This window comes from Myiozetetes cayanensis, unplaced genomic scaffold (assembly GCF_022539395.1).
Source record: "Myiozetetes cayanensis isolate MyiCay16 unplaced genomic scaffold, myiCay2020 scf16, whole genome shotgun sequence".
Classification (NCBI taxonomy): Eukaryota; Metazoa; Chordata; class Aves; order Passeriformes; family Tyrannidae; genus Myiozetetes; species Myiozetetes cayanensis.
In genome coordinates, this window is record NW_026087270.1 from 15963936 (window position 1) to 16030044 (window position 66109).

The 66109-nt window shown below is 53.1% G+C and overlaps 6 protein-coding genes across 10 annotated transcripts in view; 2 read left to right on the plus strand and 4 right to left on the minus strand.

Annotated features, from left to right (window-relative positions):
- The first annotated feature begins 215 nt into the window (after positions 1-215).
- On the plus strand, positions 216-16252 carry KIFC3 (kinesin family member C3). Of its 2 annotated transcripts, XM_050311307.1 has the most exons (20): positions 217-955; positions 2602-2735; positions 3939-4086; positions 6217-6413; positions 8611-8676; positions 9229-9378; positions 9468-9707; positions 9928-10101; positions 10232-10379; positions 10466-10596; positions 10688-10799; positions 11015-11196; positions 11275-11379; positions 11611-11741; positions 12312-12435; positions 12884-13013; positions 13129-13358; positions 14024-14158; positions 14493-14601; positions 15090-16252. In XM_050311307.1, exons 1-20 carry the CDS (start codon positions 871-873, stop codon positions 15113-15115), a joined length of 2757 nt encoding a protein of 918 aa, XP_050167264.1. In that variant the 5' UTR covers positions 217-870; the 3' UTR covers positions 15116-16252. The 2 variants fall into 2 exon arrangements, with proteins under 2 accessions (XP_050167263.1, XP_050167264.1); XM_050311306.1 differs by lacking the exon at positions 15090-16252 and having other exon boundaries at positions 216-955; positions 14493-15081.
- A 707-nt stretch (positions 16253-16959) lies between these two features.
- KATNB1 (katanin regulatory subunit B1) lies at positions 16960-34433 on the minus strand. 2 transcript variants are annotated; one of them, XM_050311314.1, is made up of 19 exons: positions 34023-34433; positions 30708-30838; positions 29021-29138; positions 27214-27314; positions 26659-26700; positions 25896-25979; positions 24805-24920; positions 24247-24318; positions 23828-23978; positions 23209-23396; positions 22959-23089; positions 22127-22174; positions 21872-21948; positions 21099-21218; positions 20218-20367; positions 19817-19893; positions 19363-19437; positions 18564-18680; positions 16960-17973 (listed from the first exon to the last, which is right to left on the minus strand). In XM_050311314.1, the coding sequence occupies exons 1-19, from the start codon at positions 34060-34062 to the stop codon at positions 17841-17843; spliced, it is 1971 nt and encodes a 656-aa protein (XP_050167271.1). In that variant the 5' UTR covers positions 34063-34433; the 3' UTR covers positions 16960-17840. The 2 variants fall into 2 exon arrangements, with proteins under 2 accessions (XP_050167271.1, XP_050167269.1); XM_050311312.1 differs by having other exon boundaries at positions 22959-23092; positions 34023-34432.
- Positions 34434-35482: 1049 nt separating this feature from the next.
- On the minus strand, positions 35483-49320 carry DRC7 (dynein regulatory complex subunit 7). Of its 3 annotated transcripts, none has more exons than XM_050311308.1 (17): positions 49309-49320; positions 48146-48290; positions 47633-47807; positions 46653-46778; positions 45420-45614; positions 45002-45145; positions 44456-44677; positions 43632-43733; positions 42731-42803; positions 42105-42233; positions 41126-41254; positions 40297-40523; positions 39200-39415; positions 37956-38066; positions 36759-36860; positions 35951-36081; positions 35483-35814 (listed from the first exon to the last, which is right to left on the minus strand). In XM_050311308.1, exons 2-17 carry the CDS (start codon positions 48277-48279, stop codon positions 35733-35735), a joined length of 2298 nt encoding a protein of 765 aa, XP_050167265.1. In that variant the 5' UTR covers positions 48280-48290; positions 49309-49320; the 3' UTR covers positions 35483-35732. The 3 variants fall into 3 exon arrangements, with proteins under 3 accessions (XP_050167265.1, XP_050167266.1, XP_050167267.1); XM_050311309.1 differs by lacking the exon at positions 49309-49320 and adding an exon at positions 48615-48759; XM_050311310.1 differs by lacking the exon at positions 49309-49320 and having other exon boundaries at positions 42731-42800; positions 48146-48567.
- A 1014-nt stretch (positions 49321-50334) lies between these two features.
- On the plus strand, positions 50335-55827 carry LOC126638035 (pancreatic secretory granule membrane major glycoprotein GP2-like). Its single transcript, XM_050311645.1, has 9 exons — positions 50335-50523; positions 51333-51399; positions 51573-51740; positions 52489-52694; positions 53283-53443; positions 53822-54067; positions 54404-54563; positions 54971-55115; positions 55727-55827. Exons 1-9 carry the CDS (start codon positions 50335-50337, stop codon positions 55825-55827), a joined length of 1443 nt encoding a protein of 480 aa, XP_050167602.1.
- Positions 55828-56277: 450 nt separating this feature from the next.
- ADGRG3 (adhesion G protein-coupled receptor G3) lies at positions 56278-61637 on the minus strand. The gene is made up of 12 exons (XM_050311646.1): positions 61581-61637; positions 60857-61128; positions 60666-60771; positions 59970-60110; positions 59759-59881; positions 59636-59675; positions 59462-59562; positions 58895-59007; positions 58475-58758; positions 58101-58194; positions 57375-57661; positions 56278-57134 (listed from the first exon to the last, which is right to left on the minus strand). Exons 1-12 carry the CDS (start codon positions 61635-61637, stop codon positions 57019-57021), a joined length of 1734 nt encoding a protein of 577 aa, XP_050167603.1. The 3' UTR covers positions 56278-57018.
- Positions 61638-62489: 852 nt separating this feature from the next.
- ADGRG1 (adhesion G protein-coupled receptor G1) overlaps positions 62490-66109 on the minus strand; it is an 11446-nt gene continuing 7826 nt past the window's right edge. The window contains exons 8-14 of the mRNA XM_050311311.1: positions 65774-65819; positions 65316-65416; positions 65117-65232; positions 64485-64759; positions 63767-63878; positions 63255-63523; positions 62490-63129 (exon numbers count right to left, since the gene is read on the minus strand). Coding sequence (XP_050167268.1) covers positions 63014-63129; positions 63255-63523; positions 63767-63878; positions 64485-64759; positions 65117-65232; positions 65316-65416; positions 65774-65819 — 1035 coding nt within the window. The 3' untranslated portion in view covers positions 62490-63013. The remainder of the gene's footprint in view (positions 63130-63254; positions 63524-63766; positions 63879-64484; positions 64760-65116; positions 65233-65315; positions 65417-65773; positions 65820-66109) is intronic.

The window sequence follows — 66109 nt, forward strand, 5'->3', positions numbered from 1 at the left end:
GGGGCCGGGGTTGGCACCGTCCATCGCCCCGCCGCCACCGACCCGCACCCGGTGAGTGCCCCGCGGGGACGGCACCGGCGGCGGGAGGGGGGAGCGGGCTGGGCAGGGGCTCCCTTTGTCTGAGGAGCTGGGTGTGCCGGCACGGAGCACCCGCGGCGCGGCGAGAGCGCGGCTCCCCGTTAGCCTGCGGTGGGCGGCGCCGCCGGCACCGGGACCAGCACCGGGACCGGGACCAGCACCGGGTCCAGCACCGGCACCGGGACCAGCATCGGGGAGGCGCGGGGCGGGGCTGCGCCTCCTGCTCCCCGGGACCGCGACCGGGACCGCCCCGCTGCGGCTCCCGCCTTCCCGGAGCCGCCTCCCGGGGCCGCCGGTCGGGAGAAGAAGGGACCCCGCGGAGGGCGGGCAGGCGGTCCCGGGGCTCCGCGCCCCCTTCCCCGCCGAGCCGGCCCCCGGTGCGGGGTGTGCGGCGAGTGCGGAGCGGAGCGGGCGGTGCCGGGCGGTGCGGAGCGGAGCGGAGCGGTGTGTGCGGAGCTGCCCGTAGTCCCGGAGTTCCTAACTCCCTAAGTTAGCCCCGGCCGGAGGTTAGGAGGGGCCTGGAGAGGCTTCGGGAATGAGTAAATTAATTACAGACACTGTTTATGTCACATCCGCCGGGAGCACGGAGGGAGCCCGGGGCTGTCGCCTTTTCGGGAGCGAAATCGGGATTGGTGCAACTTCCTGCGGGTTTCGGGAGTCGGCACCGGTGTTCCTGTCGTGGTCTGCCCTGGCGCGGTCCGCTGGGATTCACGGCTGGACACAGAGCACGGCTGAGATGTCCGTCCTTGCGCTTCTCTGCAGAGGTGCTGCTGTACTCGGGACCCCCGTGCCATGATCACATCCCGCACAGCCTGGGATCTGGGATCCGGGCCCTCCGGCGGAGCCGTCTGGAAGACGAAGGACCTTGTCCCGGACGGTGAGTACGGCGCGGTGGCTTGTCCTTGCCCCTTGGGGCTCAGCCTGCCGAGCTCACGCCCTGCTCACTGGGAAAGGAGAGGCTGGGAACAGGCCAGCCTGCATTTTTCACATTTCTTTCCGGATGAAGCTCAAGATTTGAGAAACGGGGACTGGGAAGCGGGCACAAAGCAGTGGACAGCAGATGAGCAGAGAGGGCTGCCTCCATCTCCCTCCTGGCCCTTCCGAGCGGCAAACTTAGGGAGAATGGTTAAAATTTAACATGTAAGAAAGAAAACGGAGCGATCAGCGTGGCAGGGCAGACATAGGGCCCTTGCCTCACCTGGCTTCATCTCCTTGGAAGGTGTCTTTGTCCCTCCCCAGTGCATGGACCCCGTGGGTGAGTTTAGTCGGGGTTTTCCTCCGCGGTAGCTGAGCTGCTTGGCGGGCGGGCGGGAAGCTGCTTGCCCCAGCCTGCAGCCGCTTGTTGGGAAACAGCCCTGCCCACCTCCCTTCCAGTGGTGCCAAATGGGTTTTGGCAAAGCAGGGGGCTGAACCCCCCCCCATTTGAGCTCTTTTTGCTATTGGCTTCAGCATTATCCATCCTTATGTACTGGCGGCTGCTTCTCCTGACACTGCTTCTTCCCTGGCAGTCAGGCCAGTCCAGCCAAGTGCTGATTGGCATCAAAGCCTCTGAAAACGGGGTTTTCTAGCATTTCCTCTGCCCAGTGGCTGCCTCTGCCCGTGCCGGGATGGGGAACTCATCGCCTTTTATCGGGGCATTCGCCAACGCTTTGGAAACACTCAATTTTCCCGGCGCGTGCGAAATGTTATGGATAATTAGAGGCTGGGAAGAAGTCCAGAGTGATAGCCTAACTTCATCAGGGCACATTTCCCTCCAGACACGGCGTCCACCTCGGGCCAAACTGCCTCTGGATGATTTTAGAGAAAAAACTGCATTACTGAGGTTTGATTTGTGGGTTGCTGATTTTTTTTCCCTGCATGCTGGAGAAGAGATTTGGCTGCCTGTGATGGTGGCAGCATTTGTGGCAGGCAGGTGTGTGTGTGGGGGAGGGCGCAGGGTCCCCAAGCAGTGGGGCATAGCCCTCACCAGCTGCTTTTCCTGTAGCAGAGGAGGACACAGCCGTGGGAGAAGGCTTCTCGAGTTGCTCTTTTCCTTCTGCGTGGCTCAGCAGGGCAGGAACTGCTGCCCTGGCTGCTTTCGAGTTTGGCTGCCTGACAAATAAAGGAAATATTTGGGGGCAGTGGAGGGAGGTGACGCCGTCAGGGTCCGTCCGTCTGGTTTCGGTGATGCAAGCTGGCTTTGGCAGCTTTTCCGAGATAGGATCTCAGGAAGCGGAGCGGCTTGGCAAGGGGCAGAGCTGGGATGTCCCTGGTGGGGGGACGGATCTGGTCCTGCAGGGGCCAGACGGATGCTGCACCCTGAATTCTCGTTACTAGTCACTGGCAACAAGTCTCCGCCCCCCCAAGGGATAATTTTTCTAATTAACATAATTAACATTTTTAATAAAAGTCAGGCACCATCTCTGCCACGCCGGTGCGGTGGCGGCGGCAGGGAGGAGGAGGCGGGTTTGCTGAGCTAGGCCAAAAGCTGTGTCCATCCCGGGCTCTCAGGTTGATCCAGTGATGCTCTTTGCTCCATCTCAGGCTGCGGGCAGGACAGGCTCAGTGCTGGGAGCAGAGCAGGCGCCTCTCCCCGGATCCCTCTGCTTCACCATAAAATCCTCGGTGTGAGCTGGCCAGACGCTGCAAACCCTCGTGGGCTCTGCCGGGCTCTCCAGGTGAGGAGTGTTGAGCCAGCTGTGGCTTGGGTGGGGAGGGCAGTTTTGGGATGGTGGGGAGGATGCCCTGCACTCAGCTGGGCCATCCCTCAGTGGGAGCTGTTCCCTCCCTCACTGCAGCCAGTTTCTGCCTGGACCCCGGCACCAAATGCCTTGAGCAGAGCTGCTGCCTTGAGGAGGGAGGGAAGAGCATCTCCTGGGACTCACAAGGCATCAAAAATGCTGGGGAACAGCCCAGAATAACATTTTCTGGGTCACTAATGGGTCATGATAGCAGGAGAGCTCAAGGCAGAAGTGTGATAAGGAAATGCAGTGCCGTAAGGTGGTGTTTGCCAGTGGGATGGAGGAGGAGGAGGTGGAAGGGTGGCACAGCCAGGGACAGTGTCGGGACACTGCGTACTGGTGTTGCTGCCACTAGTTCATTCTGGGCTTCAGGCAAATCAATTCAAATTCCCCTTCTTTGAAAAGAAGAAAAACACTGTCTTATCTCACACCAGCCTCAATGAATTCCCTCCGGCAAAACCCTCCTGGAGTCTCAGATGCAGAGGCACCGCAGACACGCGGCTTTTCCAGGAGGATGCTGCCACCACCTCCTTCCAAATTATTCTCAAATTACTGGCATGTTTGCCCTTCTGCTGGGGTGAGACATGTTTCCCCAGCAACGCTGATCTGCGGGGTGATGCCACAGGCTCTGAGATAAAAGTTAGAAAAGGCATTTTTGACCAGGGTGAGCTCAGCTGATCATCACCTTTTATCTCAGCTTTCCAAAAGCTTCCTCTGGATTTCTTCTGGGTTTTTTTCGGGGCTGGACTCCATCCCACTGGGCATGGAATTACCTGAGCCACAGTTCACAGCAAGCAACTTCACATTCAACCCTGCCTGCAAGTCAAGGTCATTTTTTAAGGCTGTAGAAAGAAAAATAGTTGATATTCAGTTTAACTGCACGACCAGTCCGAGAGAAGGAGTTGTTTATGGGGAGAGCTAAAAGCAAGATGATAAGTTCATTGTGGCAGCTTCCCAAAACCCAACTCCCTCAGAGGGAGGATTTTCCCAGGCCCCACTGTCCTGTCCTCTGCGCTGCCCTCCCTGCTCATTCCCAGCCAGCCTGTTGGAGTGCTGGCTGCTGGCATCATGTCCAGCACGGCGTGCCCAGTTGCTGCACCTCACCTCTCCTTTCTGGCCTCTTTCTTCTCGTGGACACAGGCCCTGCGGGACACGGCGTGCAAGCGGCGGGAGGAGCCCCGGCACTCGGACCTGACACCAACCACGGAGGAGCCGCTGGCATCTCCCTGCCAGCCAGCAGCTGCCACAGCGGTGCAGGCAGCCTCCACCATGAACCTGGAGAAAGCAGGTGGGGGGACAGCGGGGATGCAGTGGTGGGCGCTGGGGAGGAGGGTTGGGATGGGATGGGACGGGCTGGGCTCTCGGTTCCTGCCGGTGGGTATCAGGGAAACCTCTCCTCCAGGAGTGTGCACATGGATGTGTCTGCCTCATGGAGCGGGGCAGGTCACAGGAGAAATCCAACACCAGCCAGCTGCCAGGTGGTGGCAGGGACCGATGAATTATTGAACTGGATGAGCAGAGCAGATGAGCTCCGGTGAATCCACTGCTGTTTTCCTCCTTCTTAAGGAAAATGTAACATGTGTGGAAATGTGTCAGGTTAGGGAAATCCTGTGGTTTCCTGTCTCTCTCTGTCAGGACTGAAGTGTGCAGGCTTGTCAGGGTGCATCTCAGGAGCTGCTGCTGGCATGGTCCCAGGCTGTGTCCCAGAGCAGCTCCCGGTGTGGGGTGGCTGCTGGGAAGGGGCAGGGAAGCAGGAGAAAGGGAGTCTGTGTGGCAGTGGAAGCAGGGCAGAGCCAAGGAAACAGGCATCTTTCCAAATGGGTTTCAGAACATTTGGGAAAGCAGGAGGGTCAGTGTGCTGTGCCTGCTGCACTCAGACACCTCATCACCACCAGTGCATCTGCCCAGGGGAGATGTAACAACACAGGGCAGCATCTCCTCTCCCATGGATGCTGTCACAGGAAGAAGGTGCTGGAGCATGGAGGAAGGTGTTATCCCTTGTGGGATTTCCCTGCCTGGCAGTTTGACTTGCAGCTGAGTGTTGCAGCTCTGAGCCTGGCTCTGCCTTGGGTCCCAGCCCAGGATTAGTGTGGATGATGTGTGCAGACATGCCGTGTGTCTGCAGGAGCCTCCTGCCTCCTGTGCTTTTGTCTTATCCCTTCACGCTCCCCAAGGGGCAAGAGCTGGCATTCCTGTCAGCTTTGGAAGTTTTGGGGTGGGTTTTGTCTGTGTTGGTTTTAAAGAGAAGACCACAGTCCCCTGCCTGAGGTGGCCTGAGCTTTCAGCATGAAAAGAAAATAAAGCCAGTTTCGACCAGTGCTTTTTTGGGATATCCAGCCCACAGCAGGAAGACAGGACCCAGTGATCTCTTCTGCAGCCACTGCTGGATGAGTCCCATGGCGTGCTGTCAGCATCAAAGCTGTGGTTTGGTGCAGCATTTCATTTTTATGCCTGTTCTGCTGCCTCCTTCACCCCATTTAAAGGTAGAAAGTCTGATTCACAGGCAAAAAAGTCTTTCTTCTTGTATTCAGGACATTTCCCATGAAGCAGGCAGCATCCTCCCGCGGGCAGCACAGCGATTCCCAGCATCAGCTCCTGCCTTTTGAAACCTCAGGTTTCTGGTGGCAGCGGATGAAATGCGTGGCAGGCAGGGAAGGGTGCCGGGTAGCCGGGATCCTGGCCACCAGTTCCCTCGCCACAGTGCTTCATCCCCACGTTGGGAATGAGTCAGGCCAGCTCATTGCTTCTTGGGAACTACCAGGTCATTTGGTAGGCTCTGATGTACGGCCAGGTTGGCTTCTGTCAGCGCTGGTGGCTCTATTAACATGCAGAAAACGATGTTTAAAATAATAGCAGGAAGGTTAGAAAGCCAAACACGGGAGGATTGGGCAATATGGCCATTCAGAGTACCCGTATAATTTTCCTTCAGCTTCCATTATATTTGTGTGTAGTGACGCAGGCTTTAATGACATGACATGATCACACACTGGTTTTCCACCGGCACCTGCTCATTCAGAAGAAAGGATGCCGGGGTGAATCAGCGCCGGGGTGAAGGCGGTTGTTATCAGAGCGAGGCGGCAGCGTCTCGGCATGTGATGGGGCTGGGTCAGTGCGCAGTGGCGGGGGCAGGTGCTCTGTGCTGCGGCCTGGGATGCTCCGCTGGCACTGGCACATCCCTTTGGCTGCCCTGGGGCTCAGCTGGCCGGACACCACCGTTAGCCCAGCCTGCTGTGGTCAGCACCGTGGCGCTCGGGATGTGCCTCCCAACGCATCACCGTTCTCCGTGCAACCTGTGCCAGTCTTGTTTCCTGTGTTCTCATCTCCACCTCAGCCCCTGGGGACTCTCCCCATGGCTGGCACTCTGCTCCCCAGTGAGGCGGCCAAATCCTGACCGGCTCCACCTTTGCTCACACTGCAGGAGGGAGGCTCTGCAGTGGGAAACGCGCCAGCCTGCCAGCAACCCGGCCCTTCCCAGTGATCCAGAAGGTGATGGCCTCCATGGCACATCTGCAGAAGGAGAAGCTGCAGCTGCAGGAGGAGGTGCTGGGGCTGCAGGAGAAGCTCGCTGCCCAGGAGAACGACGAGCTCTCCCTCTCTCTGCAGCTGCAAGGCCAGGTATGGTGGAGACAGGGCGGCACGAAGGGGTCTGTCAGGGCCTCCAGCCTCAGGGCTGTGACTTGGCTGGAGTGCTGTGGTGTGCAGTTAGTGAGGGTTGCACTTGGGAAGAGTGTAGGACCTCCCTCATGGAGCATCTCCTTTGCTGGGACGTGTAGGAATGATGTGGGAGCCGGGTGTTCCTGAGCACTGGTTTTGGCTGTGCCTCTCTTGGGACGCTGGCAGTCCCCTGAGTGACACCACAGTCATGCTGGTGAAGGTGTGTGGCTCCGTGGTCATGACGTGGCCGAGAGGGCTTTGGGCATCGGGATGCAGCCCTGCAGCAGGACAGCTGCCACAGGATCAGCTCGTTAGACCAACCCAGCAGTTTAATTTTAGTGACTTATAAAAGTCAGGAGGTGGAAACTGAATGTGAAGGCACAGAGTTGTTTGAAGAAGGGATAGGTTTTGGCCACCACAACCAGACCTCCTCCAAAACCCATCTCCTGCGCTGATGCAGGAGTATTCTCAGCACAAGGACCTGGGTCGTCCCAGGGAGATGGAAATTCTGGCTGCTCGTAAAGGGATTTGCATGTGGCTGTTGTGGAAGCTGTTGCAGTCAGGTTCTGCTTGTTCCACGGGTGTCAAAAAGGCGGAGGTAATTGTCCTGCATTTGGTTGGCATGCTCTGCATGACACAAGCGCGAGCGCGGCGGGAGCCGGCCCTGCGCCGGCCAGTTCGGCAGCTGACACCGACCAGAGTGAAGTGCTGGCCCAAACCTCCAAAGCTTGGGGATGGCCGGGCCACGGCTTGAGCCAGATCCGGCTGCCAAGGAGTCCCTGTCACCTCCAGAGAGCAGGATGCAGCCAGAGATGCCCGAGCAGGTAGGGGGTGGAGGTGCACCGGCATTTTTGGGCACCACCGGCACAGGGAATGGTGGGCAGGCTCCGGCGTGTGTGCCGGCTGGCTGGGCTGGCGGATTCCCCGGAACAAGTCGTGACTCTGTCTTCTCAGTACCTCCCCTCTCTTAAAAATGCTTACAAAAATACCTTAATAATCTCCCTCGGTGAATATGGAAATGGGGTTTTCCCACTCAAGGGCCAGCTGTGGAGGGAGGGGATCCCGATGCCGTCAGGGAGCAGCCGCATTCCCCCACCCCTAGCTGTGGAATCCCATGCCCAAAAAGCGCGGGGTACACGGAGGTGCTGCCCGTTGTGCTGCCATCTGTGCAAGGGCGCGGCTCAATAACTTACCGGATTAATTATAGCCCCGTGTCAGCACATCTGCATTGGTTATTAATCAGCAGTTCGTAAATTATGGTCCACAGAGGACCGGTTGCTTAGAGAGAAAAGGCTGTTATTGGAATGGGGCAATATCCAGGCGCGCCCCAGTCAGGAGTTCGGCAGCTTTCTGGGGTAGGGAAATTGGGAGCCAGGCTGGGAGCTGGGGGATGGTGGTGAAGCATGCAGGCAGGTCCAGCTTCCTCTAGGGTAAGCTCTGGGGCAGTAGTGATGCTCACCCAGCAGGTTTATGGCGTGGGGACAAGGGACAGAGCAGGTGAGCAAACCCCTTTAATACACAGTCCACGAGACTGCTGGCTTCACCAAGCACTCGCTGCTGCTGTTTGTTCAAATAACTGCAGATTTTGGGAGAGCCTCACTGGTCCCTGCACAAAATAAAATGGAGGATTTCTGGAATCCACCTGGTTTTGCAGGGAGGGCATCCTGGTCCCATGAGATGGGCAGATGCCCACATGGGGGTGGCTGAGGAGCATCCTCCTGTGAGACTCAGACATGTGGCCTTGAAGAGCTCCTGCTCCCTCTTTGTCCCAAGATAACTTTCCTAGAAAGAAAAATAGAGAAGGCAAAACAAAGCTATGTTGTGAGGGCAAGGCACTTCTGGCTCTTCAAACACAGTTATGGATAGGTTTGTTTCCTCCCTTCTCCAAAGATGATACCTTTCTTTTTTTTTTTAATAATGGTTTCTGCTAATGCTCAACATGAACAAATTATACCCATGGTTGAACAAGGTCAAGGCAAGGCTTTCATTAACGCTTGTTTTAATCAGGTCATGTGAATCAGGCGCTCAGAGCCAGGTGGAAAATTAAGGCCTAACAAAATTGTGAGACAGACTGGATATTGGTGGCTGGAGTGGCACCACAGGGTCTCCTCCAAAAACTGCTGAGGTGCTTCCTGGTTAACCTGGTGTGTGTTGGCAGGTTGAAACTCTGAAGGCGAAGGTCCTGGAGCAGGCGCAGGAGATCGGCCGGCTGCACTCGGAGCTGGTGAGCTGCCACTGGGACCGGGCTGAGCCGCCTTTGCCTGGAGAGACACTGGAGCTCTGGGTTCCTGAGGAGGAAGAGGGCATGTGGGGTGGGCAGAGGTGGACTAAACCTCCCCAGGGTCACAGTTTGGACCCTCTGGGCCCAGATACAGTGAGGGACAAAAGTCTGTGGGATTTTCTGTCCAACACAATGTTGCACCAGTGTCCCTGGGATGCAGCAGGCAAAGGTCCCCTGGCACTGTCACCCTGCAGTGGGAAGTGAAAGCCCCTCTGGGGGTTGGAGCTTCCCAGGCTCATTGGATAGGCTGGGGCTCCTCTGAGAGCAGCAGACTGGGTCTCCCGTGATGGAGCAGGCTGGGGGCTCCCTGATGCTGCAGACTGGGGGCTCCCTGGGGTGCAGCAGAATCAGGGCTCCAAAGTGGCAGGAGACTGTGGCTCCCTGAGCATGGCAGGCTGGGGGCTCGCTGGTACAGCAAGAAGAGGCTCCCCGGGGCAGCAGCAGGCTGGGCTCAAGGGGTGCATCAAGATTCTATCTTCTCTTCCATCCTGGCAGGGGGGCACGGATGCAGAGAAGCACCGGGACCTGCTGGCGGCCGAGAACGAGCGCCTGCGGCAGGAGATGAAGGCGTGCGAGGGGGAGCTGCGGGAGCTGCGGCGGCAGCAGCAGCAGCAGGCACCGTGCCGGGACTGCCACCACCTCCAGGTGAGTGGCTGGTGGTGATGATGGCAGTGGTGGCAGAGTGACGGGCACCCGTGGGTGACACGGCCTTGTCCATCATGTTCTGGGGCCAGGAGAACGCTGGGCTGCTGGAGCAACTGTCTCAGCTGCAGCGGGAGGCAGAGGAGACGCGGGCCAAGCTGGTGGAGCTGGAGCTGGAGGTGCAGCAGAAGACGAACCGCTTGGCCGAGGTGGAGCTGCGGCTCAAGGACTCCCTGGCCGAGAGAGCCGAGGAGGAGGAGCGGCTCAGCCGGCGGCTGCGGGACAGCCAGGAGACCATTGCCAGCCTCAAATCCCAGCCCCAGCAGATAAAGGTGAGCACCAAGGGGCTCTCCATCTCTCCTGGCTGGGCTGGGTGCCTCGCAGTGCCCACTGGCTGCCCTGCAAGTGCCACCTATCTCTCTGCCCTGAGCACATCAGCACAGCACAGTGATTTCCTAAATTATCTCCCCCTGGGCAAACAACAGCTCCATTCCAGGCCCCTTGAGTGCTGTTTCCCCAGTACATCCCATCTCTGGGTGCTTCTTCCCCCAGTATATCATCAAGACGGTGGAGGTGGAGTCAGCCAAGGCAAAACAAGCCCTGTGCGAGACCCAGTCCCGAAACCAGTACCTGCAGGAGCAGGTGGCGATGCAGAGGCAGGTGCTGAAGGAGATGGAACAGCAGCTGCAAAGCTCCCAGAAGACGGAGGCTCAGCTCCGAGCTCAGGTCTGAGTGCGACAGGAGTAAATCAGAACTCCCCTCATGTTCCCTGCCTGCCCGGTGCTCACTGGGTGACACAGCGTGGGCAGGGGGTGGGCACCAGGTCAGCGTCACCCCCACTTTGCTCCTCTCCCAGATCGTGATGTACGAGGCCGAGCTGGAGCGAGCCCACGGGCAGATGCTGGAGGAGATGCAGGCGATGGAGGAGGAGAAGAACCGTGCCATCGAAGAGGCGTTTTCCCGCGCCCAGGTGGAGATGAAGGCGGTGCACGAGAACCTGGCAGGTGAGGAGGGTGCAGGGCGCTTGTGGGGTTGCCTGACCGGTGCTGGGGTGCCATCACCTGACCCCCACCCTGCCTCGTGCCTGCAGGTGTGCGGACCAACCTGCTGACGCTGCAGCCGGCCCTGCGCACCCTCACCCACGACTACAACAGCCTGAAGCGTCAGGTCCGCGACTTCCCCCTGCTCCTCCAGGAGACCCTGCGCAGCGCCAGGACCGAGGTGAGCCCCCCTGGAACCGCCACCCCGTCCCCCTCTGTGCAGAGTGGAGGTGCTGGGGGGCTTGCTGAGCCGCTGGTCTCCACCCCTGCAGATCAGCCAGGCCATCGAGGAGGTGCACAGCACCAACCGGGAACTGCTGCGCAAGTACCGGCGGGAGCTGCAGCTCCGCAAGAAGTGTCACAACGAGCTGGTGCGGCTGAAAGGTGTGTGGGGGAGTGGCAGGTCCCATCGTGGGAGAGCATGTCCCTGAGAGGGGGAGGATGGACAGGGGAGCATCCCCATAAGGTGCTCGGGTGGACAGCGGGATGCTTCAGTCGGCAGCGGGCTGCAGCGTTCAGCCTGCCCGCTGTTTGATGGTTACTGAGGGTGGCAGCAGGATGTGCTGGGCCCGACACCATCCCTGCATTCCCCATCCAAGGAAACATCCGTGTTTTCGGGAGAGTCCGCCCCATCACAAAGGAGGATGGTGAGGGCCCGGAGGCGGCCAATGCAGTGACTTTTGACACCGATGATGACGCTGTCCTGCACCTCCTGCACAAGGGGAAGCAGGTGTCCTTCGAGCTGGATAAAGTCTTCCCCCCACAAGCGTCCCAGGAGGAGGTGGGTGCTGCTGTTCACACTGCTGGTGTGAGGCAGGGATGCAGCCACCTTCTCCTGACCCTCCCCTGTCACTCCCAGGTGTTTCAGGAGGTTCAAGCCCTGGTCACCTCCTGCATTGATGGCTACAATGTTTGCATCTTCGCCTATGGGCAGACAGGGGCAGGAAAAACCTACACGATGGAGGTGAGTTTGCCTGGCTTTGCTTTGATCTTCTTCCTCAGCTCCCCACTCCATGGTGCCCCATCTCAGCACCCTCCATTAAGCAGGCTGGTGGCCAGCTCAGACCCGGCGGGCACCAGTGGCGGTGACTGCTGCTCCACAACACCCCCCTGGGCTTTGCTTCTGCTCACAAAAAAATATGGAATAAAATGCAAGAGGGTGTTTTTCCCCCTGTTTCTCGCTCCAATCCATCAGGGAACGGCAGCAAATCCAGGGATCAACCAGCGGGCCCTGCAGCTCCTCTTCTCCGAGGTGCGGGGCAAAGCAGCCGACTGGGACTACGCCATCACCGTCAGCGCCGCTGAGATCTACAACGAGTCACTCAGGTACGGGGAGAGGGGAGAAGTTTTTTGGGTGTCACCCCACGCTGCTCTCCCCCCCACATCCCACCAGCCCTGCCTTGGCCTCACAGCTTGTGCCAGGGCCTTGGGTGATGCGTTTGTCCACACAAGGATTTATTTTTAATTTATTTTGGTGCACACTGCCCTTCCCACGAGCTCCATGACTTACACAGGCTCCCTGCCCTGCCATCACTCCCACTCCCTGGCCCTGATGCAGCTGCTGGGGCATCCCCTTCTCCACCCCTGCCCACGGATGCTAAATTTAGGACTTTGTAACTGAGAGCTGAGAACATGAGAAATATTTTCTTCCCTTGTCCAGCCTCAGGCTGGAGGGGCCAGGGGGATCCTGGGAGCACATCCATTAGAATAATGGGGAACAGAGTTGGGTGAGAGCAGGCACATGAGAGCCAAGAGAGCTGAGGTCTATAAATAGGATGTGCAGCTTTCCCGGGAGGAGACGGCTGCTCTGGCAGTGTTGGCACACAGCCCTGAGCTGTGGAAGGGATGCCAGCACCCCGCTGGGATAGGGATGGTAACGGGTGCCCCTTTTCCCAGGGACTTGCTGGGGAAGGAGCCGCAGGAGAAGCTGGAGATCAAGCTGTGCCCCGATGGCAGCGGGCAGCTCTATGTGCCCGGGCTCACCGAATTCAGGGTGCAGAGCGTGGAGGACATCAACAAGGTGCAGGGAGATGGGGGGTGGCGGGCACAGGAGGGTGGCACCAGGGGTGCAGTGAACGCGGGGAGGGGTCTTTGGCTGTGACCCCTGGATTTGGGAACATTTCTGAAGCCGTAGGGAGCAATGGAGACCAAAATAGGTCCCTGGGTGTGATGTGAAGGTCACTGTCCCATGGGGTGAGCCACAGGGGGTTAAAAATAAAAGCGTGGGGCCCAGGGTTCCTGAGGGATTAGTGGGATGCGGCTGTCACCACAGTGCCCTGCCTGTCACCCCCTGCCTTTGGTGCATCCCCCAGGCTGAGATGTGACAGCGGTCATCACCCTGATGGACCAGGCAGTCCACTGGGGGGCTACTGCTCAGGTTGCATCTCTGGGCGTCCCTGGATCACAGGGGGTTTGTCGTGGGATTGGGCCGAACTGGCCTCACACCCCAACTCCTTGGACTCCCCCAGGTCTTCGAGTTTGGCCACGTCAAACGGGTGACAGAGTGCACCAACCTGAACGAGCACAGCTCTCGCTCCCACGCCCTCCTCATCATCACCGTCCGTGGCCTCGACCGCAGCACAGGGCTCCGCACCACAGGTGGGTGCCACGAGGCAAGCCCCTCCCCAGGGCGCCTGGGGCCGCAGCATCCCATGGATGTGTGCAGTGGCCGGGCGCTGATGCCAGCCTGGGGTGTTTGGCTGTGTGTCCTCAGGGAAGCTGAACCTGGTGGACCTGGCGGGCTCGGAGCGGGTGGGGCGGTCGGGCGCGGAGGGCAGCCGGCTCCGCGAGGCGCAGCACATCAACAAGTCCCTCTCGGCGCTGGGCGACGTCATCTACGCCCTGCGCTCCCGGCAGGGCCACGTGCCCTTCCGCAACTCCAAGCTGACCTACCTGCTGCAGGACTCGCTCAGCGGCGACAGCAAGACCCTCATGATGGTGCAGGTAGGGGGCTGGGCACCCAGGGCCTGCCAGCGTTCCCACGGCCCGTCACTGTGGGGTTTGGGATGAATGTGGTCCCTTCTTGCTGCAGTGCTGGGGCAGGTGGGAGGGTTGCTGGAGGCAGGAGCTGGGCTGGAACCAGGGGACAGGTCTTGCCCATGGGGACATGCGGTCTGCAACTGCAGTGCCAGAGGCAGCTCTGTCCCCATCTCTGCACCCCAGAGGGGAGGGATGGGAATGAACTTGGAGGTCCATGATCCTTCCCTCCCTGACTGCACATGGAGGCCATCCCTGTGGGCACAGTCTCCTTGCATATTGTCATCTCCACATCCCCTCTTTTTCTGGGAGGATTTTAAGCTCTGGCAGCTCCTCCACCCCTGTTTTTGTGACCCCCCAGCCCCGCCTGCCTGTGCCCACAGCGAACCCCCACAGGGGCTGCCCAAGCCCCTGCCACCTGCCACAGCTATTCCCGGCTGTCCCTCCCGCTGTGGCTGTTGGTGACAGGGGATCCAGCTGGCCCAGGCGCGGATGGACAGAGCCATCCCGGGAGGGGCGGGTTAATAATAGCATCTCACCGGCTGCCATCGGCAGGTTTGCCGGGGGGGAGCCTCTGGGGTGCACAGGCAGCTGCCAGGGTGACTTTTCTGCCTGCTCCTCCCTGACTGCAGGTCTCCCCCGCTGAGAAAAACACCAGCGAGACGCTCTGCTCCCTGAAGTTTGCCGAGAGGGTTCGCTCCGTGGAGCTGGGTCCTGTCTCCCGCAAGGCTGAGCTGGCCTCCTGGCCCAGCCAGGAGCACCTGGAGGTAACCAAGGAGCTGCTGGTGCCTTTCCTCACTCCAGGAGTTCCCCTGTTTTGCCCCCACACATTTTCCCTCGGGCTGTTGGATGTTCCCCTGGAGCCACCTCCACTGGGGACCATCACCTAGTGGGATGTGGGTGGTGCCCAAGCAGAGGTGTCCAGCTGATGCTCTACTTTGGCTGTTCCAAGCCATGTTTTGCAGCAGCCCATGGTACCGCCAGAGCACATTTGGACACCGCTACCCAGGCGGGCATGATCTGCCCATGAGCCCATCCCCATTCCTTCCCTTTGAGGACTGGCATGGGCTGACCCTGGGGCTGTGCCCCATCTCCTCCCAGGGTGACTCACCGGGTTCTGCAGCAACACCTGGCCGGGGCCACACATCCCACAGCCCAGGGCAGCTCTCCAGTCGCTCCGCCTCCATCCGCAGGAAGCTCCACACTTCAGGTGGGTGGTGGGGCATCTCGGGAGCCTGTATGGGGTCCCTCCATCCAAGGAGGCTCCCACCACAAGCCCGTGGCAAAGCCTGCGTGGGGGAGTGAGCAGATTCATAATCAGCTCATTAAGTAATTGCTAATTAGCCATGGTTAGCACTTCCCCCAGAGCACCCTCGTGTGAAGCTGCTGCTGGCGGCTCAGGGGGTGTGGGGAGGGCAATGCCACCAGGCTGAACTTCTCTCCCCTTCGATTTCAGCCTGACTTAGGGGCAGCCATGGCTGCCAGGTGAGTGCCTGTGGTGGGTGCTGGTGGAGGGTTCTGCTTCACCTCGCTTCCCAGGCAGGGCAGGGCAGGGCTGCTGGGCTGTGCAGGGATGCTCCTGGGGATGCTTGTGGTACCAGCTCTCGCTACAATGCTACCAGATGGGACTGGGTGGTGTGTCACTGACACTGGTGGCTGTGTCCCCGCCTACTGTGACCCACATGTGTCTCCTCCCAGGGAAGCTGAGGTCAGTCCCACTGTGATGAGTGCCAGCTCCCAGCTTGGGCACCAAACCTGCTCCAGGACCCAGCCCCTCACAGGAACATGGAGATGGCTGCTGGAAGACACGAAGGCTTCGGTGCTGTTCCCTTGGCCACCAGAACCCGTGACCAGAGGGTGATGGCACCTCTCACAATGAGCAGCATGGGACCAGGGTCTCCCAGCAGCCAGACGCCTCTCTCAGGGAGGGGGACAGTGGTGCTGGGCAGGAATCTGCCCCCTCAGATGCTCAGCTGTGTGACAGTTGTTTTTAGCCAGAGCAGGGAGCTCCTGGGTGTTCCCTCCATCTCTCCAGCTTTGTTTTTACGATGAAACTGGGCTGCAGGGGGTTCTTGGAGCTGGAAGGGGTGCTCAGGGCCAAGCCAGCCCCTGGCCATGCCTCTCCTAACCCCACAGGGCCAGCCTGGCTCTGGCTCCCCCCAAGACTGCATCTGGGCAACTGCCTGATGTCTTTCAGAGCAGCATTTCCTCCGCATAAGTCATAAAAAAAATTCCAGCAGCTCCTTTCCCCGTCGGTTTCTCAAGCCCTGTTGTTGCATGAAGGCCCCTGGTGCTGTGCATGAGCCGAGCTGCTGTTCCTCGTGGTGCCAGTGCTGCCAGGCCCTGCCCCAGCACAGGCACGGAGCGGTCACAGACTGCCTCTGTCCCACGGCACCAGGGGGGATTGCGCAGTCTCGAATGAAGCTATTGTAAAGTTATTGTCTTGTCGAGAGAGATCACAGTGTGGTCGAGATGAAAAAGTGTTTGAAATATTTATGCCTGTTTACATGGACTTGGAATGGAAAACTAATGGAAAACAAACAAAAATACCCCAAATCTCCAGCCCAAAAAGCCTGTTGGCTTATGTGTGAGGATGGTGGCTGGCAGGGGCATGGGAGGGGATGGCACTGCCCATGGTCCTGAGCACCCACCTGTGGGTACGTTTCCTCCTGCTGGATGCACTGATGGCTGCTTCCACCACAGCCCTCTCCTCTCACGCTTCCACAGCATATTCTATTTAAAAACAAAAAAGGGAAAAATAAATTTAGCCTTTTGTATGATTAGATGTTTCTATGTATTTTAATAATTAAAAATCCTGTTTTGTAACAAAACTTATTTTAAATAAACTGTTAAAGCCAGTCCTCCTGTGCTGCTGTTCTTGAACACTGCTTGGCATGTGGTTGGGTGCTCCTTCCTTTGCTCCCAGCATCTCCCCTAGGGTGGAAAAGCCCATTGCATTCCTCTGGGCCAGCCTGGCTGTGCAGACCCCCCCTGATTGCAGCCACTGGGTTCCCATGATTAGCAGGAGAGTGAGTGGTTAAACCCTAAGTCAGCCCCAATGCTGCCACATCCTGCTCCACCTCATGCTTCTCCCAGCCGAGATCTGCTGGAAGCTCAGCAGGGAAGATCTGCTTGGGGCCAGGGAGAAAGACGAACCCCAGATGATGATGACGCTGCTCCTTGGGCTGGGAACAACCCAGCAGAGCGAAACCGCCCCCAGGATTTCCACAAGCCACCTGGAGAAGTGCTGGCTCTCCCGTTGCTCACCGCAGCCTCCCAGCAGGAAGGGCGAGAATGGTCAGCATTCCCTTGGGACACACAGGGAACAGAGCCCTGCTTTTCCTGGGTGCTCCCAGTCAGGAGCTGTGCCAAGGTAAACAAGAGATTCAGGCATTTAACACGACTTTAAAAAAAAAAAATTACAAATATTTTAATAAAATTCATTTAAGTTACAGATTCCTGGAGAACAGGCTCCAGCGTATAAAAAGGGAGACAGGCTGGGAAGAGCAGGGGAAGCACCAACAGGAACCTCTTTCCCCAGAGGAAAGAAGAAAGAGGGACAGAAAGGTTCTGACAGACATTTATTGGGGGAAAAAAAACCACAAAAATGAACCTCTAAGAGTGGTCCAGTAGATGTAGAAAGACATTAATCAGTCCATGTCCCTCTGTTTCTCCACCCTCCCAAATCCTCACCCCCAAAGGCAAACACGTACGACAAGTCCTGCTTAAGTCATATATTCTCACGGGTCCAGGCAGACCTCAGATCGCAGCACAGTCTGAAAATATTCATCTCCTGCATCCCTGGGTGCCAGCAGGGATGTTTGAGAAGCCATGAGACAACCTCCTCTTGGTTCAGGTCCTTGAGACTGCACCAGCACGGTGGCACGGTGTCCTTGCCCATGTTGGACGAAGCCAAAGGAGCTGATCCCTCATGGCCGCTGATGTTCCTTCGGTATGGAAAGGGCACTCCACCCCACAGCAGGCGTTTGTGGGGCGGTCTCTGCAGTCCTCAGCACGCTGCACAGCAAGAGCGGGGCCAGCCAGCCCCGGCGCACGGGGCCAAGCGACAAGAACGGACAGCACAGGCGGGAGGGAGGGGCGACAGCAGGCTCGGAGCCGTCCTGCCAGGGAAAGGCCAGCACACAGAGCAGCCCAGAGCTTGATGCTGAGATGAAGAGCTGAAATGAAGCAGCTTCCCTACAGGTCTTTGCGGGGCCCTCAACCCGCCAGGGCCCCTCACACAGCACACGTCTCTCCACTCAGGTCCTCCATCCAGCCCGTAAGGCACCGGGGCTGGGTGAGCGACCAGCCAGCCAGATTCCACTTCCCTACCATTCTGGAGGGGGGCAGGGGGAAAAGATGGACACATGGAGAGACCTGAAATCCAGCCAGACCACGAGCAGAGGGAAGCTTGGCCACCTGTATTTGCACGTGAGGAAGTGGTGGCTGTTACTCCAGGACAGCCATGAGGAGAAGCAGTTCCCGAAAGGCACTTCCATGGCGGCCACTGAGCCCAGACTTGTTCTTGACGACATTGCTGATGTTTTTCAGCTGCTTGTAGCACAGCTTGCATTTGTGGAGCCTGCAAAAACAACAACAGCAGACACAGCATAAATCCTCAGCTGCCCAAGAGATGTGGCTGTTCCTGCAGTGCCAGAAAGGCAATTCAAGCAGGAGAGAAAAGCCCTGCAAATGGCCTGGAAGAGGCTGAAATCTGAGCAGAGCTCTGCAGACAAACACCAGGCATTCAGCCCATGTCCTGATGAGACAGGGGAATGGCATCCACATAAGGGCTCTTTCACTCCCCTTTCCCCTTTGGCAGTACAGACCAGGGAGGAAGGAGGTGCTGATTTCTGAAGGTCAATTCTCAAAACAGACCTATCCTGTGAATGAACTGAAAATCCAGGGCCTGGCTGCCAACTCATGTGAAGCAGAGGGTGAAGCCACAGGGTGGTTTTACTCCCAACACTTTGTTTAGGTGTGACTCAATGTACAGTGACGGAGGGAAAAGCAGTCTCTTGGCCTTTTTCTCAGAGCAGGAGGATTTGGTGTTTGCAGACAAAGGGAAGGCATGCCCAGTCTAGTATCAGAGCCTCCATGGTGAGGAAAAAGCTCACCCAAAAGAAAGGCTGGTTCCAACAGGGAGCAAGCCTCCAACAGGGTGTGCCTCACCTTTCCTCTCTGCTGATGTCCACTCCAACAGAAGGTGGTGCAGCAAGGATGTCTGTGATGAGTGGCAGGAACCTCTGGAGAATGAGTTTCAGGGATGTGCAGCCAGTCTGCACGTAACTGAAAAACAGAGCATTGAGTCCCCTTTGAATTTCTTCCTGTCCTCCCCCTACACAGCCCTCAAACCACCCCCCTTCCACCACCTGTAACCAGGGAAGAAGAGCAGTGGCCAAGTATCAATACATCTTGGTTCCAAGGCTTTGACAAAGCAAGCCTGTTCCAAAGGTCCTGGCACACACCCTGCCAAGTGGGACCTCTTTGCTGAAGGGCAAAGATGTCCTGCCAAGGGACTCTGGCAGGAGCCTCTCTCCCAGAAGAAAGGAAGAGCAGAAACTTCATCTTAAGAAAGAGGCTGAATTTTTTTGCCCCCTAACAACGAGTCTCCAGGGCTGTTGCAGCACTTCATTCCCCTTGTCCCAAGCTGACAGCTTCACTCCCATCACTGAGCAAAGCCCATTTGTTTCACATTGATGTGATCCCTCCTGGCTGCCAGAGCTGTCTCCAATCCAACACACCTACACCAAATCCTACTATCCCATTCTTCCTGCCCATGCATACTTTCCATATCTTTTCCCACACACACCTGGCAACTCCATCGCTATTTTCCAGGCATCACACCAGCATTGTACTCTATCTGTTGTGATTTCTCAGGATTTTCTTTCAGGTACAAAATGCCCAGTGGAGCTCCCTTATCACCATCTACACCCTGTCCCCCAAGCACACCATGTTCTTGGGGCCTCACCTTTCATATTTACTTTGGAGTAGTTTTTCTATCTGCGGCAGGACTATAGTACACAAATCCAGCTTCCAGAGAGACCTGAAAAGAAAAGGACACATCCTGAGGCTGGAGACTGAAGCTTTACAAAGGAGTCAACACAAATAACACTTTATAGCAAAATGCCCAGGCAGCAACACTCAAGTTCACTGAACAAGTTCACTGACTCCCCCTCGTGAGAGAAAGCGGCAGGTTCTGACATATTTCATTGACTCTCAGCAGAATCACTTCATGAAGACCCAAGACTCTGATTTTCCTTGGCCCCAGCAGGTACTGGCACTGCAGGCTTGATGTGACTACGAGCACACGCGTTTCATGCTGCCACAGCCCACTGGACGTGAGGCAGGTCCAAGGCAGTGCTCCCAACTCCCAGCCAGATGGCTCTCAGCTATCCCAGGGGCTGCCCTCACCCAGGACTCACGCTTTTTGGTTGACAATATTCAAGAGGTCCACAACAACAGACAAGTCATTGATCGCCACTGCAGAGTCCAGAGAGTTCTGAGGGAGAAGGAGAAGAAAAAGTCTTCTATTGCAAAGCTCAAGCTGGTTGGGCTAATGCAAATCAGTATCAAGTGCTGCCTTTCCAAAACAAGGTAGAGGAAATGTGAAGTTGGTAGTTGGGAAGGAAACTCTCTCAGTGGAAAAGTTTTCTCCACCTTTCTTTGTGACTATCCAGCCTCAGGTGGGACACAGAGGTGCTCTGTGGTGCACCCCTGGGGACAAGAGTTGTGAGACCCTGTGTATTTTGTGAGGCAGAATCAACCCCAGACAAGCAAACAGAGCTGCTCAGTTGCCCCCCTTAAGGTATGTCCAGATCCTTGCCTTGATGTCGCTGGTGCTCCATACAGCCCGCACGGTGTCCAGGTTCTTGTGGCGGCTGGTGAGCACCACACACATGGTCTCGTGGCCCTTCCTGATCTGGGACATGGCTTCCTCATCCACAAGCTCGGTCTGGCTTTGGTTTTTCACAGCCTGGAAGTACAGACACCAATAACAGAGCAGCGTGGCACAGAAGGGTGGGAGCTTTCTCTGGCCTTTGAAATGGAAATGCCCAATTTGTTCTGACCTCAGTTACTTCTCTTCTGCTGTTTCTACTACATCAATTACAAACACATTTGAAGCTTTAGAAAAACTCTCCAAAAAGATGTGAATTTAAAGTAAGAAAACCCAGCATTTTTGATGAAGAAATTCTTTCACGTAAACCCTATTTTTTAATGTGAAACATTATTCTGGAATCAGCAGATTTTATTACAAAGCATAAATCTTAGACAATTTATTAGACTCTCAATTTGACTCCTGCCCATACCATGCTGGAACCACTACTGCCTTTGCTCACATTTAGAGTTTGGGATCATCAGGATGCTCTGGTCTTTCTCCTTTTTTAGGACAAGGGAATACCCTTCCCAGGAAAGACCAAGAGGCCTCCAGGATGCAAGAGGCAGAGATTCCTGTGAGGTTATTATGTCCATGTAATGGCAGACACCAGCTTTCTAAATGAATCACTGTCTGGTACATGGAGTTGTTCAGTGACTGTCTCACCCCTTCCTTTCTGCTTTGCTAACATGCTGTTTGTGAGCAGGACTCAACACTGCTGTGTTCACCCCACCCTGCTGCCAATCACAATGGGGGCACCTCAGAGAAACCTCCCTTTCTGATGCCACCCAAGACAGACCGGCTGGAAACCATCATCCAGAGACACTTACCGGCAGAAAGTCAGAGGCCTTCAGGCCAATGGGCTCATTCCTGGCTGCAGGAATCACTGACGGCTCTGTTCTGGTCAAAGAAGTTGAGGAGGCTATCGGTGGCCTCTGGACTGGATCGGGCTGCAGGAGAAATTGGGATGAAAGCTCTAGCAGCAACAGTCTGGCCCTACTCTGATGACCTTCATTTCTGACCTGCTTTCCTCTCCCAGCAGGGTCCTAAGGCAGAAGCAGTCTCCTGTCTGCTAGCATAGTTTAAGAGGCAATAAAGAGCCTCTCAGGTACGCACCAAGATGTAATTAAGGTTTGTAAAGAACACATGGTGATGCCCCAAAATAAGTGCCAAGTGCTGTTACTGTTATGAGGATCTGAAATTAGGGCAATGGGCTGTGGCCAGCCTGAAGGCTAAGAGAGAATTCTAAAGAAGCCAGTATAATGGATACTGGCCCATCAGCTGCTCACAATTTTGGCAAAAAACCAGCCTCAGTTCAAGCACTTGCAGAAACCTGGTGCTTGGTTCTCTTCAGAGTGCCCCAGTTTGAGACACAAGGAGAAACATCACTGCAAGAGCAAACAGTGAGCAAAAACAACAGACCCATCCCCTGTCAGAGGCCTGGCCTTGATTCCACTGCTCAGGGATGACACTCGGCAGGACAAAGCCTGGAGCTGCACTTTACTGCCCTTCAGTAACAAATCAGCCTGAGCAGAAATCATAAAGTCTCGAGCACTCTCACATCGTTCACAGAGGGAGCACAAACAGATCACACAGTACTTACAAGCTCTTGCTTTGGCAACGAGGTCTGGACATCCGCAGCTTGGCTGGGCTTCACTGCTTCCTTTGCAGCTACAGGCTCTACCAAGATGAAAAGGAGTGGGAAACAGACACTGAGTGTTCCTCTCAAGGGCTGAGAGCAAAGGTTCTGCATAGCTAGACTACAAGGAGCCATTTCTCACTACAAGCAGACATGCAGCTCTCCCTCTCTCGGGGGCCATTAACCCCATTCCCACCAAGGGGTCATTTCCATACTCACCATCCTCAGGAGGGGCTGGAAAGGGCTCATTTCTAGGAGGAGTTCGGCCTACAGAATAAGATTAAAAAGACAGACAAATGAAGGAGCATCCAAGGCTACAGATCAGTGATTAAGTTAACCTTGGAGCCGAGAGATCTCCAACAACTCCACACATGGGGGTAATCAGTGATACAACAAGCAGAGTTATCTCTTTTGGACCTTGACGATATTGCTGAGTTTAGCCAAAGGCTTTCAGCCTTCATGGATGGAGGGACAAAACTGACAAAGTGGTTCATTGCTGCTGTAGAGGTGTGAAACATGAGACAGGGCGCTGTTACAACAAATGATATTAGAAAAAAATCAGCTCCTGTTAAATTGACTTATGTAAGTAAATAAAAACAATAGCTATGACTTCCTTAGAAAGGGCATTGCACAATGTCTCCTAAACATCAATGTCTGCTTTAACAAAATCTTCTGCCTTTCCTTCTTTAATGAAGGCTGCTGATCTTATACATAATGAAATTTCAAGCTAACAAAATTCCTGTAACACTCTAATCAGGACAGGAAGGCAACACGTTTACAAGGGAGCTCTGGATTCTGAGCCAGGCTTTAACCAGACATCACTGCACCCTAGTAAAGGTACCACCTTCCAGTCATTCACCAACATGATCTGTGGTTCAGTGTGCAAAGAGAACATTAAAGAATATTAAAGAATAATAAAGTTTTCTAAATTCTCCAGTCACAGGTGAAGTCTCTGTTATAGTGAGCCAAAGTTCAGATCTACTGAACCAGTTTAGTGTCTTCACCTCAAATCCAAACACAACTCAAAAGCACAATAACCCTTGGTACTAACAGATTGCATTCTTGGGCTGGAAGATCTCTTTGTAATCCTCCTGGTTCTTGATCTCAGCCTTGGATTCCTTCTCATCCCTGTCATCTTCACTGCTTGGACTGTGCCTCTCACTCTCCGAGTTGTGCTTTACTCTGCTGCGGAAAAAGAGGTGATGTCAGGGGAAGCCATACTGTCAGAGAGACAGAGAGCACTGAGTTCCTGAAACATTTCCTTAGAACCTCCCAGTTCAACAAGCCAGCAGCCCCCTCACCTCTGTGGCTTGGCGCAGCTCGTTGAGGGCCTGTCGTAGATGCGGCGAAGGGAGGACCCTGTGGGGGTCGGTGGCACAAGAGGCTGGTCGTCCCTGATCAGCCCATGGGGAATAGAATCTGACTTCGGGACTCTGCTGAGATCCACAACAAAGGAAGAGACTGTGCTTTGTGCAAAGGAAACTCCTATCTGCAGAGGCAAGAGATGGAGGTAATTCATCAGGGAGCAGGGTGCACACCAGACTTTTTGAGAACAGGCAGGATGGAGTGACCGTGAGCAACCGCGCTTGAGGATTGCTCAGTTCAGTGCTTTGGCTTTTTCAACTTGGAGTTGCCAATGACTTATGAAAGGTTTGGATCAAACTTCTGCCAAGCATAGCTTCTAAATACTGGTCAAACCAAGCCCCAGTTCTTTCCTCCAGAAGACAAAGAGAGACAAAGTGGAGCCAAGGCTGCTGAAAGCAAAAGCCCGCAATCTTTGTCTAAGGGCTGGGCACGTTGCAAGCCCTGGCCACTTACAGTCTGATCCAAGCTTAAAGGTCAGAAGGTCTGCAAGAAGGCAGGAGGATTTTATCTCATATCTCCCAGCTGCCTCCCCCAGTCTCAGGAGCAGTGGCTTACCAGCTGGTTGTTGCTGATAGATAAGTCAGCTACTTTTCCCCAGTTCACCAAGACCACATCAAAACAGCGCTCTGGCTCCCAGCCGTACACACGCAGAGAGTCCTGGAAGCCACTGTACAAGCAGCAGCCATCTGGGTTGAAGAGCACGCACCTGGGAGGAAGGTGGGTGAAGAATCAGGCACAGCATTCCCACCTTGTTCAGTCCCTGTGGGCCCCTGACTGCACTGAACAATTCCCACTCCATTTGTAACAACAAACCTTCCGATCTGGTGTTCACCTGGGAAGCCTGGTGGGCCTGTGCAACAACTCAAGCAGCCCAAACTTCTCCCCAGTAAGTTTCCTCTCTCTGAGGAAACCCCTTCTCTCTTCACCCCCACTTTAGTCACTGCCTAGCACACTTGAGTAGGAATTGAATGTACCTGACAGGAGTAGCCTCCTCTTCGATACAGCTCACAACTTGAAACTTCTCCAAGTCCCAGAACCGAACAGTCCTGTACACACAACAGAATAAAGTTGCTCATAATAAAGAAATCACTGTAGGATCCAGGATTTAACAAAACACTGATAGCTAGAATGACTGCCAGTGTTGTGCACGAATGGTGACCCTACACAGGCAAGTCTAGCTAAGATCCATGAATCCAGACAGATGCTTAGAGACTCTAGACAGGGATGGGCATTTAGAGCTGACCCAGAACTAAGAAAACACCCTGTCAGCTGAGCAGGGCTGCCTGCTGTTCACACAGGATGTCAGCTGGATTAGTGAGATGCTTGAGGCTACGCAGTGGTTCCTGGTGTGGCAGAAGCTGCCATCAATTTAAGATGAGAAGCCAAGATCCCCATGTTGTGCCCAGCACAGATAGGGTGTCCTGCTGGCTAGAGTTGTGTGACATTCCTACTTCCCATGTTCCTGCAAGGAAGGGCATCAGGAAAGAGAACAGACATATACATTTCCCTTCTTTCTCCCTCCCCTTATGTACCTGTCAGAGCTGCCAGAAGCCAAAAGGTATTCATTGGGATGGAATTCAACAACGTTTACTGGGCCGGTATGTCCTGTAAACTCGAACATTAACTTCCCAGCAGTCAGATCCCACAGCTGAAAGGAGGAAAGAACAGAGGGACACTTGAGATTTAATGTTAGAGATTTCCAACACACTTGGCATTTCTTTGTACTGGTAACTTTCTAATTCTTCCCCCCTCCAAGAACAAACTCAAGTCTGTCAAAGAAAGCCATGGTCAGGGAAAAAGTACCATCCCAGTCATTTAAGGCCACATTTTTGGGTTGTTTTGACAATGTTTTTGACATTCACTTTTTAATTTTCCATGTAATTTGTCCCCTAGAAGTTTCTGGTTTATACTTAGAGACTGAGATAAAATACAGCAGTTCCACCTGTCCCCACAAACTATACCTCAAAGGTAAACAAAAATCCAAAAGCTCTGACTCCCTTATTAATTCCTTCTTCCTGTGCTCTAGTCCCCACTTAAAAATCCAGTGAAATGACTGATCAGTTCATTTCACATGAAACTAAAAATAAAATCAGTCCTCCATCTCCATTCCCTCATACCCCATGTGAGACAACAGTGAGACAACACTGCTTCAGCTGGTACTTTCCTGAACTCCTTCTCTTGCTCTGCTCAGCCCTGGCAGCAATTTTCACACTGATAATCACGTGCAATGTGTATGATAACACACCCCTACTGAATTGACTGAGCAGAGCCAGAAGTTGGTGTGATGAAGCAAACATGCTGTAGACGACTCATCCTGCAAGGTTTACTGAGAGAACCAAGGCCAGCGTTCAGGCATCACAACTCTACCACCACCAAAACTTGAAATTTCATGCTCTCAGTGCCAACATGTCTGTTGGGTAAGTGCATTTCAACACATGCAGCAATTTCCTGGGGGCCACTGGACAGGATCGCCATAGACAGTCCTTGCAAAGCCACAGGGCTCAGCCAGCTGCCTAATGAACTAAAGGCTTTTATGGGTGAGTGCTGGTAATGCCTGGTAAAAAGATGATCCCAGCATTCCCACATGCCACGAGCACATAAGGAGGGTGTCACAATAAATTACCTTTACAGTGTGATCATCAGCAGCAGAGGCCACCCACTTCCCATCAGGGCTAAAGCGAAGACACCGAACTGCTTCTGTGTGACCCTGGAACGAGAAAAACAAACAGCATTCTGGCTTTTGTCCTTCAATCCTATGCAATATAATAAAACAAAATCAATTAAGTGTTTTACATAGTCCACAGCTTGCAGAGCACTAAACACTAGACTCAAGACACTACACCCAAGACACTACACCCATCCACACTAAATGAGTGTGATCTCTCTCATCTAGACATTTCTGCCATCTGTTTAAGCATGGTAAACACAGACCTAGTTTCATTAATAAGAATCAATTTTAAATTACACAGGGTCAGACAGAAGTGCTGTGACACTAAGTCTCTGGTTTCTAAATGAATTGATATACAGCAAGTTCTTTGGGTAGAGAAAGGCCTCGAGAATAGAACCATGTCAGTGCAGTGGGGACTTGCATGGTAAGACCAGCCACTGTAAAAAGAAACCCTCATGGATGCTCTCCATCCCCCACTGAAGCCATGCACTCTGTAGCACATAATATCCATTGATATTCCATAATATCCATTTCCTATTCCCATACAGCTCACAGAGACCTGCTGAGCTTTGCCAGGCCACTTCACAAATCATGCAGATCTCATTCTCATGCAGGAAAACTAGGAAGTTAATTGTACATAATCACTTTAAGGTTTGCTCACAAGTCCTCAACAGAAAGCTTTCTCCCCTCCTTGCCTGAAAATAATGAAGCATTTTACCTTGAATGTGAAGATACAGCCTTTTCTTCTTACATCCCAGAGCTACAGGGAAGAAAAGGAAATAAATGATATGTTTGAAGCAGCATGCAGGGATCCCAAGGGTCCTGCCAGAACAAGAGCTCTCCCTGTCACCAAGCTAACAGACACTGCAGAATGAAGGGGCTGCTGAACCCCTCTTTGCCTCAGGGATGTTTTCTAACCTAAATCCCCGAGCAAGAATCCCTCTTCTAAAGCATTTCACGCTACAGCAGCTCAATTCTGACAGTCAAATACCAGCCTGATGAAACAGATACAACCGACAGCAACCAGGACATCTGTGCTTGCTGACACCAGGTCTTGGCTGGCACCTTACTCAGAGCCACATTCCACACCAGAGGAGTCACACTCAGGAGCTACTGCTGTGAAAACACACGCAGGGATTTCACAAGCACTCGCAAACACACCTGCCCACACACGGAAATGACGATGTGCAGCATCTACCAACACTTCTGGCACTGTTCAAAACAAAGATGCTGCAAGTAAAGAGGAAAATCTCTAGTGGAAGCTGAGTTTTACCTTAATATTGGTATCCAAAGAGCCAGATGCCACAAAGCTTCCAAAAGGATGGAAATGAAGGCTGCAGATATTCGCTTTGTGACCCGGTAAGGTACGAAGAACTGGGAAAAGGAGAGGCAGAGTAGGGAGAAGGAATAGGGAGCAAATATTTAGTAGCTCATTTCCCCCAGACAGCATTCAGAAGTGTAGTCATTCTATCCTCACCATTAACCACATGTGAATACAACATACCTTAGACATGCTATATACTGTTTATTCCTCCATAGACATTATTTTATGGAAATGCTTCTGACTTTAGCCTTGCAATGCAAAGAAACAGAAACAGAGGGCCCATGTTCAGTGATCCTAATGAAAGTCCTGTCCTTACAAATGGAAACTATGGATGGAACTCCAAAGGTCTCCATTCTGAAAAAGAGGCAGCTGGCAGGCTGCTGTGGCATCTTTCCACTTGATACACAGACAGTAAAATGGGCTGGGGAAGGAACAGTTTTAGCCTGGAAGTGAAAGGGACATTTGACGGCCTGCAGCATTCACTTTGCAGTGCTATTAGACAGACCCTTTCCTGGGACTCTGCACCCCATCCAGGCACCACCTCATAGGTTCAGACTCCCTGGACTCCTTCAATTGTCCCTTGCAAGAAGGATCCAAAAGACCAGGAAGGGTCACTTAGAAAGCAGGAGACAAAGAAATGATAAGTGCTTCAGGAAGTCATCAAGTAACAGCCCTTGTAATTCTGGAAACCAGAAGAGACCAGTAGAACTGGAATTATCTCTGCAAGGAGAGATGAATGTAGAACTCAACTGTGAGGAAGAAAAATTGCTCAGATAATAACAAGGGCAACCCCTCTCCATCATCTGGTGATTCCCTTGGCAGAAATTAGCTCTTGAGTCAGAGTTGGAGTGGTCATTTGCACAGACACTGGCTCATAGGTCTCCTAATAAATTCAGCCAAATCAGCTACTCTCCACTGGCAGTGCCAAACTATTCCATAACTGAACTGATTCTAACTGTCTGAATGACAAAAGTGCTTTTCATTATTGATGCCATCTGTGGTTTTCCTTCTTAGCTCAGCCAGTGTAAGCCTATTTTCATTGCACATTCCCTCTATGAGCAAGTAGCAACCTATAAGAAATGCTCAGTCATTTTCTGGTATTCCTGCTGGAATGCACTCAAGTGATTTATGACAGCTTTGCAAATTCACTCTCGGATTTGAGGAAAATGCAATAAATAAAATATGACCCAACAGTCGGCTTTTAAAGGATCAGAGCTCAATGAGTTCATAGCTTTTACAGTTTATTAAAAATTAGGTCTTTGTCTATTTCATGCAAGGGCAGGAGAGGAGAAAAATTGCTTGAGGAGAAAAGAAAAGCTAGAACCTAAGGACAAGAACAAGAGGTCAGTGAGCAGGAGAATCCTTAAGCAGAACTTAATACACTTAAAACTTCCAATCTGGTTTTGGATCCTTTTATTAAGGTTTATTTTAAGTTGAGACTCTGAATACAAATTCTATATGCCTAGTTATCTATACATGCACGGAAAGGGATGTGGAAGATAGATTTCAATACACTCAGGTCAAAACCATAGAAACTATTTCCTCAGATCAGTGTCCCCAGTACATGTTCACATTTCTGCTTGAGCATGAATACACAGCTCTGTAGCCCTCTGAGAGGGTTGCAAATGAACATGAAAGCAATGCCAGGCTCCTGCTCCTTCTTCAGTCAGGAACCTTCTGGGTCAGCACAGATATTAAGCATAAGGGTTCTCCAAAAAGTGTGCACTAACAGAAGTGGAAACTCCTGGACACGTACCTTTGGCAGCTTCCAGGTCCCAAACTCGAATGGAGCCTGACCGGGACCCTGCAACAATGAGCTTCTCATTGGGATTGACCTGTAGGCTCTCAATGGGGGTTGTGTGGCCTGTCAAGCTCTGCAGGGAAAACCATTAGTCACAGTCAACAGCTGCTGACACAGCCCTGTATGAACCATGGCATTGTCCATTCTCGAGGGGTAACTCTCTAGCCATGAGCTGGGCCCTGGTCCTTTCTCCTCAGCAGCCACCAGTATGGCAGAGCACCCCAAAAGCCCATCCCTGCATGGCACACCCATCTTCCACGTTATCCCACTCTCTGGAGCATACTGACTAATTTTGAAAGGATGCATCAACAGAGACACAGGTAGTTAAACATTAGGTGTGGACGCCCAGACAAGGCTGACACATTCTCACATCACAAAAACCGTGCTGTGCAAGCACAATGGCACCATGTTTTCTCTAAATGGGTCATGTAAGTGTCATGAACTGGTTACAAAATCAAAGCATGAGCAAAAGCAGGGCTACTTCAGAGCCTTCACATAAGGAAGGAGTCATACATTGCTGCCAGCAATGAGTGTCACAGTGATAACATGGTCCCAGTACTGAAGTACTGACTTGAGGCATAAGGCAGTAATTCACACGTATGCACTTCCTTTCATCCCTGAGCACCTGAAAGCTTACAAATTACATCACTATTTTGAAAAGGCCTGTATTTAAGTAAAACACAAGAATATTTAAAACTAACTTAAGAAAACCAATACCACCATTTCAGACTTTTTGCTTGCCAATTAAGCAATATTCTCTGCTTTACTCCATCCTCAAACATGTCTTTTTAAATAGCTTGGCCAGCTCTGTGCCTCCCACACACACACAGAGGCTGGGAATGCCAGCTGGAAGCTGCCTGTTCTGCTGGGGCTGTCTTAGGATTCCATGTGCAATTGAAATCCTCTACATACTCTACAGGCAACTGCCTCTGCTTAGTGAGAATCACAGCTCAAACTTAACCTGAGTTGCAATGTTCCTTGCAGTGTAACTTCTCCCTCTTTCCCAGCATGAAAACATCAGGAATCATAATAATCACACTCACTAAAGATGACTTTCAGAGGACAAAACATAGAGAATGAAAAAATAAAGCAGACACATTCTCCTTTTAGCCTTTTTGATCCTACTTTCCTGAGTTCTCCCTCACAAGGTTCACACTGGCTAGAGCAATGCCTTCAGTACCTCAACATTATTGTGCTGTTAATCAAACAAATGACAAGGGACACGTGCTAAAGGTGGCAGTCAGGGACCATGGGACAGGTGGGAATGCATCCTGCTGGGGACGTCTCCTGCTGTGACTGCAAACTCCAGGGTACAAAACTGGCCCCTGCAGCCTGCACTACAAAACTAGCTGATCTTGTACAAAACTCTCCCTTTAATTATCTGTAGCCTGGTAACATATGAAGCAAAGTGTTCATTATCTGAGCATGCACTGGCCCAGCTCAAGCATCCAGCCACCCCAAATCTGTTTGGAGCAAGGGCCTCACTAGGCACCCAATCCTGTCCTTTTCTTTAGCTAGAATCTGGTCACCCAGCTTTGTGTTGGTAAACTATTCACCTGTTCCACAGGCTACAGCACAACAATCTTTCCCCTCATTCCCCACCCTCCAAACCTCAAAAAGCTGAAAACAGGCCTGCTCTTACCATGATGCAATTGGGCTTGCTAACTGACCATATGTTGACCCGACAGTCATCTCCTCCAGTGGCCAGCATCCGGCCTGAACCTTTTCCCAGGACTACTGAGGACACATTGCTGCTGTGGGCCACGATCTCTTCTGCACAAAACAAAGCCAACAGTTATGACAGACCAGTATAACAATTTTCATCCCATTCCTCCAAAAGCACTAAAAAATATTCTTCCTCCAGAAACTTCACATAGTTTTCTATGGACAAGCTGCAGCAGCCAACTGCTCAGATAAGAAGTCACACTATTATCTTGCTTGAAACATTCTCTCTCAGTTCTGCCCTCTGCACTTATGACATTAGCTGACCAAAGCTTCACGACTCCAGTGCTCACATGGCTTGCAAAAAGCATCTTCTCTCACTTGCAGCAGCTCAGGAGCTTTTAAAGGTTTGCTCAAGTGAAGCAACCTGAACACAGAAGGCGCCTTACCTGCAGTAGTGCACAGCAGCCAGAGTCACCTAGTGGAAGGCTCTCTAATCCTGTTCTAGAAAGCAGCAGCAGCAGAGAGTCTAACCTGAGAGGAACTGACAGATGAGCAGTGGTACAGTTTGCTACCCTACCCAGAGAAAAAGTCGGACTCAGCAGAGGGGAGAGGTGGAGCTCCTTTCCCTGAGCTTTGGCAGAGGCTTTGCAACATTCCCACTAACACAGGCAAAACCGAGCACTGCAGAGCATGAAACTGTGACAAAGGAGGGTGAGTGTCTACCCAAAAGGGCAGAAAAGAACAAACTCCATTAATGCTACAAGACTCTTAAAAAACTGGGGGCTAAGGGGAAGCTCTGACACTGCAGAAACCTCATCATAAAGAAACCAATTTGGGGCAAAAGAGAAGCCAAAGGAGCATCTTTGCTCAGATATCTCATTTGCATGGTGGATTTTTAACTCCACTCAAACTCTTGGCAGGGGCTTTTGGCAGATGCATTTGCATGCCTGATAGTCATGAAACCTGTCCATAAAAAGGGTGAGTAGCATCGATTCAGCTTTCATTCAGACTGTTTGGATGGGAGGAGCAATTCCAACATTTTACATGCAATACTAATCCAAAAGGATATCAGACAGCTGCAATAATAATTACAGGTACTTTCATTTCAAACTCTCAGAGTGCTTTTTTGAAAGCCAAACTGCGTAACTTTCACCTGGGCTGGAGAAACACCTTTCAAATTACAAAGGTAACCAGACCACAAATTACACGTGAAGGACAAATCTGAAAACACGCTTGTATTGTGTTGAAAGACCAAACTTCCACATGACAATGGTAAAACAAAGTGTTCTTAAAACATGGACTAGAAGGTAACCAACAGTACAATTAGCATTAATAGACAACTCACTAGTTAAAATTGAAAGGACAGCTGCAGAGCATTACTGCTGAAATGAGTGTGTCAGCAGCTCCGCTTTTTCCTTCCTCTTGATTTCATTCTTAATATTATATTGTAACTTTATAAGCTTTGGGGAAACATCCAACCCTTTGATCATAAAAGCCAGGTGATAATCAGGAGTCTGCCTTGGCCAGAAAGGTCCATCCTCTCCCTCATAAACCTCCTTAAACCCACAAACTTTTTTGTTTCATCTCTCGTCGCCATCTCTCACACACCAGCCCAGCAACACTGAACTCCTAATTAGCATTGCTGAAACATTCCTAACACTCAGAGTGCTTCTTGCTCTCAGGAGGATGCTAAGATGGGGCACAGCCCGGCAAAAATGAAGATCAAGAACTTCTGCCCACTTAGGGAATGGAGAACGATCGATTTCCAGCTTTTCCTAGGACTGGAGTTTCAGGCTTGGGAAGATAACAAAGTAAACTGGCTTTCTGCTCAAAAAGATACAAAATTGCTAAGTCAATTATCTCAGATCCCTTCATGTGTTACCAGTCAAGGATACTGTATTTCTGCTGGCCAATTTCTAGGCCCCACATCAAAGCTCTAAAGCAAATGACCGCACTCCATTGCTTCTAAGCATTCCTCGAAAGCTCCTGTGAAATAACTCACCAGTGGTCAGCGAAGCAGACAGAAATTGGTAGTCAGTGACTGTCTACTGCTCCTTTAGAGGAAGAATGGACATAAAAGCAGCAGATTCTTACTGTCTCTTGCAAAGCAATTTCAAGAGAGACACACAGGCCCTGCAAAGATAAACCTCGTTCCTCCTGCAGTGAAAAGCTCACCGAACCTTCTGTAACCAGTGAGCAGCAATGAAGGACAACCCCAAATAGGCTAAGTTTGGGGCTTCCTCTCTGACACTGAGGGGACTCCCTGCCACAACCTGGGCTCTGAAGGGGGTTTTCCATTGAATCACAGAATACCCTAAGCTGGAAGGCACTCACAAGGATCATTGAGTCCAGCTCCTGGCTGTGCACAGGACAGCCCCAACAATCCCACCCTGTGCCCAAGAGCATTGTCCAAACGTTCTTTGAGCTCTGTCAGGGTTGCTGCTGTGATTTCCCTGGGGAGCCTGTTCAGTGCCCCACCACCCTCTGGGTGAAGAACCTTTTCCCGATATCCAACCTAAACCTCTGCTGGCACAGCTCCAGCTGTTCCCTGGGATCCTGTCACTGGTCACAGAGAGCAGAGATGGGAGCTGCCCCTTTGCTGCTCCTTGAGAAGAAGCAGCAGCCCACGGTGAGCTCTGCCCTCTGCCTCCTCCAGGCTGAACAGGCCTAGAGATCTCAGCCACTCCTCGTATGGCTTCCCCTCTAGACCCTTCCCCATCTTTGGATGCTCCCTAAAAGCTTTATATCCTTCTCATACTGTGGTGCCCAAATGTGTCCCGGGGAGTCAAGGTGAGGCTGCACCAGCACAGAGCAGAGTGGGACAATCCTCTCCCTTGACCTGCTGGTGATGCTGGGCCTGATGCACCCCAGGGCACACTGGTGGCTCATATCCAACCCTTGGGGGCTACCAGGGCACACTGGTGGCTCATTTCCAACTTGCCATCGACCAGGACTCTCAGGTCCCTTTCTGCGGGGCTGTTCTCCAGCCTCTCATCCCCCAGTCTGTCTGTACAGCCAGGGCTGCCCTCGAGGTGCCCCATCCCTCACTGCCTCCGTTGTTCTTGTACCACCTCGGAGTCCCGCGGGGCCAGCCAGGCATTTGGGCTATTGCTGCAGCAACTCATCAGAAAAAGGCACAGGCCGTGCCCCTTCGGTGACAAGGCTGCGCTATCTCCCGTGCCGCTGTGTTTTCAAGTGGGACTTCCAGGAGTTAAAAATTCCAGTCGGCAACGTTCACCCCACACCCAGAGCAGGGATGAGCTGGCTCCTACCACCCCCTCCCCGCACTCACGCAGCTTCCACGCCGTCTTCGTGGTCACGGCCACGGCCATGGCTCAGAGCGGCGCCTCTGGGGCGGGCACGGCTGCGGCGCCCTCCTCCTCCTCCTCCTCCCGGTGAGGCTCCGCTCTGCTGGGGGGGTCGTCCGGCCGGGCCGTGCACCGGGGCTGCCCCGGCGGGCACACACACAGGTGCGGTCACGGCGAGACCCTCCCGAGCGGCGGCGCGGCGGAGGGCGAGGCCTCACCGCTGATGAACATCACGGGGGCGGGAGCGCTCCTCGGGCCGCCGTGGGGAATCGCGTGGACGCTGGTGGCGGCGGGGCCCGGCGGCACCGGCACCGTGACCGGCACCGTGACCCGCACCGGGACCGGGACCGGGACCCCCCGCCTCCAACCGGCCCCTCACAACAACCCCGCGCCGCGCCGGGCGGTTGCCCGGGTTGCGCGCGCCGCTCGGCCAATAGGCAGCGAGGGCAGGGCGGTTGCCATAGCGACGGTGCCGCGGCGCCCACTCGCAACGCGGCTTCTTGCGGGAAGCCGTTCGGGGGCGGCCAATGAGGAGGCGGCGTGCTGGATGGGCGCCGCCATCTTGCGGGGCCGCCCTGAGGGGCGGGGGCCGGGCCGGGGCCGGGCGGGGTCGCGGAGCTTCCTCGGCGGCTCCTCCGCGGGATCGGAGCCTGCGGCGGCCTCGGAGCTTTCGTGGGGGCGGCCGAGGTCCTTCCCGGGCCCTCTTAGTGTGTCCCGGGAGTTGGTTCCCGGGTGCCACGGGCACAGCCGTGGGGGGGAGCGGGGCTCCCGTGAGGCTTCTGCGCCTCCCGCCGCCCGGCTGAGGTGCGGTCGTGCCGTGCCGCTTGAGCGTGTTTCACACCGTCTCTGAAGCCGATTACTCCCATCGACAGAGAAAATCAAATTATTTTGGCGCTACTCCTTGATAGCGACCCAAGAACGCTGGCTGAATTCCCAAGGATCACCCCCTCCGAGCTCAGGAGTGATACATCCCGACAAGGAGGAAAGCGGGCAAAAATGCCAGGAGGCCTCCGTGGATACCTAAGGAGCTGCTGATCAAACTCAGAGCTAAAAAAGCAGCTTTCAGGAAGTGGAAAGGAGGACAGGTGGCCTGGGAGGAATACAGGGAAATCCCATGGCAAGCGGGGAGGGACTAGAGATCCTTTCCAATTCTATGATTTTATAATATGCATTTGCTGGTGTTTTGGCAGCTGCTGTGTCCTTAATGACTGTAAAAGTACTTTTAAATTAATTTATTCTGGTGTCTTTTCTGGTAATGAATTAACAAGTATTAATTCATAACCACAGTGCTATGTGTGGGTTTTGTCATTGGAGAGCTCTAAATGAGGTCAAAGAAATTTTATGTTTGTGGTGAACTCACCAGTTCAAAATCTTGGTTTGTACAAAACTAAATTTGAATTTGTTAAAATATTATCATGTTGGAAAAGAACTGGTATTCCCAAATAGTCCTGCTCCTGATGTCAGCAGCTATGGATCAGGTTTGGGGAAGAAAAGCCCCTGAGAGACAGTGTCAGACTTGAGTCTCCCACATGATGGGATTTCACGAGGGAACAGATGTACCTGCAGATGGGCCTTAGAACAAAAGAGAGAAAAGAAAAAGACACAGAATGCTGCAAGTTCATTAAAATCTCCTAATGCATCTGATGATAACGAGAGAACTGCAGGCAACTAGAGAGAAGGAAGGAAGGGAGAAGTCAGTCGTGCCCAGCCAGGCGGGGATTCCTGAGCAGCGCCTCTTGAAGAGAATGGGATTTCTGTTGTGCCAGCTGCTTTTCCCTACAACAACAAGGGGGATATCAGAGGAGAACTGCAGTGGGAATCAACTATTTCGCAGAACAGCTTCAGTGCCAAGTTGCCAGGGGGCTGCCTTGTAGACCTGCCCTGTGCACTGCTCAGGCATCACTCCCGATACCTGCCGTGTCTCTTGAGTCTGACCATACTGGAGTTGGTTGCAGCGTGATGGGCACGGATTCCATCCTCCTCCCAGTTCCTGTTCTCCGAAAGAAGAGAGCTCTGGGAGCTCTTCTGCCGCTTTTGCAGCGCCTGTGAGGGAACAAGCAACCAGAAGTCAGGGCAATAGAGAGGAGAGTGAGGAGCAAAGGCTCACAAAAGCACAGCTCAAAGTTCAGGGAGCTGAGATGAAAGAAACCATAAATTGGAGCTGATTTATTTTCAGGGAGCAGCAAAAAGTTTGAGATGAGGTCTTGTGAGAACAAGAAAACAAGGGAAAACAAAACACGTGGAACAGCAAGAGGCAACAAAACCCCAATGTGTTGCCTCACTAGAGTCAAGAAGCCCTGGAGAATCAAACTGGCTCTGATTGAGATAAGGACTAAATTTCACTGCAGAGCTATTTTGTTCTTTGATCTCACATGGTAATGACAAAAAAATAAATTATATACATATACAGGCATGGCCCTCTTAAAATATTTCCCCCATAATCCTTATTATCAACTATTTTCTTTATTAACTAAACAAAATAAACCAGTAATCTTTCTCAGTGATTGGAGTTTATCTAGAAAGTCACAAGGTAACCATAGCATGACCATGTTATATTACCCTAGGAAGTCATTTGAAGCTGTGCTGACTTACACCATACTGAGATTTGTCCCAGTATATTTTAATGATCCTAAAAGCCCTCTAGAGGCAATTCCTCAGAGGGGAAAAAGCTTACTCTGGATTTCTTTGGGTAGATGTGTTAAACGGTGGCATGAACCTACCATGGCTTCGTGCTGACCTTCTCTCTTTGCAGCGTTGTACATTGAAACTGTCAATTTAATATTGGCCTCTTCATCCTCACGAACCTTCAAGACATTTAGCACCTTCCAAGAAATCAGAAGAAAGTCAGCTTTCCCACAAAATGACTGTACTTCATGTACTTTATGTACTTTACCTGCTACCAGAGCAGATGCTGCATACAAGACTTGTAGAATAAGGGTAAATATGTATCTATGCAAATATGTTCATATCCCATGGGTCAATCAAGCTGATAGTAGTCTTAATTTTAGATTGTTACTCAATATGAAATTTTTGAACCCAGCTATTTGTAATAATTGATAAGAAAGCTTTTCTGGAGTCACAGTCTTGGCACTACTTTTGAAACTGCACCAAAAGCTTTGGCTTGTGCTTTGTCTTATGCAGGATATGCAGCACAAGCAGTGTGAATATTTCATCTGTTGATATATTCAGATTGAGAAATTTGGCAAGGTAGTTCATGAGGTCACAGTGAACTACCTTCAAATTTCTGGGGAAAAATGGAACTTTTGCAATGTTTTTCTTAATTATTGCTAATAACCTGGGCTAATGTAGTCGAACATTCTCTCTGCATCTCCTTCAGGGGTTTCTCTTCCCTATAAAAACATTAAAACCCAATCCAATAGCTGTGGCTCCATCTGCTAGAATGGCTGTATTTATCATGAAGTAATTAAAAAGAACATGGATTTGTTACACCGGTCACAGTGTGATTAACAGTAGAAGCAACGTATTTTATAAAGTATTTCCCTAAAGTTTCTCACAAGTCCCTTCAATATTTTGGATAGGACATCCTGGAAATGCCTATCAACTAGGTACAGCATTGCATACAATATCCTTTCATTTTGCTCTCATTCCCAGGCAAATTGCAGGTATGTTTCCAGGTGCCCCCATTCATATATTGCCATTTGCTCCCTGAAACTCTCTTCCTCACAGGGAATGAAGAGTAAGAGCAGGAGCTGTGACTCTCCATAAATATACTAAAGCTACATCTTCACCAAGCAGTGGCTGGGGAGCAAGCATGATCATTCAGCATGGAGACCAACTTTGTGACACCAGAGTCTTATTTTTACGACAGTTTATGCTGAGGATGCTTTGGCAACCAGTCAGCTGAAACTGTTTCCACGCCTGATCAACTCTGACGGTGTGGCCGCCTCCCCTGTTACCTCTGCTTCAGATTCCCGGACTTGGTGCTTCAGCTCCTTCTGGTCCTTTCTCAGCTCCCACAGCAACTTGTACAGGTGGAGCACGTTCTTGTGTTTCTCAGAGGACCATGGCTGGAAGCAGATAAGTCAGTGAAAAACAGCAGCACTGCCTGGATGCATGGGATCAGGTACTCTGCTGACAGAAACTGGCACAATCCTGCCACAGTCCACAAGGCGACTCTGATTTCCAGCACTGAAACATCGAACCCATGGTCAGCATGGGTTTATTAGATTTCATTTTGATTGGGAATCCATCAGCAATGTGAGACAGATGGCAAGTCTTGCACTTTGCTGATGCTGCTGGTATATGATTGGAACCATATTGCAGGGTTACAGATGGAACAATGGGACTCCAGCAATTGTTTTCTGCGTATTCTCCCCAGTGGGAAATAGGATTTTTTTAATGTTATGCAAGCTGGGTTTTTTTTAGTTTCTGTATTTGCAACCTCTCTTTGTTTTCCTTAAGTGTAATTCTGTAGCATCACTGCAGAATTTACTGGCAGATTTCTGCCCCCAGTTACAGACTCACATCAGTGATGTTAATGGAGTGACTGAACCCTGGGCTCTAATGAGGTAATTTGGCTTACTGGCAGCACTTCACTCTTTTTAGAAAATCTTTTATTTAAGGCTATCTATCTATCTATCTGTCTATCTATCTATCTATCTATCTATCTATCAGCAATGTATTAAGGCTCAGTATCTTGCTCTGTGTCTGCAGGGTAAACACTGGAGATTTAAGAAATGATGGGGCCCGAGAAGTGCATGGCAGAAATGGAGCTAAAACACGGGGTGTCTGTCTCTGCTGCTCTGCTCTATCTCTTCTTGAAGAGGGAACAGCAGAGGAAATTTCAGCTACCCTGCCATGAATCCACAGAATTGAGCCCAACAGCTGCTGAACCTGCATCTTGCAAGATCCCAGGGGCTGTGGGATCTGCCTGATGCCCAAGTCTGGGAAGATGACCTCAGGCATGGCTAGAGGAAGCCTTTCACACTACTACGTCCTGCATGCCCAGTCACTCCCAGCATGGCAGGGCATCTCCAGGGCTGTCCGTGTTGTGGACAGGGGCTGTGAGGGAGCTGTGCAGGTAGAGCAGAGGGGCAGCATGGAATATGTCATGCTTGTAGTTCTTCCACTGACATTTCACCTTCCCTTTGTGTCTTGTGATCTAAAAAGATTTCAGGATAAATGTGGTTTTTCTTCATACCTGGTATTTGACACACGTGTCTCGGGTCAGGAAGATTTCCTCTCCTTTCCTATCCCTCTGTATTGCTCTGAAGAAAGCCACCTTCGAGGCAATGGTGTCATGATCCTCGAGGTGATAAGTCAGCTGGATGCTGTCATCTTTGATCATAAAGATACGCTCCTCTACATCTTCGTCAGCAGGCTTTTCTGGATTTCTGTGGAAACACTCCTTGATTTGCTAACGGAGGGTGAAAAAAGATATGGAAGCAGCTTAGACAACACAAAGCTGGCAAGATTTACAGAATTCAGTAAAAAACAAAGGTAAAAATTGTGCTTTTTTGACTGGACTACAATGACATCTCTTGGCCAGTGGTCCTACTGTTCTTGTCTATGTCTGGAAAAAAACCAACCACAAAGCTCTTTAAGGCAATACAGAAGTGTCCTATCTGTGGAGCTGAGTATGCTTTCTAAGCTCCAAGTTAGCTTGGGATGCATCCCTGCCTGAGGGAACTGCAGGTAGCAAGGTATTTTGGTGCACAGCAAAGTTTCCCACATTTCCCAACACAGGGATGGAAAAAGTAGTATGTTGGGTGCTGATGCAAAGACAGGCCACTGCATAGCTCTGTCTTGGCAGCTGAGCTATCTGAGTCATACATACTGACAGATGTCAGATTTCCTCCTCCTTCTGTTCTGCAAATCAGACCTGACAAGAGGAAGAGGTAAATTACCTGCTGGTAACAAATCAGTGATGGGACACTTCATCAGGAACCTAAAACAGTATTAGCCTGGGCTCAGCACACAAAATCATTTTACCAATTTTGAATCTTATGAAAATTTTGTTCCAAAGTCATAGTCAAGGTTTTTTTTTTCCTTCCTCTGACACACACTTTCCAAGGCTTAGTTTCATTCTAGCAGTTCGTGACAACTGGTCACACTGTAGTTCTCTGTCAGACAAGCAACTGTGAGACACAGCAGCTGGACAAGGCTTGGATGCCTCATCTGGAGTTCTGCCTCAGCCATGCCCACTGAGAATGAACTAAAGCCCCAGGCAGCGTGTTCTGCACAGTATAAATATCACAGTGACACATTATTCTGTGACATATTATTCCTTGCCCGTACCACTATGGGCCGGAGGTGAAGATCAGGTCTGGTGCCAGCCATGCCCATTCCGTTCTCCCTTTCGCCAAACTCCACGTGCCGGATGTGCAGGAAGTCATCCCGGCCCACGAAGTACTCGGTCATCTCAGTAGTGCTTTCAACGCGTTTCCGGAGGTCATCGGCTCGTGCCTTGTGGTAAAACTCCATCGTGTGTCCAGTCTCTGGTTCCAGCGACGTGTAGGTGTGAGCTGAGGGCATACAATTACATTTTCAGAGTTAGCACCCCAGCCAGTAAATCAAATAAATACATGTAAGAGTGTAAGAAGGGAATGTTATCTCGTCATTGCTATGGCCTAAGGATTGCAGGACAGCTTTTCAGGGCCGCTGCCTCCCTTACACAGTAAGGAAGTAGCGAGGGGAGCCTGAACCCTGCTCTTCCCAAACCAGGAATGGGCACGGCCACTTTGGGTGAAATGCTGCTTTAGCAAAAGCTCTGCTGCAGAACTTTCCACCAGCTGCTCAACACCGAGAGACCAAACATAATTCTGAGAAAGTTTCTACTTCTATCACCTCTACTGGTAAAAGTACATTGTATCACCCCTGTATGTATTTTTCTAATACCTAGAAAAGCACAGAGCTGGGGGAGCAATGCCCAGGACTGGAAGCAACAACCCAGTTCTCTACTCTCCACTGGAGACCATGTTATTTATCTAGGCAATTTAACCTACAAATTCCCTGGTCATCCCCACTCCCCTGGACCCTCTCTTCAACTTTGGGCTTTTGCCACTCCTAGAAGAGATTCATATAAAGTCCCATGAGCTGCAGTGACTGCTCAGATGAGCTGGAATACCTTTAAGAAGGAGGGGATGTCCTGGCTTGAAATAGTCTGTGGTCAGCTGTGTTTGTTTATTCGTTTCTCTCATATCCAACATGTCTTCTCGATTTTTGAACCACTCTGTCACCTCCACTACTTCAGTACCTGGCAGGAGACAAGTCATTTTGCAACCTTACCTCACCCTGTTGGACATGGTAAAATTCATCAGGTGAGCTCTCAGTGTCTGTGCAAGTACCCTGTGCTCCTAATGCAGCCACAGTGGACATAGCATGGTCACTGGAACTGGCCCTGTGCACAGGAGTATTTTGTACATGAATCCTAATCTACATTTGAATTATGCCTTAAAGAGGGTTTATTCCTCTCCATCAGCCAGAACTAAATGAATCAGCTCAGGGGTAGAACTTGACATGGCAAATGGCTATGGTTAGGCAAGAAAAATTCCATCCCAAATACTTAATAATAGTGTCAGGAGCAAAAGGAAATGAGGCTGGAGCATCACACTACCCAAGAGGGCTGAGGGCAGGACACTGTATGTCCACCCAGAAATCTGCATGGTTTCTTGGACCAGCTGCTGAAGAATAATGTTTTCAAGCACAGAGATATCCTCAGGCTGTAGCTGCCCTTTTCTATAGCTCCTGTTGACATCAATAGGGATAGTGATACTGTTGGATTGAATCAAACCAGCCTTCCATTTCTCTGATGACTGAAAATCCAAGCAGCTGACCTGTGACACTGAACAGCTTCATTGGGGTGTAGAACAGATTCAAACTCTCATGGAAACCTTTATCAACGCTGGAAAGTTCTGGGGCTTGACCGACAGTGAGCGTGATGAAGAGTTTGAGGATATGGTAGATAAGTCCCCCACAAATGTGAGAGGAGGATGAGAAAACACAAGAGAGACTCTGGCAGAAAAGGGGCCACCTCCCCCTTTCCATCAGCATGCCCAAGGCTGTGTTTGCTCAATGCACTGGGTGTGTTCACTCATCCCTCTTACAGTCCGAGTCTCCGTAGATGGTGAGTCGTTCCACCAGCCCATCTCCATTCACGTATGGGGCCCACTTCTCCAGCTTTGCTTGCTTGTATGGGATCACCTTCTTCCCTTGGGAATACTGATTCTCAAATTCTGCAGTGTGCAAGAGAGATGTCAGGAAAATTGACTCCCTTCTACTCAGCCCAAGAGAGAAGAATTTAAGAGGGAGAAAACCATGGTCTAAGGGACACCATGTATTTACTGATTGCCTTCTGCTGCCAGTAAAGCTGTTCAAACCCTGTCTCTTGTGCTTTAATGTTATAATGGTATAATAGTTACTTTCTCTCCCAAAGCAGGTATTTGATAATGCAGGGGGGCACAGGGGGAACAGAAAGACCATCCCAGCCAAAATTCCCAGCTGGCAGGAAAACACAGTGTGGGGGTGTGTCTGTGGGAGGGTTCCCAGGTGAGACAGTGCAGCATTGAGGGCAGGCATTCAAACCAATAGCTGTTGTTGCCTTCATCTCCTGCACTTCACTGCTACCCCTCGACTATCCTGAAGGGAGAACTCTCGAGTGAGATAAACCAACGTGCCAAATCCACTGAAAGGTTAGCTGAGGGGCAAGAAAAGGCACAGAAAGAATACATACCTCTGCAAGACACATTAATTCGGGCCACCCACGATAGCGGCATCTCAAAACTCACGTCTCTCTCATTTTCCTTCTGAAACAGAAGCAGAGATTTGTGGTTTTGGCAGCTTCTCTTAACTGTGCCAGGAGGCATTTTGGCTCTGGAGAGTGCAGCACAGTGATCAGAGCTCAGCACGTGTGAGGCTGAGCTGGTCCTGAGGAACACAGTGGCATTTATGAGAGCGCATCCCTACTCGACCCTAATGAGATTATCTTTTCCTGGCTAATGCTCGTGCTGGACATGGGATATATGTCACAATTGCCATAATGACCAGTTTATTTTATTAAGACCATGAAGGATGTTTTGCTCCCCAGTTATGAGCACAGGCTGTGCTCATATGAGCACAGGAGAAGAGTAGATAGCAGGAGGAAATTGTTATTGGCATTCCTCCGTCCTGCTTTATCATGCTGTCTTCTTCCAACAGGACAACATACCATTTTTTGCTTACAGTATATTACAGTATATTAGAGGACATACATTATTTCTGTATTTGGCTGGCAGCTCCACCTGGCAGCCAGGAGGGCAGGGTGCTGACCAGCACAGAAAGAGTGTCCATAAAAATTTCAGTCTGGAATTTTTATTTTTTTTTTAATTACTTCATCCCAAAGGTCCATGCACTGGAGACATACAGAGCTCCCCTGCCGCTTAGCACACCAGAAGTACCACCTGAGGCCCTGCTTCAGAGAACATCAGAACTCTTCAAGGCTGAGAAGTGATCTGAAGTGCCAACCCAAACCTGACCGGAGTAGCAGTGATCTGACCTGGAGAGGGCAGCAGGCAGGCAGACACACACAGGCCTATGGACACACAGACTGGATACAGCATCCCCACTGCACGAGAGCCACCGTTTGGGTCACTCACCATGTCATCCATGTCTCTCTCAGATGACTCTGTGAGCTGCTTGTTGCTCTCTGGAAGCATAATTTCCCAGCGGATGGCATCACTCAAGTCAAAGCTGAGATCCTTGGCCATACAGAAAAAAATCTCTTTTAACTCCAGGGCAGTCTCAAGGGCCTGAAACTAAACTGAATGCTGCATTGATATGTCTGGGGTGCTCATTGGTATGGCTGGGTGTCAGAGAGTTTAAAGATACTAGAGACTTAAATCTCAGGGACGTGAGCTTATCAGACTCTTGGCTGGCTGGTGGGACCCCAAAGACTCTCCCTGTGCCTGGAGGCTGCAGATCCTTTTCCTCCTGGTGCCTCTGCCACAGATGAGAGCAAGTTGCTGGAAATGCTTCTACCTCCTTCCTAGGGCCATGCTTGGCCCAGAGGGCAAGTTACTCTGACTCAGACCCTCACCTCCCAGATTCTGTGTCAGCTGGGGAGTACCTGAGGTGTGGAAAGAGCCTCATCAAGGTCCTTCCTGCCTTGAGCCATGCCTGACAGGTTTGAAACACCCTCTGCCTCAAAAGCTCTTATTTGAGAGAATGAGTGTCTAGCCAGCCTTAAAAAAGCTGAAATTCTAGCACTGTAAGGGTTTAATAGGTGTGATCTGTATTTTCTAGCTCAGAGTCTGGGATGTCCTGGAGTAGTTCCAGGGTCTATTGAATCAGAGCAACATGACCAGAGCCAACACAAGGAATGAATAAGTGGAAACTGGACCACTACTGATCTTGGACTTGCCCAGGATTCATGTCAGCCCAGCTGTCCCTTGCATGCCCAAGGTGCTAAAGGGCTCCTTACCTTGCAGCCCTTCCGGCAATCCTGCATGTTCACCCAGTAGTTCCTGTGGTTCCAGATGCTCTCAATCCCAAGGAAGCACTCATCTGTGGTGCTGTGGCTGTTTCCCGTGAATGGATTGATGAAGAAGGTCTCAGGGACCTTCCTCTTCCCAGACAGGACCAAAACCCACGCGTGCACCCGTAAGCCATGCAGAGGGTCTCGCTTGGGCTTTTCCTGTACCTCCTGTAGCACAGAGGACAGAACAATAATTATCGCCACTTTATTACCAATTTAATCCAACCCAATGGCCATCTTATGCTTTCCTCTGCCCACTTTCAAAGCACTCCAGGCCCTTAATGTTCTTCCTGAGAGTGAAGCAGTACATACCTGGCACATATTCCTGTGCCAGCACACACAGTGCTCCCAGAGGCCGAGTGCTCATGGCCATGATCAGGGTTGTGTCATACTTCATGGAGGGGACTGGTGAACTCCTCTCTTTGGCCTTTGACCTATGTCTCAGCTCTTCCTCCTCGAGCTTACAGTGAGGTGGACCTTGCTATAACTTACCGTGACCACTTCCTCTTCTTCTTCCTTCTTTTGAACATCATCAGCTTCTTCCTTCTTCTTGGCCTTCTGCTGAAGCTCAAACTTGCTCTGTGGCTCTGCAAGGATCTTAACTCTATACTTTCTGGACTTCTTCATCACTGGTACCTGACAGAGATCAAGAGAAGGGAGAAAATGTATGGCTTACAGGTATCTCCCACTTCCCAAAACTCGGCAGTTTGCAGTACTGCAAACTGGAGGGCCTCTCAAGGAGCTGTGGAAAATCACTCAGAAGATTCCTTGGTGAGGTTGCCGGCACAGACTGAAAGCCAGTGCGGACCTGAAGCTATTCCCCCCCTATCTCAGCTCAGGAGCTCACTGGCCATGAACAGGCTGAGCATGCATGCTGGGCTCCTCCCTGCCTGCTCGCTGCAGGTCTCACCTCCTGTGGCTTCTTGAGCAGCGGGCACAGGTCCTGAGTCTGGTCCAGGGCACATATCTCCTGGGTGGCGTACCCATGCACGCAGTAGGCGTCGTAGCCGGCCCCGATCAGCAAGGAGCACAGCAGCACAGTGAAGTCAAAGCAGTTCCCCCGCTGGTACTTCAGGATGGTGGTTGGGGAATAGAGTGAACTGGGCTTGAAAGAGAGAGATCCATGTTCACAGTGCTTGTCTTGTGGAGCTGAAACATGCACCAGGCAGAGAGCAGGGGAGAGAGGGCATTGCCCACATCACTGGGCTCTGCACCCCTAGGGAATTTGGATATAACATTCCTATATGAGCCACAGACTCTAAAAGTCCCCTCTAAAGTGATGTGGGGAAATTCTGACCTCAAATCTGGTGACAAATTTAACCACAGGTAGAAATGAGCAAGGCAAGCTCATCAAACTGCTGAAAACCTAATGCTAAACACAACTCTGGAGCGGCGCTTCCCTCCATCTCCAGCTGCTCTGTCTGCAGCATTTCCATATCCATCTCCACCCATATCTCAGGCATCACCTTAGGTGACTAAGGCAGTCTCCATCTGCTAAATGGAGATACCTTCTCTGTGGTCACAAAGTGCCAGAGTTCCTCTTGAGACCCTGGGACTCTTGTGACACACTTGGCCAACATGTGGCCAGTGTAGACTGTTTGGGTCACTCCGTTGTCATTGCTAGCAAGAAGTGTGTTCCTTTTGTCTTAGCTGACGGCCAAGAACTTGCCCCAGCTCTGGCATCATCTTTCCTAACCTAGAAATCTCCCTTTAGCCATCCCAAAATACCCCCAAGATTGGGAATAGAAAGGTCTGAAGCCCCTAAGAACTGGCCACTGAGTCAAGCATCATCCCATAGGCTTTACATGCTCCTCTGTTCCAAGGTGCCTTGGTCTCCGGAGGGGAAGTTTGCCATGGCCACCCACAGGGGACCAGCTGGTCATCTGGGCTGGCTGAAAGCAGGGTCAGGCCTGGTCTTGTGGAAACGGTGCTGGATTACTTGAAAGGTACAACACTGAACACCCACCGGGATTGTGGATGCAACAGAGCGCACAGGGGCTGGGAAAATCAGGGGGTTGCCTAAATAATGAGGGAATGACGGAAGGGTCAAATTCCAGCCACTGGGGCTTCCCATTGTGTTCTGCTGAGAGGCCCTTCTGTCACCTCTCTTATGTTTCTGAAGGGGCTGCAGCTCCTTCCTTACCAGTGATATAGGACACTTGAGGGGCTCCATGGTGAGGTAATTAGAGACAAAGCTGGCACAGCCTGACCAGTGGTAGAGCTCTGGATAAGGCAGCAGGGTTGGCCTCAGCGTTGTGCTAACAAACTTCTGTAGGGCAACAAGAAGACTTTGTTTAGCCAACTGATGCCTGGTAGAGTTTCCTGTCCAAAGCCATCCTCAGACCACCCCTGGATGTTGCAGATCTCATTCAGGACCTCCCTAGAGCATATCAACAGCACCAGTATCCCTCCTCACCTGTTCCAAGATGGAAATTACATGGGGTTGGGAAGCTCTCTGTTTGACTGTGGCTGAAACTTTAAGCTCATCTCAGACATTTTCAAGCAAGACAAATAACTACTGCCCTTCCCAGCTTTTACATCCTCCAGCATGTTCTCCCTTGCATGATAATGATATAATAAATTTTGGGGAAAGCCTGTACAAAGCAGTAATTCCAGGTATCTTGGGGAACATCAGGTCCAGAACTAGACAACACTTGTGCAGCTTGGGCCCAGGGAAAAAAACCACAGACCACAAACTTCCACGTTTACTTCCTTCCCTGTAACTTCTGCAAAGTTCAGAGTATGACCTAACATTAGATCCATATTCCTTATCTGTGACTGAGCCTGGACCTTATCTATTTCACACGTTTCTTTTATTTTCCTCTTTGTTTCTGTGGTCTTTGCCGTTTCCTAAGCACCACGCTGCAGGGCTGTGAGCTGCCTGCAGCCCACATAGCACCACCACCATAAGGTGCAACGTGCTTGTGAATTTGGACAGCTGGGGTGTTGCAGTGTGGGGTTCTGTGTGCCTGCTCAGGGGCTGTGGGTTCAGCAAGAGGATTCCCATTCCCTTTGGCCAGGAGGGAAGGGAGGGCAAGCAGGGCTGCTGTCCTTCCCCAGCATTTGGCTCTAGGGAAGGTGAGTGCTCCCTGCACTGTGGCCCAGCCCCACACCACCCCATACCTCCACGCCACACTCGTTGACCGGGTGGAGGAAGAGCGGCTTGCGGTCAGGGCAGACGTGAGTGTACTGCTGGAGGAAATGGTCAGCGATGTGCAGCAGCTTCTTCTCCTGCCGGGAATTCGTCTTGTACGAAGGTGGTAAGTGGGACGTGTCAATGGAGCTCCAGTCAAAACCACTTCCGTGGCAGGAGGAGGAAGAGAGACACAGGTAATAAGGCAGGAGAATACAGGCAGGATGACCTGCTATCAAAACATGGCAAGCTGATGTATGCACAGAGACTCAGGGGATCTTTAAACAGCATGAGAGGCTCAGAGAATCTTTGCACAGTGGTGAATGGAGTTACAATCAAGTGAGTTGTCTTGTCTTGCACGTACACACTCTTGGACAAACACACCAGGCACACTTAGTCCACTCCCTGTGCAAGGAGACACCACATGCCATCCACACATGTGCAATCTCCCCATGGGCCCTGAAAGGGCTCATCCCAGTAAGAACCAGACACACATGACTTACGGTACATCACTTGAGACACTGTCTTCCTCCTCAGGCACCTTTGTCTCCTCGTCCTGGAGGCTGTCACTGATGTTCAAAGAGTTCAGGTCTTCTGCTGTTTGCTCCACTTCCTCATTCTCCTCCAGGACCTCCATTCTGCCTGGCACTACAGAAATACACACAGCAGGGTGAATTCAGAGTGGGACCCAGCTAGACAGCAACACAGCAACACTCGCATTGTGGCCACAGTGGTTTGTTATGTGAGCACGGCTGAAGCAGCTAGAAGCGTGACAATAAAGGGTGAGCACTGAAAGTGAGTTTGGACTAGGCTTGGTGGCTCTGTGTTCCTGGACACCCCAAGCGTGGGGGAGACGGCAGAGCAGGCAGAGCCTGGCTCAGTAGGGCACAGCACATCCCCACGTTCAGCCTGTGTCCCCGGTGCCTTCCACTCTGCCCGGGGTGCTGCTGGCGGGGCAGCAGCTCCACCAACCCGCTGTGCACGGGCCGAGGGCCGTGCCCGTCCCTGCGGCCGCCCGAAGGCCTTGGGGCGAGGGGGACGGTGCGCGGAGCCGGCAGCCTCCAAGGGCAGCGGCTGTTCGGTATCGCGCCCCGGCGGCGGCGGCGGGGCTGTTTGTTTGGCCGTCCCCGCGGTCGGGCTGACCCCGAGCGGGGCACACAGCGAGGGGGGAAGGCACCGCCCGGCCGCCCCCTCACCCCGCGGCTCCCAAGGGCAGCGCTGCCGCGGCCGCCGCCTGCCCGGGCCCGGCGCGGCGTCGCCATGGCAACGGGGACACGGCGGGGCCTGCGGCTCCCCCGGCCCTGCCACCCCCCGGCCTCCCCTCAGGGCCCCCGCCACACCTCTCCCGCCACGCCGGGCAGGACACAGACGCAGGTCCCGGGGGCTCCTTGGGCAGCTCCCCCCGGGCTGCCCCGGCCCCCGCTCCGCCGCCCTGCGCCTGCCCCGGCCCGGCCGCCCCCGCGCCCACAACGGCTGCCCCGGGGCCGTTGGGAGAGGGGACAGCGATGGGGCACAGCGAGGGGGTGACCCTGCCCGACAGCTCGGCTGAGCCAGCGCCCCTCCGAGACCTGCTCTGAAAAAACTCACGACTTTGGCTCTCTCGAAATAAAAGTTCCCCCCACGTCCCCGCCCCGCCATCCTTCTCCTCTGTTGCTGAGGCACTCACCCAAAAGCAGGCACCAAGGGATGGCAGGACGACTTTTTTTTTTTCTTTTTATTTTTTATTCATCTTTTTCTTATTATTTTTCTTAGTTTTCTTTTCCTCTTCCTCCTCCTTTTCCTCTCCTTTTTCTTTTTTTCTTTTCTTTTTTTTTCTTTTTTCTTTTATTTTTTCTTCTTAATTGGCAGTCCATTAAGCTGTAAGCAGGGTCAGGTGCTAAACACTTTTTTTTTTCTGTTTTTTTTTGTTGTGGTTAGGAAAAAACATGGATGGATGGAGTGAAGGAGGGATCAATATTCACATTAGCTGCTATGTTATGGTAACTGTAGCAATTAAAGCTCTGAGGATGCAAAGAGTACAGTCAATATATATATATAAAGAAGCACCATCTTGAGTGATTACTGCTGTTTGCAAATGATTGCTGTTGCCCAAATGGCATGAAGCTGTGTTGAGGGGGGCAAGGGGAAGATTAGGTTGGATATTAGGAAAAGGTGCTTCATCCAGACAGTGGTCGAGCACTGGAACAGGATCCCCAGAGAAGTGGTAACAACACCAAGCCTGACAGAGTCCAAGGAGTGTTTGGACAATGCTCTCAGGCACATGGTGGGATTCTTGGGGCTGTCCTGTGCAGGGCCAGGAGTTGAACTCGATGATCTTTGTGGGTCCCTTCCAAATCAGGATATTCTGTAATTCAAACTGAGGTGGGACCAAGCCCTCATCCCTCCATCTCTCACCAGTACTTCTCAGCAGCTCTTTGATGCCAGAAGTCAATAAAAACACAGCTGAGAGAAATGTATGTTGTGGTTGCAAAACTGCCTGTACTCAGTATCCAGAGTTATCTGGCCTTCACATGTGGTATCTGTTGCTACTGCTGCGTCAAAAACAGATGCCCAAAAACCAGCTGGATGCACCAACCCCGAGATCCCTGGGGGTTTTGCAGATACTCCCCCTGTTTGTGATCCCATCAGGGCTGTGAAATGAGTCAGCGTTCGCAGGCCGGTGGCTCACTGGAAGGGCCATCCATGCCAGAGGATGGACTTCCAGAGAGCCCTCTCCTCCCCGGCCCTGAAGGATGCTCAGCTGGCTCTTGTGCAATCGCAGAGGCAGCGTGGTGTTTGCGTGGGGGAGAGGGATGAGCTGCCAGAGGGCAATATAAAGCAGGGAGCACGGAGTGGCCTCGGGGCAGCGGTGGGTGGAGGAGCAGAGCGTGGCCTGGAGATGGTAAGTGGGATGAAATCGAGGTGTGGGATCTCTCAGGACTGGAGCAGGGAATAAATCCTCCTTGCTCAGCTGTCTGGCAGTCACAGCCGCTCGGGGTCGGTGAAGGGGTGGAGGGGGGTGTGTGCTGCTGGACCAGAGTGGGGCTTTTGGCATTGGCTTTGCCCTGCTCTCAGACAGAGCACTGCCCAGCCATCAGCCCTGGCTGACTCACATCCACTTCTCTGATAAGGAGTATCCGATGTCCAGGGCCATTCCAGGACTGTGCCATTAGTTTCCCATTATCTGTACCGAGAGGGGAGATGACTTAATCTGTGTCTTTTTGTCACTAATTTTAGTTGTGTTCAAGGCTTTGATTTTTTTTTTTAATCCTGTTGACTCCCTATGATGGATATGGTTTACTGGAAAAGTGAGGATCCTTTTGAAAATCCTAACTTTTCAAAAGAGCTGTGGTGGGAAGAGGGAAACTTCTTTCCTCTTTGGGGAGCCCAGATTGATGCCTCAGCTCTGTAGTTTTACTCAGTGCCAGTTCTCGCTGAAATGTGGCTTTATCGCTGTCACCACATCCCTGCAGGTCCAAGGGCTGCTTTTCCACCTCCTCTTTCTGGAATTGCTACCTAAATTCAGAACAGTATTTGACCCTTGTGCTAGCCTGAGGGGGTAGGAAACTACTTTGTGCCATCAAGCCTAAGAAATACAGTACAGATATTATTGCATCCATGCTTGAGGGTTCACTCTTTCTGAATGACTGCAAACATCTCCAACGAGCAGGGTACAAACCCGAGTTCTCCAGAGCCTGCTTGTTTTTCCAGGAGAGGACTGTGAGATGTTTGTTGCTGTTCTCTTGGCTCTGCCTGGCTGGCTGTGAAGGCAATAAGGGTGAGATTCCCTGTACTCTGTCCCTGCTGGGTCATGGATGGGTAATATGGAAAAATACTCAGCCTCTGAGAGCTGTGCAGGTCTTCCTGCAGTGGGACGAGTTCACGCTCACATCTCTCATCAGGGAGATGTTCTTGCTGCATTTCAGCTCACTTGCCTTTCCTTTGCTGCAGGTGAGCTGGTGAGCACACATGGCCTGAGGCCACGGGTTGCCCTCCATCTCAAGAGGAGCCCAGATGTCTGCCTGTCAAACCCGTGCCAGCACCAGGGGCACTGCCAGGTGATGGGGGACAGACCAGTTTGCAGCTGCAAACCAGGCTTCAAAGGGGAATTCTGCCAAGGTAGGGCTGGGAATGCTGGTGAGCACTCACCAGTCTGTCCAGGGGCACCAGAGGGAAGGGTGATGGGCACAGTGCACTGGTGTTACCACTGCTCTCCATTCCAGGAGAGCATCCCACCTCCTGGTCCAGGTGCATTCCCCACCACCATAGCCATGTCCTCGACTACGTGTTGGTACAAAGCCAAGTCACAGGGCATTTTCTTCTTCCCCAAAAGCTTTAATTCCTTAATTCCCTGGCTGTGCCGTGGTGTAGCTGTGCCAGGACAGCAGGACATGCTGCAGGGCACAGCTGCCTCTCCATCTCAGAACAACCACACACATTCTGGCACAGCTACAGTGAAGCCCCTTCCACGCACTAGCCAAAAGCTGTGTCTTCTTCCTCTGAAGGAGAGGGTTGCTGTCCCTGCCTGGTGCCCTTGGCAGACTGTGGGGATTCTGTGGACAGCCCTTGGAAGGGGCCAGACCCACAACATCTGCCTTTATGTCTTGAGCTTAAGGACTGTGTCTGTTCGGAGCAGTGGCAGCCATGGACTTGAGCAGCTCTTAGAAAATACCAGACCCACATTAACTTCTGCATGTTCCCAAAGGCCTGTCTTCTGCCCAGTGTCTCTGAAGAGCCCTACCAGCAGCCTCCACCAAGCCTGGGATGAGGGTCTGCTGAGCTCAGTGGGACTGTGCCATCCCCCAGCTGATGTAGGGCTCCTTCAGGCCTCTTCCTTATTGCTATTGCAGATGGCTTTTTCCCCCAGATGTGGTACTGAAGTTGGCCTGTGAGGAGGAGCATATGAAGATGATGGTGAGGAAGGAGGTGTTTGAACTCTTGAAAATCCCACGGGAGCTTGTCCACTTGAAGAACCAGGCGTGCAAGGTCTCAGAAAAGGAAGAAGAGGGTGAGCTGTTTTTTTCAGCCACCCTCACTGGTGAAAACCACACTGCCTGTGGGTCAATAATCGAGGTAAGGATCCAGCAGAGCCTTTCTGCATAGCTCCAAAGCCGTGAGAGGAGCAAGACGTGCTGAGTGGGGACAGCAAAGAGAAAGCCTCAAAGGTTTTTCCTTTTATATCTGGGTGTTGTAAAGTTCTCATTCCCTTTGAAAAGCTTCCCTGGGCATGTCAGAAGCCTCTGCTGCCTCTGCCAAACTGCTGCTGGCAGCACATTTTGCCTGATTTAGCAGAGCATGGAAGTCTCAGTTTGTGCTTTACTAGCTGATAACAGCCCTCAGCTTTCTGGCCACATCCTCTGAGCCCTGCAGCCCTGGCCCCTTGATCCCTCACTTGCTTCATGGATCAGGAAGGGTGCAGAGGAACTGGTGCTCCAGCTCTGCATTTTGCAGAAGAGCCCTCACCCACACTCATTATGTTGACTCCTGCCTGCTCTGGTGGTGGCTCCCAGTAGCCCCCAAACACAAAGCTTGAGCTAAAACCCCAGCAGATATCCAGGCCTGGAGCAGCTGCAGCTGAGTTTCACCTTCTGAGCTGGAGCTTGCATCTCTCTGTACGGATTTAGTCATAATCTGGACACTCGATTTTCTGTGCCATTGCAGAAAAACAGCTCCCATGTCTCCTACTCCAACGTCATTGAGTCAGAGCAGGAAGCCCAAGGGGCCATGATCTCCCGGAGTTTTCAGCTGGAAGTGCATTTCTCCTGCATCTATGCCTATGAGCAGGTGGTGAGGCTGCCCTTCGCTCTCACTGCTGTTGACAGGTGAGTGGTGCTGTTTCTCCCTGCTGCTGACATGGTGTCTTGGAGCTCGCAGAAAAGTAGATGCCTTCAATGAGGGGATCTGCAAAGGCCCTTGGGAGCCCCTAGGGAGCCCTGAGAGCAATGCCAGGCACCTTAGCCTGGCATCTTGGCCTCCCTTTTTCTTCCCAATGTGTTTTTTCAACACAAGGTTTGGGCCTGGGATGGAGCCAAAGTGGGGCACACACAGTCTGCCTTTCTCCTGCCCTCACTGCTTGAAACCAACTATCCAAAACGTGAAGGGTGGGGACTAGAAGAGGCCCTCACCAGGCTCCTGTGGAGGTGCAGGTTAGGGAGCCCTCATCCTCTGCTCTCCTCTCTTCTCTTCGTCGCTGCTCCCAGGCTGGTGCAGTCCGTGGTCAGAGAAGGACACTTCAACGTCAGCATGAGACTGTACAAGTCCCCCTCCTACCTCCAGCCTTATCACCTGCCGACCGTGGCCATCCCCCTCACAGACACACTCTATGTCCTGCTGGAGATAGAAGGACAGCAGCAGCTCAAGTACTTCCTGCTGAGTGTTTTGGACTGCTGGGCCACCCCAAGCACGGATCCCTTCCAGAGCGTGCGGCACAAGCTCATTGAGCAGGGGTGAGTGGAGGGCCCCCAGCACACCCGGTCTCCTTGCACCACGAGCACAGTCACATCCCTTTCCTGGCTGCTGAGGACGGGAGCAATGAGCAATGACAACACTGTTGCTCATAGGTGGAACCTGTGGTGGACACCATCATCAAACTGGCAGAACAGCCCCACAGATGAGCCCCTGAAAAGCTCTGAACTGAGCCCCTCTCCTGACCCTGCTCTGCTGCCAGCAGTGCTGCCTTCCTTCTAGTGCTGCTCCTGGCCAGCTAGGGAGTCAAAGCCTGCATTCCAGGCTGGGATGCTCCCCCTCATTTGGCACTCACTGACCCAGCTGTCATGTCCCAGGTGTCCCCATGACGAGACAGTGACCTATCTGAACGCCATTGGAGAGAGCAGCACCGCCAAGTTCAGCTTCCAGATGTTCCAGTTTGTTGGTTACCCCGAGGTGTTCCTGCACTGCCGTGTCCGGCTCTGCCTCCCCAGCAGTCCAGAGCCCTGTGCCAAGGTGAGCCCTCGCTGTTTTGCACCATCCCCTGGCCAGGCATGATGCTGGAGAAGACAAGCTCCTTGCAGAAGGGGCTCTGCTCTGGTTCTGGGTGCTTCACACAATAAACACCAGGAGCTCACCCCAGCACCCTGAACTAAAGGTACAAGGGCTTGAACCCAAAGGAGAGCCCCTTTCCCTCTTCCCTCTGGCTGTTGGGTATTTGCAGGGGGAGAAGTTGATGCCAGGATTTGGGGAGGAACGAGCTAAGATCCTTTAGGACCTGGTGCCTCTCATGCTCTGGGGTCCTGACTGCTCCCAGGCTGCAGCTCCAACGGGGCCTCTGCCAGCAGGAGACCTCTGGCCCTTTGATCAGACTTTCCCCCTGTCCTCTGGTTCCATCACCCTTCCCTTGGCTCTGTTGACAGCAATGCCCAAGGCACTGGAAGAACAAGCGGGCACTGGTGGATGACTACAATAAGATTGTCTCCTATGGGCCCATCCACCTGCTGGCTGCTCCTTCCTTGGAAGCAGAGACCCATCATTCCAGCACTGACCAACAGGACCTGGCAGGTACTTAGGTCCTTCTGGGAAGGACAGGAGCAGCTCCCAGACCCTTGCAGCTGTCTAGGCAGTGCCAGGTTGTTAAAAAGGGCTGCTAAAATCAGTGCCCTGCACAGAGGCATGGAGTCTTTCAGGTGTCATGGCCACTCATGGCAAAGTCCAAAGCCAAACCAGCACAGGTTGGGATGAGCAGGGGAGCTGGGCAGGAAGGGACCCAAAGCCAGAAGGCTGGTGGTGCAGCACCCCAGCCAGGGAAGGCTCTGCATCATCAGCCCAGCAAGGCAGGCTCCTCCTGAGCACTGAGGTCAATCCAGGAGATCCAAGCAGTGGTCCAGGACCAGGTTGAGGGCAAGCACACCTACAGCGTAGCTCAGACCAGGCATAAATACTGAACTAGATGGAACCCTTGGGCAGCAGGGGTGGGTGGAGGCCATTTGAGGTGACTGAGTCCTATCTAGTGCCCCCAGGGTTCCCAAGTACCCCCAGCTCCAGTGGCTCCTGCCCTTTCACAGGAGGTGACCTCCCCCCCAGATCTGTCCCCAGCTGGGAGATGCTGCGCTGGGGCTCAGAGCTGGCTCAGGGGACCCAGATATGTCACGAGTCTCTCTCCTCTTTGGCAGGACCCAACCCGTGGCTCCCCGGGGCCCTCGTCCTGCTGTGTGTGCTTGGTGTGCTCACCGTGGCGGGGGCAGCCGTCAGTGTGGGGCGGAGAATGGGTTAGGAAACGGCTGTTTCCAAATAAACGTGACAGCAGCAGAGAGCCTCTTGCCTGTGTCTTTATGGGGTTTGGGGGAAGAAAGTGGTGGTTGGACTCAAACAGTGCTTGAAGGTTGAGGCTCATCAGAGTGTTTCTGCTCCCTCTAGCATCCCTAGAACCTACTCATCCCTGCCAGGGTCACACTCTCTAAACTCAAAGCATGCACCCAGGGCTGGGAGGGTTCTTCCCGTGTTCCTCTTCCCCAGAGAGACACCCTGGTGCATGGGGTGATGGAGGTGTCCCAGCACCAGATACTTGCCCACCAAAGCTGGTCTTTGTGTGGTTCTGTGGGACACAGATGTGGTGTTAGCAGAGAAGGGGTTGCTCTGTGCATGCACATCCGTGTGTGTGTGTGTATTTATCCACACTGATTTCTCCCTTCATCCATGACAAATTGCCAGCAAGGTTTCTGCCATTTGATACATCTCCAATATAAAGCAAATAACAAACAATATTGTAAGTATCAAAGACTAAATCCACAGTGCTCAGAGAGCTGGCAGGGATTTAATACTGCAACATGGATCAGGAGAAGACAAGCAGTGGCCCTGCGAGGTGGCTGTGTGTGAGCTTCCAGCTGCTGCACAGTATCCGTGCACAAATCATTGCTGGCCCCAGTGGGTGTTTTGCAGGAAAGACATCCAGCAGATCCCTGCCAGAGAGCAGGAGATGTATTGCAAAGAACCTCATGGGATTTCTCTTTTTTTTTTTTTTGCTGGTTCCCAGACCTGAACCTCCCATGTCTGGAGCGAGTCATTCCTCTCCCTCCAACGGCAGGAAACCCATTGCTGGACTGGTTCAGTACCAAAGGCCATCTCTAGTGAAGAGAGGGGATGGTCCATCACAGCTGAAGGTGGGAGGTTCATGGGCTCCCCCTCATCCCTTCAACAGCCCTTTGGGGGATGAGATCGGGGCATTTCAAGACCATGGAACTTCAGCCTGGAGGGACTTCAGCAGAAGGGTCATCTCTGGAGCTCCTTGCCCAAGGAATGGCAGGGCCAAAGCAAAGAGCCCTGCTGAGGTGGATCATGCCCACTGAAGGGTAAACTCAGGTGTGGCAAACTGATCCCTCCCTCCGTGGGGAAGCTGCATCTACTGGGATCAAAGATTGCTCTCAGCAGATGCACACACAGGCAGGAAGAGAGGTCCAGCCAGGAGCTACTCCTGGGAGACTGTGGTGTTTTTGTCATGTCTGATGATGTGGGACAGGGAGCCAGTGGTCTCCTTCGTCTTTGGGTAGTAGAGGATGACCAGCCAGATGAATATGAAGATTCCTGCATGGAAAGGAATACAAATACTCAGCAACAGCAGGAGACGGTGAGAAGGACCTTGCCAGGATGCTGACAGCACTTCCCTGCTGCTTCCAGGGGATTACCCCAGCTCACTCCTGCTCCCCCTCACCCCATACTCCAGGTGCACCATTTGGCTGGGACATGCCAAATGTCCCTAATTCTCTGCTGAGGAATGACTTCCTTGGAGGAAAACTATCCTCACTGCTCAGAGGCAGCACTGACCTTGGAGAGAGTTGAGGATGGTGAAGAGGTAGAGCACGGGCGCAGAGGAGGTGCCGTGGGTGAGGAATGCCAGGGCCCAGGTGGCTCCCAGCAGGCAGAAGAGCCCTGCTGCCACTAGGGCCACCTTCCAGGGCTTGTGGCCTCCCTGCACCACCCCTGTGCCCTGCAAGCTGCAGCTCTTCTGGGTCACCACCCCAAAGAGAGCCATGTTGAAGAGGAAGATGAGGCTGAAGTAGCCGCAGTTGGTGATGTAGTGGAGCAGGAGATGTTTGGAAGTGATCCAGCACCTGAAAAGAGAGAACCTCCAGTGGCCCTGCAAGCCCCAGAAGCACTCCTGGGAGCCTCCACAGGGAGATGTTTCAGGGATGCAGGGACACCCTTGTGCTGGGGGGGATTTTCTAAGGCCAGGATGAAGCAAGGGGCCAGTGGTGCATATCCACTGCTCTCGTGTTGCTCAGCTGGGAGGGATCCTGGGGAAGCTCCAGGTGGACCTTGGACATCCCTCCATGACCTGGAGGGCTGCAGGCATGACCAAGGAAGCTCAGCATGAGAGGTGGTGGTGGGGGGGGTGGCTGATGTGTCGTAATCACAATTGAGGAAGCAGAAGCATGGCGTAAAGCCGAGCTGGATGGGTGCAATCCCTGACTGCTGCACTCCCAGAAGGACTGGGCTACCACTCCTCATGCCAAAGGGCCACCCAAGCCCTGTGGGCAGTGGTGCACGCACAGGTGGGCTATGACCTGGTGGTCCGTGGTGTGGATGCTGTACTCTCCGTAGGAGCCGACGACTCCTGCCACTCCCACCACGAGAACGGGCAAGCCTGGAAGAAGGGAGACACACGGAATCACAGAATTGTTTAGGTTGGAAAGAACCTCTAAGATCATTGAGGGCAACCATTATTCTAGCACATTCACCACCAAAGCATGTCCCCAGGTGCCACATCCACACATCTTTTGAACACTTCCAGGGATGGTGACTCCACCATTGCCCAGGGCAGCCTGTTCCAGTACCTGACTACCCTTTCAGTGCAGAAATTTTCCTTAATATCCAATCTAAACCTCCTACTGCCCCCCTCTCTCCCCCAGGCTGGTGGTGCTCACCCCAGCCAAGCAGGCACAGCTTCACCAGGTAGTGGTGGATGTAGACACCAAGGACCTTGACGAAGAGGAGGTAGAGCTGACAGCCCTCCAGCGCCGTCCAGGTGAAGCAGCAGAGCAGGCAGTAGTGGGTGAGCCCCCCCAGGACCTTACAGGTCACTGCCTTGGTCCTCCCAGAGAGCCCACTGTTGAGCAGGAAGGCCAGGTTGAGGAGGAACAGGCTGCCCACGAGGTTCATGTGCAGCCCCAGGTTGGTGCGGCGGGTCTCGTCAAACCTGAACCTGCACCTGAGCGTTCCCAGAGGGACCAGGAAAAGCAGAGGTCACGGGTGCTGCACCACAGCAGGTCCATGCAGAGGCACCGGAATGGCCCCACATCTCTCCTGGCTTGACAAGTCCCCGTGGAGCTGCTGGCACATCCTACCTTATGAAGATGCAGAAGGCGATGGTGAAGATGGAAAAAGCCATGGCTACCCCACAGCCAGCGGTGGCAACAGACATCAAGGCTTGTGCTGTGGAGCCATCCAGAGCTGGGTTCTGCCAAACATGCATGTGTTGGGTTAGACAGGCCCCAGACCAGCCTAGAAAACCCATCTGCAGCTACCAGAGCCACAGGGCTGATAAACATGGTGGGCCAGCAAAAGGTCTCTGGGGGGAACAAGGCAGTGGTGGCTCAGAGGAGATGTTCCCCAAGGTGGGGTGAGGAGTGGGAGAAATGGACCACCTTGACCACCCTCCTGAGAGACTTCACCAAGATATGTGACATCAGGCCTTGCTACTCCAGAGCTTGCATTAGGCTGGAGCCTTTTCCAGGCTGCCCTGCTTTGCTGCCCTGCTGAGCTGGGCCTGGGCTTGTGTTTGGGACCTGGGCTTGCCTGGAAAAAGCTATAACTATCCTTGTATGGCTGCTCATGACACCAGAGGGGCCACCAAAATGGGCAGGCAGCACTGTCAGGGTATGAGCAGGAGTTGTGGGGAGCGGGATCATCACCAGGAGGAGGGTGAAGAAGGTGAGATGGTCACAGGAGCAGACTGTCTTCTTGTCCCCGGGCTGTGTGACACATCCACTGCTGCACCAGCCTCCTGCCTGCCCTGCAAGGGGCAAGGAGTGACCACGGAGAGCTCCAGGCACAGCCCCTGTGCCCGGCCCCGCCGAGGACTGCACCTTTGCTGGGATCCCAGAAGACACACTGTGGGGTGACACCCTGCCAAGAGGGACAGCGGCATCAGCTGGTGCCACAGTGAGGGGCACTGGAGAAGGGATGGAGGGCGGGCAGGGCTGGCTTACAGGGTGCAGCTGGCTGTGGGTGAAGGTGAGCTGCACGGGGTCCCGCAGCCCGGAGATGCTGGTGTTTCCCACTGTGATGCCCACCACGGTGTTGTCCAGGACCTGTCCTGCCTGGTTGACTTCCTGCATGGGGGGAACGTTACCTGAGCCCAGCTGGTGTGTAGTGAGTGCCCGTGGCAGCACGAAGGATGCCAGCAATGCCAGCTCATACCTTGAACATGCCAAGCTGCTGGATGTTGAGGACTGTCACCACCACGTGCACTACCTGGCTACTCAGAGACCGAAATATCTCCCTAGGGAGATGGATTTTTCCTGCCTTCCCCTTCTCTGTGGTATTCAGCATGCTGGGACCCTGCGGTGGAGGAGGACAGGGAGAGGCTGTTGCTGGCAGATCACTCCTCTGCTTGGGACCCACCAACCTTGCTCCAAATTCAGCCAAATTCAGCCCTGCCTGGGTGGGTTTGCTCAGCAACATCAGGAGAAGCCCTGAGGGCAGAAGGAGAGAAACTCATCCCCAGTAGCTACAGAGGCAGAGGTGGGAATGGGACCCACAAGGTCCTCAACCCATGATCACCCATGAGTGGGACATCCAGAGCTGGGAGAGCCTGTGGGTGGGCAGGAGGCCCAAGGTCACACACATTCCTCCTCCTTTCCTACCTTGCTCTCCCCCTGACCACCCCTGTCTGCTGGGACGGCTCTCAGGGAGGGCTCTTTCCTCCCAGGCACCATTTCTCGTGACTCCTCGCCAAGGGATGTTAAAATTGACGTGGGTCCATGATGCAACCCCGGAACAGGGCGGAGGAAGAGCACAGCAGGGCACACCACACCCCAGGGCAAGGGCTTGGAAGAGGGACACCTGGAAAGCGTGGGACCTTCCAAGCGAGGGAGAGGGAAGGGCACATCTCACCTCCGTGGGGGAAAAGGTGATGAGAACATCACGGGCGACAGCCCTGCTGACATTGAGGAACAGCTTCTTGAGCCCGACCGGCTGACTGTGCAGCCCCTGCACCTCCCTGCGGGACGGGAGGGGGGCTGTGGGACTGGTGGATGCAAGGAGCTGAGCCCCCAAGACCCTGCCACGGCCCGCCCTGCTGCTACCTGAACCAGCGATCCCGCAGGCAGGCACAGGCGGAGCTGTGAGAGCGCCCCAGCTCCGGGCAGCGCCGCGGCAGCCCGAGGATGCTAAACCCGCTGTGCCATTTCCCCGGCTCCACCGTCACGTTGCAGCACGAGAGGGAATCGTCACCCCGACCCAGAGCTGGGGAGGGTGGCAGCAGGGTGAGCACCAGGCACCACGGCGTTGGGTGGGCCGAGGGTAGGGAGGGGGGGCCACCACTCACCAGAACAGCGCTCCTTTCCCCCGGCAACATCTGGAAGAACAGTCCGTTAAGAAATGGAGGGAAAAGCCCAAAATCTAGGGTCAGTCCTCCCCTTGCCCACGAGGGGAGGGGAGGCAGGAGAATCTGGCAGCTACCAGGTTTGAGAGGAACAGTTCTGCAGTTACACGGGCTTCAAAAACACCCGGACAGCCATCAGGGCTGGTGAGGACAAAGGCACTGTGTCCAGCCCCCCCGGGAGGCTCTGCAGAGGAGACCTTGAGCTTCTGGTTCCAGATTATTAAAAAATGCCCCAGTAGTAAACCCCCCCCAAGTCCACTTGCCTCTGCCAGTTCTGCACATCTCAGCATGGATGCTCCCTCTGGCCTGTCCACTTTTCAGGGTGAAACACCCCATCATAGCCTTTGGGTGAACACTTTCCCATGGGAAACCTTCCCCTCAAGCCCATAGCACTCCCACATCGAGGATGTCTATCCCCCCCTCACCCACCACTCACCAGGCAGCATCAGGAACAGCAGGATGGTGCCCAGGAACAGGTTCATGCTGCTTTGTGGGGTCTCCTGACCACCCCTGGCTGTCCCACCTCACTCAGGTCCCCTCGTCCCAGCAGCTCAGCTCCTCCCCAGGGCTTGTGGCCACTCCTGAGGCAACGGGACGTGTCTTCATTTCCTTTCTGAGAACCCCTCACGCCTTCCTGTGGGCTGGCAAGGGACCTCCTGCCCTGGCTCACAGCAACAGTGACAACTGTCAGAGCTGCAGCGTTTCCCTCTTGGCTCCTTCTGCTCACTGACGTGGGGTTTTTTGCTTTCCCTTTCTCTCCCCAGTCCTGCCAAGGGGTCGATGGCCCTCACCAGCACAGTGACATGCTGGAGCATCCCCCTCCTAAACTGGGCATCACCACAAGCTGCTGGGATGAAGCATCCCCTTCCTGGGAAGGTGTCCCCACCCCAGGTGGGTCCTGGAAGCTGGGTGGAGGGGGATGAGCTGCAGCCAGAGCACCCTCTGGAAGGGCAAATGGTGGAACAGGGGATGTGGTGCTGCACTTGCAAGTGGTACAGCCAGGTTCTGCCTGGCCCCACAGCCACTGAGGGAGGCAACTCCCTTCCTGTGAAGTCTCCCTCTTTGGATCTCTGTCCTCCACCAGCTTCCCTTTCCGCTGGGTAGTGATGGTCCCTCGATTCCCAAGCCATTGGCATCTCCCTCCATCACCCCAACCCCTATGGTACCAGGCAGGCAGAGCTCTGCCAGGAGCAAAATCACCTGTCCCAGCTCAGAAGGATCCTACAGGCTGGAATGCTGAGTCCTGCTTGGGGATGGGACAACCCCAGCTGAGGGACAGATCCCATTGGAGAGCCCAGCAATGCACCCAGCAGAGATCCCAGCAAGCCACACTCTGAGAGGAACAACTTTAATGGGCACGAGTCTGGTGTGCAGGCATGCTCACTGAACTCCTACACCATCCAAAAATAGACATCCAACAAAATAACAAAAATAGATTATTCCAGCTGCCAGAGGGTGTGGCGGGGGCAGAGTCATTCTGTCTTCCCTGGGGAAGGACCCTCATGCTGACCACCAGCAAGGGCTGAAGACGGGGCCTTTCCCAGCCATTATCCCTGCTCTCAGGGCATGGCAGAGGATGCCTGGAGGCACTGGGGACCCTGCCCCTTCCACGTTTTGCAGCCCCCACTGCCCAGGCGAATATTCCCTCCCTCCTTTCTGCCCCAAAGGTGCCAAGCCAGTCAGGATGTGGTGGGTGGGAAAACTGGGGAGGGGGCTGGCAGAGGTGAGGTCCCTCTGCAGGTCCCTGGGCTCCTCACAGCCCTATGGGGCGGGTGCAGTAGCAAAGCAGATGGAGTCAGTCCTTCCTGTGGCCGTCCTCAGCACAGGGAGCCCGTGCACGGCACGGCCACCACAGGGCTCAGCCGATGTGGCTGCTGTTGGGCTGCAGCTTGACGCTGTCTGAGCTGCACTGCGAGTCAGGGGACTTCCTCGCCTGCAGCACCATGGTCCAGTACCAGAGGAAGATGAGGAAGCCTGTGAGAGGGGAGAGGAAGGGTGGGTGAGCCCCCACGAGGCACCAACAGCAGCTGAGAGCGAGCCAGCCAGCCTGCCAGGGCTCCTCTCACACCCCATGAAAGCCCCAGTGTCCCCAGGCTCACCTTGGAGGGAGTTGATGATGGTGAAGATGTAGAGGGAGACAAGGCAGAAGACACCAGAGGTGAAGGAGAAGAAGATCAGTGCCCAGGGAATGCCCAGCAGGATGCTCAGCCCCAAGAGGGCCAGGACATGCTTGAGCTTGTGGCCTTTCTTGTTCTGCCGGAGGATCTCCCGGACCATGGCCCCCAGCATGACCGAGTTGAAGAGGAACACCAGGCTGAAGAAACCCAGGTTCACGATGTTATGGATCAGGGGGCTCGTGATCCAGCAGCTGGAGGGAGGAGAAAGGGCAGAGGGTTACGCTGTGTCACCACACAGGGACATGAGCTGGGAGGGGCTGGAGGGAGCATGAAAATGTGGTGCCAACCCAGTGCCCAGGGTGGGGGGCACACCCTGGCACAAAGCCCCAGAAAGGCCACAGGGGGGCCAAGGAGAGTCTGCAGGACACAGTGAAGGTTCAACCAGCTGACTTTACCTCTGACCAGAAACCAGGCCACCCATTTCCACCACTTACATGGTTGCGTTGGTGGATTTGCCACTGACGGACTCATAGACGGGGACGGAGAAGGGGCCGTAGTTGGTCCAGTTGGCCAGGAAGATCAGCATCACACAGAGGAAGGGGAATCCTGCGTGGCAAGAGCAGAGTGAAGTGGCTGCCCTAGTCCCTGGCTTTTGGACCTTCTGGGAGGACTTGCTTCCCCTTTCTCCCTGTGTGGAGTACAAACCAACATCCTCTCCTCCAACAGGGCACTGAGATCAGAGCAGGCAACAAAGATGCCTGGCTTAAGCCCTGGCCTGGGAGTGGGCTGTGCTGTGCTGACCCCAACCAGGGGTCCACCAGGGACATGGAACTTAAGCCCACAAAAGGTCATGAAGTCTTCCTACCACAGCTTCCTGCCCAAAGCATGGCAGAGATGTGTGGGTGCTTCCTGCATCCAGCCCGTCTCTCTGGGCTGTCACGGATGTTTCTTTCAGAAAGAGAGGATCCCACTACTATTTAAAGACCCCAAGTGGTGGCTCTCACATGTCTCCCTTGCTGGGTGACCCCTAGGGTGACCCACCCTTGCTCTTGCACCAGTTTCTGCTCTCAGCCATTGAGTCTCCTTCTCCACCCCTCTGCTTTCAGACATCTGCTCCCGCACAGCTCCGTCTCCATCCCCATCCAGGCATCCCATACCCCAGTGCCCCTCCACCCTGTGCCCTCGGGGTGTCTCTGCCTCCCCAGTGCTCACCCCAGCCCACCAGGCAGAGCTTGAGGAGGAAGTGGTCATGGTAGGCGTTGAAGACTTCGATCACGAGCCGGTAGAGGTTGTAGCCCTCGATGCCCATCCAGGTGAGGCAGCTCAGAAGGGAGAAGTGCAGAAAGAGCCCCCCAGCTCTGCAGATCGCCTCGCTGCCGCTGGAGGCCAAGTGCTCGGAGATGAGGAAGGTCATATCCAGCAGGAAGATGGCACCCAGCAGGTTCATGTGGATGTGCATGCTCGTGATCTGGTCTCGCTGTTTGCTTCTGGAGAACGGAAGGGAGCAGACCTCACCACCACGTCCTTGGTGCCCCACAGCGCCCCACAGCTTCACATGGGCCCTTGAAAAGATCTTTGCAGGCTTCTGCTTGCTGGATCCATAACAACAACCAAGCAGATTTTCCAAAATCACTGAAAAGAGAGGTGTTCCCGAGCACCCTGCAGGAGGCCTGACCAAGGGGGTGGTTTCTGGAGAGGAGAACTTTGCTTTCTTCAAGCCTGGCTCCTTCATCATGCTTCTAGCCAGGCCACCAACTGCACTTGGAGAGCTTGTGCCCTGCCAGGGGTTCATGGCAAGGGACAGGACACAGACAGGGAGCGTGGGGTGAACCATCAGACTGTACCTGAAGTAGAGGAAGACGATGGTGCAAATGGAGGCCAAAGCTGAGATCAGGCAGCCGATGTAGGTTATGATGCTCAGGTAATGCCTGTGCACATGGGTGATCTCTGGGGAGGATACCTGAGGAGAAGGAGGAATGAGAGATGGTGAGGAAGAACAGCCAGGGGGAACAATGTGGAGAGCTGTGGGAAGGTGCTACCCACCATCAGCACGGCAAAGTAGGTGAGGTGGTTGCACCTGCACTCGGTCTGGCTGCTCCCTGTCACTGTGGCACAGCCATAGCTGTCCCAGCTCCCAGAACTGGCTGTGCAAGAGAAAGGGAGAGTGTCTGGTGAGCAGCAGGAACATCTGCCTCGGGTTCATGGATCTTTAGGGCAAGGAAAGAGGCAGGACAAGAGTGAGGGGTCCCAGCTTGGCCCAGGCCATGCGCACATATTCAGATGGCCCACTCAGCACCAGAACCCATTCCTAGGGAAGGGGAAAGCTCTTAGGTTAGCTATGGAGGGAAAAACCTGACATCAACCCTGTGGGAATGGTTTATGGAGTTGCAGCAAGGAAGGGAGGTGCAGAGCAACCTTCACTCCTACCAGCAGGGCTGTGGTACCTTGCAAAAGGGGCAAAGGCAGCACCTGGCTTCACACCCAAGGGCAGGGGCACTCACCAGTGATGTCCTCCTGCCAGAAGACACACAGTGGGGTCACATTCCTCTGCAATGACAAAACCATGAGCCCTGGTCAGGATGCAGCTGTGGGTTTGTTGCCCACCCAGCACATCTGACAGGGGAGACCATGGGGCAGGAGGCAAGATGATCTCAGGAGACAAACCAACCACTATGAAACAAGAAGGCTCCAGAGAGATGATGGAGCAGATACCTCCTTCCAGGTCCCCTTTTCCAAACAAGGGGTTCAGCTTTGAGTCAGGCACCTCACAGGGCCATGAATGAGCGAAAGGATTGTTAACTGAGAGTGTTTCCCAGCCTTGGACACTGTGCTGGAGG

What these genes read in the sequence shown, in the direction of transcription:
- DRC7 (XM_050311308.1), bottom strand. Translation starts at nt 48,279, where the DNA reads ATGGAGGTCCTGGAGGAGAATGAGGAAGTGGAGCAAACAGCAGAAGAC. An exon ending in AGTGTCTCAAGTGATGTACC is followed by an intron (nt 47,808 to 48,145) that starts GTAAGTCATGTG and finishes CTGCCACGGAAG; the next exon opens with TGGTTTTGACTGGAGCTCCA. An exon ending in AAGGTCAGCACGAAGCCATG is followed by an intron (nt 36,082 to 36,758) that starts GTAGGTTCATGC and finishes GTTCCCTCACAG; the next exon opens with GCGCTGCAAAAGCGGCAGAA.
- LOC126638035 (XM_050311645.1), top strand. Translation starts at nt 50,335, where the DNA reads ATGGACTTCCAGAGAGCCCTCTCCTCCCCGGCCCTGAAGGATGCTCAG. An exon ending in TGGCTGTGAAGGCAATAAGG is followed by an intron (nt 51,400 to 51,572) that starts GTGAGATTCCCT and finishes CCTTTGCTGCAG; the next exon opens with GTGAGCTGGTGAGCACACAT. An exon ending in CCTGTGGGTCAATAATCGAG is followed by an intron (nt 52,695 to 53,282) that starts GTAAGGATCCAG and finishes GTGCCATTGCAG; the next exon opens with AAAAACAGCTCCCATGTCTC.
- KIFC3 (XM_050311306.1), top strand. Translation starts at nt 871, where the DNA reads ATGATCACATCCCGCACAGCCTGGGATCTGGGATCCGGGCCCTCCGGC. An exon ending in CTCTGCAGCTGCAAGGCCAG is followed by an intron (nt 6,414 to 8,610) that starts GTATGGTGGAGA and finishes GTGTGTTGGCAG; the next exon opens with GTTGAAACTCTGAAGGCGAA. An exon ending in GGTGCACGAGAACCTGGCAG is followed by an intron (nt 10,380 to 10,465) that starts GTGAGGAGGGTG and finishes TCGTGCCTGCAG; the next exon opens with GTGTGCGGACCAACCTGCTG.
- ADGRG3 (XM_050311646.1), bottom strand. Translation starts at nt 61,637, where the DNA reads ATGAACCTGTTCCTGGGCACCATCCTGCTGTTCCTGATGCTGCCTGGT. An exon ending in CTGCGGGATCGCTGGTTCAG is followed by an intron (nt 60,772 to 60,856) that starts GTAGCAGCAGGG and finishes CCCGTCCCGCAG; the next exon opens with GGAGGTGCAGGGGCTGCACA. An exon ending in GCCTTCTGCATCTTCATAAG is followed by an intron (nt 58,759 to 58,894) that starts GTAGGATGTGCC and finishes GGGAACGCTCAG; the next exon opens with GTGCAGGTTCAGGTTTGACG.
- KATNB1 (XM_050311312.1), bottom strand. Translation starts at nt 34,062, where the DNA reads ATGGCCGTGGCCGTGACCACGAAGACGGCGTGGAAGCTGC. An exon ending in GCTGTATCTTCACATTCAAG is followed by an intron (nt 25,980 to 26,658) that starts GTAAAATGCTTC and finishes TTCTCGTTCCAG; the next exon opens with GGTCACACAGAAGCAGTTCG. An exon ending in CTATCAGCAACAACCAGCTG is followed by an intron (nt 23,397 to 23,827) that starts GTAAGCCACTGC and finishes TTGCCTCTGCAG; the next exon opens with ATAGGAGTTTCCTTTGCACA.